The sequence below is a fragment of the Bos indicus x Bos taurus genome, chromosome 14 (genome assembly GCF_003369695.1).
Source record: "Bos indicus x Bos taurus breed Angus x Brahman F1 hybrid chromosome 14, Bos_hybrid_MaternalHap_v2.0, whole genome shotgun sequence".
Taxonomy (NCBI): Eukaryota; Metazoa; Chordata; class Mammalia; order Artiodactyla; family Bovidae; genus Bos; species Bos indicus x Bos taurus.
Window position 1 is genome coordinate 43,962,865 of NC_040089.1, and position 72,089 is coordinate 44,034,953.

General features: G+C 38.5%; 1 protein-coding gene and 1 long non-coding RNA gene across 2 annotated transcripts; one reads left to right on the forward strand and one right to left on the reverse strand.

Annotated features, from left to right (window-relative positions):
- Window positions 1–14,356: 14,356 nt before the first annotated feature.
- On the forward strand, window positions 14,357–46,620 carry ZBTB10 (zinc finger and BTB domain containing 10). Its single transcript, XM_027561252.1, has 6 exons — window positions 14,357–15,371; window positions 24,969–25,857; window positions 38,405–38,503; window positions 40,900–41,076; window positions 41,280–41,452; window positions 41,695–46,620. Exons 1-6 carry the CDS (start codon window positions 14,403–14,405, stop codon window positions 41,998–42,000), a joined length of 2,613 nt encoding a protein of 870 aa, XP_027417053.1. The 5' UTR covers window positions 14,357–14,402; the 3' UTR covers window positions 42,001–46,620.
- Window positions 46,621–62,336: 15,716 nt separating this feature from the next.
- LOC113903960 lies at window positions 62,337–65,879 on the reverse strand. The gene is made up of 3 exons (XR_003514362.1): window positions 65,725–65,879; window positions 62,928–63,064; window positions 62,337–62,375 (listed from the first exon to the last, which is right to left on the reverse strand). It is a non-coding gene; the product is annotated as an uncharacterized LOC113903960 (long non-coding RNA).
- Window positions 65,880–72,089: the final 6,210 nt, after the last annotated feature.

Genomic DNA, 72,089 nt, shown 5'->3' on the forward strand with positions numbered 1-72,089 from the left:
AGGACTGATTTCCTTTAGGACTGACTGGTTTGATCTTCTTGCTGTCAAAGGGACTCTCAAGAGTCTTCTCCAACACCATAGTTTGAAAGCATCAATTCTTTGGCGCTCAGCTTTCTTCACAGTCCAACGCTCACATCCATACATGACTACTGGAAAAACCATAGCTTTGACTAGACGGACCTTTGTCAGCAAAGTAACATCTTGCTTTTTAATATGTTGTCTAGATTGGTTAAATCTTTTCTTCCAAGGAGCAAGCGTCTTTTAATTTCATGGCTGCAGTCACGATCTGCAATGATTCTGGAGACCAAGAAAATAAAGTCTTCACTGCTTCCATTGTTTCCCCATCTATTTGCCATGAAGTGATGGGACCAGATGCCATTATCTTAAGTTTTCTGAATGTTGAGTTTTAAGCCAGCTTTTCCACTCTCCTCTTTCAATTTCATCAAGAGGCTCTTTAGTTCTTCACTTTCTGCCATAAAGGTGGTACATCTGCATATCTGAGGTTATTGATATTTCTCCCGGCAATCTTGATTCTGGCTTGTGCTTCATCCAGCTTGGCATTTCGCATGATGTACTCTGCATATAAGTTAAGTAATCAGGGTGATAACATACAGCCTTGATGTATTCCTTTACCAATTTGGAACCAGTCTGTTGTTCCATGTCCAGTTCTAACTGTTGCTTCCTGACCTGCATACAGGTTTCACAAGAGGCAGGTAAGGTGGTCTGGTATTCCCATCTCTTTAAGAGTTCTCCAGTTTGTTGTGATCCACACAGTCAAAGGCTTTAACATAGTCAATGAAGCAGATGTGTTTCTGGAATTCTCTTGCTCTATGATCCAATGCATGTTGACAATTTGATCTCTGCTTCCTCTGCCTTTTCTAAATCCAGCTTGAATACCTGGAAGGTCTCTGTTAGAGCCTTACTTAGAGGTACTGTTAGGTAGGTACTGTTAGGAAGGTGCTGTTAGAGCCTTACTTAGAGAATTTTGAGCATTACTTTGCTAGCGCGTGAGATGAGTGCAATTGTGAGGCAGTTTGAACTCTCTTTGGCATTGCCTTTCTTTGGGAATGGAATGAAAACTGAACTTTTCCAGTCCTGTGGCCACTGCTGAGTTTTCCAAATTTACTGGCATGTTGAGCACAGCATTTTCACAGCATCATCGTTTAGGATTTGAAATAGTTCAACTGGAATTTCATCACCTCCACTAGCTTTGTTTGTAGTGATGCTTCCTAAGGTCCACTTGACTTTGCACTCCAGGATGTCTGGCTTTAAGTGAGTGATCACACCATCATGGTTATCTGGTTCATTAATATCTTTTTTGCATAGTTCTGTGTATTCTTGCCATCTCTTCTTAGCATCTTCTGCTTCTGTTAGGTCTATACCATTTCTGTCCTTTATTGTGCCCATCTTTGCTTGAAATGTTCCCTTGGTATCTTGAATTTTCTTGAAGAGATCTCTAGTCTTTCCCCTTCTATTGTTTTCCTCCATTTCTTTGCACTGATCACTTATGTTCCCTTGTGGCTCAACTGGTAAAAATCTGCCTGCAATGTGGGAGACCTGGGTTCACTCCCTGGGTTGGGAAGATCCCCTGGAGAAGGGAAAGGCTACCCACTCAGGTATTCTGGCCTGGAGAATTCCATGGACTGTATAGTCCATGGGGTTGCAAAGAGTAGGACACAACAGAGTGACTTTCATTTTCATATCTCTCCTTGCTATTCTTTGGAACTCTGCATTCAAATGGGTATATCTTTCCTTTTCCCCTTTGCCTTTAGCTTCTCTTCTTTCCTCAGCTATTTGTAAGCCCTCCTCAGACAACCATTTTTCCTTTTTGCATGTCTTCTTCTTGGTGATGGTTTTGATCTTTTTCTCCTGTATAATGTTATAAACCTCCATTCATAGTTCTTCAAGCACTTTATCTATCAGATCTAATCCCATGAACCTATTTGTCACTTCCACTGTATAATTGTAAGGGTTTTGATTTAGGCCATACCTGAGTGATCTAACGGTTTTCCCTACTTTCTTCTATTTAAGTCTGAATTTTGCAATAAGGAGTTCATGATCTGAATCCCAGTCAGCTCCCGGTCTTGTTTTTGCTGACTGTATACAGCTTTTCCATCTTGGGCTGCAAAGAATGTAATCAATCAGATTTTGGTACTGACCATCTGGTGATGTCCACGTACAGAGTCATATAGCCAATTATTTTATAATAACTATAAGTAGAGTATAATATTTAAAAACTGTGAATCACTATGTTGTACACTTGAAACATACAGTACTGTAAATCAACTACACTTCTATTTAAAAAAGAAACTAGTGAAGTGAAAAAAGAAAGGTAATTTAAAAGTATGTGTACAAACAGCTGGAAAATCTACATTAGTCCTTTATTTCCATTCTACTTCCCTACAGTTTTATAATATAATATTTACACTTAGAAGCCTATTCGTGCTAATTTGCTTCCGTCATGTTTGACTCTTTGTGACCCTATGGACTGTAGTCAGTTGGGCTCCTCTGTCCATGGGATTCTCCAGGCAAGAATACTGGAGTGGGTTGCCATTCCGTTCTCCAGGGGATCTTCCTGACCCAGAGTTAGAACCCATGTCTCTTACGTGTCCTGCACTGGGAGGCAGGTTCTTTTAAATATAACTTTAAAAAATATATATGATCCTTAAATGTTATAAAATATCCTGAAATGAGGTACCATTATTAGTGTGTACATTTGGTCAAAGGAACATAAACATATTGATATTAAATATAATATAAACATTATTGGGAGTGCATTTCTTTTTTTTTTTTTACTTTTGGAAATACATTTCTTAATTAACCAAATTTTTTCAATTAATTAATGTACCAATAATTTGTTTCCTAGCTTCCCAGGTAGTAAAGTGGTAAAGAAACTGCCTGCCAATGCAAGAGACATACGTTCGATCCCTGGGTTGGGAAGATCCCCTGGAAGAGGAAATGGCAACCTACTCCAATATTCTTGTCTGGAAAATTCCATGGACAGAGGAGCCTGGTGGGCTACAGTCCATGAGGTTGCAAAGAGTCAGGCACAACTGAGTGGCTAAACATGGAGTGAAAAAGGGTTTGTCATAAATTTTATTCCTTTTTTCCTTCTTTTGAATATGTGCTGAGAACATTTATTCACAAAAAAAATTTTGGATGATGGGAATAGAAAGAGTTTTAACTACATCACAGCGTTCTTTAAACTCTTGAACTGTGATGCTGGAGAAGTCTCTTGAGAGTCCTGCAAGGAGACCAAGCCAGTTGTGGTCCAGTGGCTAAGATTCCATGCTCCCAATGCAGGGGCCCCACATTCAATCTCTGGTCAAGGAACTAGAGCCCACATGCCACACTAAGAGTTCACATGCAGCAACCAAAGAGCCCACATGCGGCAACTAAAAAAAGTCTCGCATACCACAGCTAAGATCAGGCACAACCAAATAAATAAAAATTAAAAAGAAAAAAAAATCCTAAAGGAAATCAATCCTGAATATTCATTGGAAGGACTGATGCTGAAGCTGAAGCTCCAATACTTTGGCCATGTGATTCAAAGATCTGACTCACTGGAAAAGACCCTCATGCTGGGAAAGACTGAGGGCAGGAGGAGAAGGGGATGACCGAGGATGAGATGGTTGGATGGTGTCACCAGTTCAATGAATATGAACTTGGGCAAACTCCAGAAGATAGTGAGGGACAGGGAGGCCTGGAGTGCTGCAGTCCATGCAGTCACAAAGAGCAGACACGACTGAGCAAGTGAATGACAAGATACATGCAAAAAAAAAATCCTTGTGATCGATCGTAGGAAATTATTTTTAATGATCAACTGACACTTCAATTAGGGCCTTCTTCAGTTCTGTTGAAAGCAAAAGCTGGAAACTATTAGTGCTACAAAAGCATGGCTACCAAATAATTAGGGATATTCCCTTTTTCAGCTTGTCTCTGGTGCTCCTCTTCCATCATAAGCAAGGTAAAATAATACAGGAAGATCAGGTATGAGTGGGCAATTTGCCTCTTTCGGTGAAGTGAAAGAAGGGTGACTGGGCAAAGGGAGGTGGCAAAGGAAAACCAGCTTGAGAGGAAAGATCTCCAGCAGCTCAGTTTTGGAAAACGAATGTGTGTGGAAGTTGAAAGCCTGCCTTAGGTGCTTACATGTGCTGAGCTTAGTAGCTCAGTTGAGTCCAGCTCTTTTCGACCCCATGGACTGCAGCCCACCAGGCTCCTCTGTCCATGGGGATTCTCCACGCAAGAATACTGGAGTGGGTTGCCATGCCCTCCTCCAGGGGATCTTCCCAACCCAGAGATCGAGCTCAGGTATCCCGCATTGGAGGTGGGTTCTTTACCGACTGAGCAACCAGGGAAGCCCTATGTGCTTACATATCCCTTGGAAATTCAGTGTATACCTCTAGGGCTAAGCACACCCCAGTTTGAAGGTCACTGGGCTAGACCTGAAAGCATTAGTGTTTTCTTTGAAGTAGTTACATTCCAATCCTGGGATGTACCCTCAATCTTGAAGATACCCTAATCACAGCTTTGGGATGGTATGTTTCTTTTGTAAAAACAGATCTCATGATTGATATTGATTCTCTCTGCTGTAGTTTCAAAGTGTGGTATTTTCTGACCTTGACATTACCTCCAGATTCTGGGAGAAGGGAGTTACCTTATTTGGAATGTAAGACTCCTAAGAGTTGCTGCCTGCAGTGGTGTAGAAAGTCCCGCTTTAGGGTATTTGTTTATGGCATTGTATTTTATGGCCTTGGCATCTTTCTGCCTTCCGTATTTCCTCACCTGACCCTTCTGAAGGTAACTGGTTTGCATTTATAAATTTATGAAAGAGGTGGATTAGTGTGGAATGTATGGCTACCGAACAGAGCCTAGTTATTTAATCAGCCTTGAAGGTCTGTGAACCAAACAGTATCTGTAAACTAAATATTTGGGATGGATCTTCTACAAAATCAGTAATCCATATGTGGTTTTATAATTCAGTTTTCAATAAAAATAAATGTCAACCTCCCACCCCATTGTTCTCATCCTTTGCAGCCTAAAAATTCATATTGTAAAAACAACCTATTTTTTTTATAACTCACATACACAAAAGAGGCATTTTACTTTTTACTTCATCTCTCTGAGATTAGAGTGAACTAACTCCTATCTGTGATTAACTAGAATAAAGACACTGCAACCACAAAAGGGTTAGCTACCATTAAATCTGGGCTTCCCAGTTGGCACAGTGATATAGAATCTACAAGCCAATGCAGGAGACTCAAGAGACTTGAGTTCCATTCCTGGGTCTGGAGGATCCTCTGGAGAAGAAAATAGCAACCCACGCCAGTATTCTTGTCTGGAAAATTCCATTGAGAGAGGAGCTTAGTAGCTACAGTCCATGGGGTCACAAAGGGTCAGACACAACTGAGCACCACCAACCACCATCATTAAATTTAGAATTTAAATTAAAAGCATAACTTCACAGATAAAGTAGTTTTGCATATGTTTTAATGATCTTGTAGCTTAAATTGAAATTATTACTCACTAGTTTTCATTTTTTTAAATTTCCAAACAACCTTTCTACAACTGCATATTTTATGGAAATGCCTTACATTGTGTAACATACAAATATTACCAACACTTAAAACCTACCATATTTCTGTTCTACCAGCTTATTCAATAAAAAATGTTTTAGTCTTTTGTTGAAAATTCAAGGTTGTAAGTACCTAGTGCCTGCAAATTTGCACATTGATATATTGTTGATTCATTTGACAAATCCTTCCTGATTGTCTGCTATGTTAGAGTCACTGCTTTTTGATGCTGAACACACAATATTGAGCAAACCCAGAAATGGTCCTTGCTCACATGGAGCTATCGGTTTACTGGAGGAGTATGTGATAATCAAATAATTATACACATCTAAAGGCTGTGATTTTGACAACACAGTGCTTCCCAGGTGACTCAGACAGTAAAGAATCTGCTTGCAATGCAGGAGACCCAGGTTCGATCCCTGGGTTGGGAAGATCCCCTGCAGAAGGAAATGGCAACCCACTCCAGTATTTTTGCCTGGAAAATTCCATGGACAGAGGAAAGAGCCTGGTGGGCTACAGTCCATGGGGTCACAAAGAGTCAGACACAACTGAGCGACTAACACTTTAAAAACTGCAGTTGTGACAAATGCTGTGAAAGAGATGAAAAAGTGCTGGGAGAACCTGTAACGGGATATCTGAATGTTGGGAAGTGTGGGTGGTCAGGGAAAGCTGCCCTGAGGAAGTGATGTAAGAATGAATGTGGGTTGATGAGAAGAAGGGAAGGAAGAGTGTTTATAGACAGGGAACAGTGCAAAGGCCAGACGGGGATCAAAGCGAACCTGAAGGACAGGAGGAGTCCAGCTTTTGGAAGAGAGAGTTAGAGGAAGAAGGTGAGGCTGGAGAGGTGGAAGGCAGCCAGATCTTGCTGGGCTCTGCAGGCCTCTCACGTGTTTTGATATGTAGACCAACAGAAAATAATTAAAGCCTTTGTAGGGTTTTAATGTTGGTGGAGTGATAAAATTAGATTGGCATTTTAAAAAGATTACTGACTTCACATTAAGAAGGGATTAGAGGGCAGGGCTAGAAAGTTTGGTGAGATAGAAGCTTCACTGAATGTATATGCATGTAAACACAAGCTTTTCAAAAATAAATCATGTTCTAAAGGGATTTGGAATTTTTGAAGGAAAGAATCACTGGTTTTTTTATCTTTTAACTCTTTGTGTTTATTTTTTGGAGGCAGGGTAAAATTGGTTCACAGATAAATGAAGAGAAAGAAGAAAGAACAATATTTTCCAGAAGTCCTGGGGGGAAACATATCATCAGAGGTAACTGTGTTAGCTTTATTTTTCTGATTATATACTCAATATAAATTATAACTTCAGTATATAAGACCATATGGAGAGTTCATCCTCTTAATCACTTTTCATACTTATAGTCACATACAAACTTACATGTACTCAGGAGCATGGCTTAATAAAGACTAGGTAGGTGTTCAGTAGCTATTAATTGTACTAATTAATCACTCCTATTATATTTGTTAATATACTTATTGCTTTTTCACTCAGTAAGACAACTTGGGTTATATAATACCACATCAACTTTTAATGGCTGGTCAATAATTCATTATAGGCATGTGTAATAATATATGTAAATAACCCCACACTGATGGAAGCTCAAGTTTTTTAGGTTTATAATCCTTGTGATTCAATGAACATCCTTGCACAGACATTCTAATATTTGCCAAGGATAAGTCCCTAGAACTGAAGTTTCTGGGTAAAAAGATATATACACATTTTACGTTTTGATATATACAGCCAAAGAGCCTCAGTTCAGTTCAGTTCAGTCGCTCAGTAGTGTCCGACTCTTTGTGACCCCATGAATCGCAGCACGCCAGGCCTCCCTGTCCATCACCAACTCCCAGAGTTCACCCAGACTCACATCCATCGAGTCAGTGATGCCATCCAGCCATCTCATCCTCTGTCGTCCCCTTCTCCTCCTGCCCCCAATCCCTCCCAGCATCACAGTCTTATCCAATGAGTCAACTCTTCACAGGAGGTGGCCAAAGTACTGGAGTTTCAGCTTTAGCATCATTCCTTCCAAAGAAATCCCAGGGCTGATCTCCTTCAGAATGGACTGGTTGGATCTCCTTGCAGTCCAAGGGACTCTCAAGAGTCTTCTCTAACACCACAGTTCAAAAGCATCAATTCTTTGGCGCTCAGCCACAGTCCAACTCTCACATCCATACATGACCACAGGAAAAACCATAGCCTTGACGAGATGGACCTTTGTTGGCAAAGTAATGTCTCTGCTTTTCAATATGCCATCTAGGTTGGCCATAACTTTCCTTCCAAGGAGTAAGCGTCTTTTAATTTCATGGCTGTAGTCACCATCTGCAGTTATTTTGGAGCCCAAAAAAATAAAGTCTGACACTGTTTCCACTGTTTCCCCATCTATTTCCCATGAAGTGATGGGACCAGATGCCATGATCTTCGTTTTCTGAATGTTGAGCTTTAAGCCAACTTTTTCACTCTCCTCTTTCACTTTCATCAAGAGGCTTTTTAGTTCCTCTTCACTTTCTGCCGTAGGAGTGGTGTCATCTGCATATCTGAGGTTATTGATATTTCTCCTGGCAATCTTGATTCCAGCTTGTGCTTCTTCCAGTCCAGCGTTTCTCATGATGTACTCTGCATAGAAGTTAAATAAGCAGGGTGACAATATACAGCCTTGATGTACTCCTTTTCCTATTTGGAACCAGTCTGTTGTTCCATGTCTAGTTCTAACTGTTGCTTCCTGACCTGCATACAGATCCCTACCAGAAAGTTATTCCTACCTCCATTCCCAATTATACTCATTTTCTTATACCTCTGGTGGGTTGAAAAAAATCACACCTCCTGGAGTTTTTTATGCACTTTTCTCTAATACCTGGCCAACTCTGCACATCTTCTCATAAGTTTACTAGTCACTTGTATTTCTTCTTACATGATTTTCAAGTAAATGTCCTTGTACATTCTTTTAATCTTCTACTAGGTATGTTTATCTTGTGACTTATGACAGTCCTTTGGAGACAGTGATATTAAGCCTTTGTCTGTCATATATAGCCTGATCTCTTTTTCCTAGTTTGCTTTTAAAAAAAATCTTTATTGTTTTTGGAAAACAAAGGTTTTTACAATTTATATAGTCAGTTCTGACAATCTTTTCCTTTAAGGTTTCTGGCCTTTGTATTCTGCTTAGAATTAAGTCTTTCACTCCCCAATATTACAGAAATACCTCCCTAATAACATTTTCTTTTGGAACTTTATTTTGTAGTTTTGAGAGCATTTCTGGAGGGCAATCAGGTAGCTAGTAGAGGACTTTATAAAATGTTGGTTCCCTTTGCCAGAAATTCTTTTAGAATTTATCCTAGAGAAATAAGATGCAAAGCTTTAGTTTCAAGGATATTCACTAAAGAGTTGTTTATAATTCCAAAAAACCTGAAAACTGTAAACAATGAAATGTTCAACAATGGAAGACTGGTTATATCAATTATGGTATAGCTATCCCATTAAAATACAAAAAAAATTAATCATATTAAAACATATTAAAAACTAAAAGCAAGAAAAGAGGTTAACTCATAAACACCAAAATTTTCTTTTGGCTATGTACAAAAAAAGGAAGACTGTGTTTACACAATAACCTTTTTCTTTTCTTCTATGACACTATTTAACAATAAACATTTAAATTCTAGTACAGCTTCCAATTATGCAGATACATTGTTAAGTGTACCGTTTGTATTTTAGTAGCTGAAGGTGCTTTAGACTAGAGGGTATTACCCTTATATTCAACTTAGGTATGCCTCAGCCAACAACTTTAAGCAAGTCAATTAAGCTTTTTGTTTCCTTATCTGTTGAATAATAATACCTACCCTGATTTAACTCATAGGGAAGTTGTGTAAATTGTAATTCACTGTAAGCAACATAGAAAATAGTGCTAATGTTGTTTATATTGAACTATTATTATTATTGCTTTTGCTCAAGTTTATTAAGGTATGATTGATACGTGAAAAGCAGTACATATTTAATGTATACACTTCATGAGCCTGGAGATAAGCATATACTTGTGAAACCATTACCACTATCTGTGCCATAAACATTTTCATCATCTCCCAAAGTTTCCTACTGCCCATTCTATTTATTGTTTTTGTTGTGATTTGTTTGTTCAGTTGCCCAGTTGTGTCCGACTCTTTGTGACCCCATGGACTGCAGCACGCCAGACCCTCTTGTCCCTCACCATCTCCCAGAGCTTGCCCAAGTTCATTTTTGTGATAAGGACACTTAAAATCTATCCTCTTTTGAGTGTACAATACAGTTAACTATAGCCACTATGGTAACTATTCATCTTGTATAACTGAAATTGTAACCTTTGACTAATGTCTCTCATTTCCCTCTCCTTCTGGCCTGTGGCACCATTCCACCTTCTGCTTCTGTGAGTTTCACTAGATTCCTCATTCTGGATTTCATTGTATTTTTCCCTTTGTGTCTGGCTTATTTCACTTAACATAATGTCCTCAAGGTCCAACTATGTTGTTGCAAACGGCAGGACTTCCTTCTTTTTAAGGGCTGAATAATATTCCATTGTGTTTCATATGATTGTTGCTTTTAATGTAAATGCAATGGAAACAGTAGGTCAATATCTTCAAAAAGAATATTTTTTAGTTATCTAAGGGAAAGAAGAATAAACAAAAGGAAAAATGGCCTACTAAAACAGATTGTGGGGGAAGATAATCATCCAATAAATATTTACTAATTGCCTACTTCGAGCTGGGTTGGGGTTGGGGTAGAAGAGAGTAAGAGTGAATAATACATAATCTCTATTCTCAAGGACTTTATTCTGGTGGATGATACATGTCAGTGCCACATACAGAATCAGCATATTGTCCCTAGAACCTAAAGAGGCAAAGGGCTGTGGAGGCAAAAATGCCTCTCGAAGGCAATAAACAATACTCAAGTTTGGTCATCAGAGATCAGCTGAACCAGGTAGAGGAGTTTAGCCTCATCAAGGAGTTACAGGGGAAGAGTTATCAAGGTAACCTGCAGCAGTTCTACACAGCCTAAAGTGAAATTAGGGGACAAACTGGCTGGGGATGCCCCATTCTGGAGGGGTTCCCCTGGTAAGCATAAGGGGGAATCCCCTTAAATATGGTAGAACCCCAACAGCAAATATAGGGGCTAGAGGAGAGAACAGATCCCTGCCTGCTAGGAGGAGACTGGAAGGGGTGGGGGAATTCTTAAAAACTCCATTTACAGAACAGGAGATCCCCTTCTGTTACTTAAAGTTCCCTTGTTCAGGGTATTCTGAGACATTTGTGGATTACTATCCTCTTGAACTTTGTTTCTGATTCGATCTTCCTTCAGGGTTAAGAAAAAGACAACTGAAAATATATTTATACATATATAACGATAAAAATATACACACACTCATACATCATACACTCCCACTGTTTGGCTATGAGAAGGTCAGTGGCCCTAGCATTTAAGTCATTTATTTGAATCAAGTGTTGTTCAGCCCTAATCAGTGCACGTTTAACCAAATCTCCAGACAGAAGATGATGTGAATTTTCCAAAACAGAAGGTAAGCTACATGTCAGAAAAATACAGTTTGGACACAACTAAAAACTTAATGGAGTAAAGCATTTTTGGCAATTCTGATGCTACCAGAATCAGCCAAAAAAAAACAAAACAAAACTAGCATACTAGCACAAATATATATTGCCTGTTATGTACTAGGCAAATAAGATGAAAAAAAAAAAACAACAAAGATATGAGTTTAACAGTTTGGGCATGGAAAAAATCTTTAAAGCCAAAATAAAAAATTCTTAAGAACATTTACTTCCCGTCACCTTAACCCTGGATAAGCAATTAACTTCAGTAATTCTTCCCTCTTTTTCTGGAGAAGGGAGTGACAGTTAAAACTGAATAAATACTGTATTTATTTGCAAAGTGCCTGGAATTTTTAAAAAATGCATTAAGGACAAAGCACAGCATTATTATAACATTCTTCCATATAGTACATAATACATACAGCCAACTGGGCAGAATCCTTTCATTTCTCCAACATACAAATTAGGTCATCAGAGATTCCACTGTCCTAAGTTTTCCAACAACTAAAACAAAGCAGGACAAATTCTTTTTTAAATCCACAAACTGTACCAATCTAAGGACTTACATTGCAGTTTCAGGCTGTTTATCATTGGTGGCCAGGTGACAACATGGATATGTAGCAATCTGATCATTACTAACAAAATAACTAAAAGCCAAAATCTCTTTGTGGCAGGTTAGTACTATCATTCTTTACATTAAAATTACATTTCATCTATAAGGTAGAACTAACAATTTTTGTTTGACATACAACACTGTTCATTTATTACAGATACTAAAATTACAGTGAATTAAGTAAAAGTTGATATGAATAAATCTATACAATATACAATCTACACAATATATGGGTATGGCTGTGCATGGGTTTAGTCCATTCAAAAATCTTAAGGCAAATTGTGTTTTATAATATGCCTGGGATAATGTTTCTTTAAGGTTAATCTCGAAAAAATACCATAATCCATATTCCACATGATATATTCAAAGTTTTAAATACTGTTTATTTTAAAAATAGAAATTACTGAAGAGAACAGAATCATAAAACTAGAGAGCCTAAATATTGTAACACATGTTGTAACACATACTCTTTATTAAATACATATAACGTTCCATTAATATATAAGGTAAAAGATTAAAGCCTCTAACACATGATAATCTACAACTGTAGAGTTGTGTGTTTTTCTCATTTTTCCCCATGCACATCCTGACATACATTAATGTAAAAAGTAACATGTCCTTTTTTTCCTTACTCAATAATTATCTTGAACGTATTTTGAATGTTTGTGATTAACCTTTTAATATACAGTTTTAATTTCTGTAATTTACTGAGTTATTTATTTTTACGGTACATATGTTTCATTTAGTCCTCTTAACATATTTATTAAAAGAGTAAAAAGCTCCTCCATAGTTTGAGAATATTTTTTCAATCTGAAATAAGTTTGAATAAAAATGACTTAAGATTTGTTTCACATTACTTTTAACTTTTTTGTTTTTAAAAGTTTATTTCACGTTTCAAAGAGTAAAATGAATCACAACACTTTAGAATTTGCTAAATTTAGCACATTAAAAAATATTTTAAAATACGAGTATAAGGGCTCCAAATTGGAAAATCTTTTTCTGAACAAGTTGACTACGATTATTATTGTAAGAGTTTCATTTCCAGCTCCATCTGTTCTTCTAATCACTCTAAATTCCATGTGCAGGGTAAACAGTTAAAAAAAAAAAACAAAAAACCCAAAGTCTTAAAAATCAATTCTTGTCTTAGCACACACGCTCTTCGGAGTCGCACGCAGCGTCTGTGTGAGCCGACTCCTCCCCACTCTTGGGGAAAACCCTGCCTAATATTTATAACGTTATGACATACTGTAATACTCACAAGGTGGTTGTAGAAGTATAAACACGACTGGAGCTATCTGATTGGCTGCTGGTGATGTAACACCCATGTCAATACTTCCCACTGAACGCACGTGTTCGACCTTTTATTTAAATTTCCATTTCATCACAGCAATAAGACACTCGGGGCGGTGCATTTTCTGTGAAATGATTATCGCCCAGAGGTGCTGCATCGAATACACAATGTAGCAGACGAGGAGGTGCCCGCGGTTGTAACCTCCTCGCGCGAAAGGTACAGCCTGGTCCAGTCTTTGTGAAGGAACAAAAATAAGTTCACTTCCTCGGGCACCGTTACCCCCCACCCCCCACCCACCCCACCTCAGCAAATGACAAGGCTGGAGAGCAGCTCCCACCGTACAGTTATTTCTCAAAGTCCCAGGTGAACTCGTGGCGAAGGAAGGAAAATGTGCGTCCCGGGCGCGGGTAGGTGCGTGCGGGCAGCGGGGAGGCGGCCAGACCTGACACTCGCCAGCTGTTTGTCCTCCGCGGAGCCCGGCCCCGGCCGCACACGCCCGCCCCTTCCCCGAGACCCCCCAGCCCGCCGCCCGGCCTTTTGTCCCCCGCCCCTCGGCCGACTTCCTTCCCCCGCGGCCGCACCCCCGCCCCCAGGCCGGAGGCGCGGCCCGGCCCCTTTCCCGGTCCCCAGGCGCCCCCACCCCACCCCAGCCCAGCCCCAAGCCCAGCCCCCTCCCCCCGCCCGGCCCCCACCCTTTCCCCCTCCAGCGGTTACTGCTACCCCGGTGCATTGTGGGCGCACGGTCCGTTGTTCATTTGCCATTCGACCTCCGCCAGGGCCTGGTCGGACGGAAACGCTCCGCCGGCTTTATTGTCGGTTCGTTATGTGGCGGAGCCCGGCAGTTTAACGTGCCTCCCACCCTCAGCGCTTCGGAAGCCGGCAGCCGCGTCGGGACTCCTCGGCGCGCCGGAGGAAGGATATCTTGTTTGGAGGGTCGGTGTGTGCGCGCGGCTTTAAAGAGGGGGCAGCGGAGGGTCTCCCCGCACTCCGCCTCTCAACTTCGAAGGCCCCACGCGCGCCGGCTCGCTGCTCACCTCTCCGCCGCCCGCCCCCCCCTTCTCCGCGCGGGACGCTGCCCGGAGCGCCGCGGGGCGGGGGTGGAGGACGAGGAGGCGGCCGGAGGCGGCGGCCCGGCGGGCGGCGGCGGCGGCAGCGGCGGACGCGTGAGGCAGCCCCGGGGAGCGAGCGCGACCGGGCGGCCGGGCGGGAGGGCGAGGCCGAGCCCCGCGAGACCGGAACGCCCGCGGTGGGGGCGGGAGCGAAGCGGAGGGGGAGCGGCGGGGAGCGCGCGGGACGCGGCCCGAGGCCGGGCGCGAGCCGGGGCACCGGGCGGCGGCGGCGGCGCGCGCCATGTCGTTCAGTGAAATGAACCGCAGGACGCTGGCGTTCCGAGGAGGCGGGTTGGTCACCGCCAGCGGCGGCGGCGGCTCCGCGAACAATAACGTTGGCGGGGAGGCCTCGGCTTGGCCCCAGCAGCCCCAGCCAAGACAGCCCCCGCCGCCAGCGCCGCAGCCGCTCAATGGGCGGGGGGCCGACGAGGAAGTGGAATTGGAGGGCCTGGAGCCCCAAGACCTGGAGGCCTCCGCCGGGGCTGCCGCCGCCGCCGAGGAAACCAAGGAGTTGCTGCTCCCCCAAGACGCGGGCGGCCCCACCTCGCTGGGCGGCGGTGGCGCCGGGGGCCCCCTGCTAGCGGAAAGGAACCGTCGGACTCTGGCCTTTCGAGGCGGCGGCGGCGGCGGGGGGCTCGGCAACAATGGCAGTAGCCGCGGCCGCCCCGAGACCTCGGCGTGGCCCCTGAGGCATTTCAATGGGCGAGGGCCGGCGGCCGTGGAGCTGGAGCTGGACGCGCTGGAGGGGAAGGAGTTGATGCCGGACGGCGCGTCCCTGAGCGACAGCACCGAGGACGAAGAGGAGGGGGCGAGCCTGGGCGACGGCAGCGGGGCGGAAGGAGGCAGCTGCAGCAGCAGCAGGCGGTCGGGCGGCGATGGCGGGGACGAAGCGGAGGGCAGCGGTGTGGGAGCTGGAGAAGGAGAGACTGTCCAGCACTTCCCGCTCGCGCGGCCCAAGTCCCTAATGCAGAAGCTCCACTGCTCCTTCCAGACCTCCTGGCTCAAAGATTTTCCCTGGCTGCGCTATTCCAAGGATACTGGCCTTATGTCTTGCGGCTGGTGCCAAAAGCCCCCCGAGGACGGAGGAAGCGGGGATCTGCCCCCAGTGGGGCACGACGAGCTTTCGCGAGGGACCCGCAACTACAAGAAAACCCTCCTTTTGAGGCACCACGTCTCTACCGAGCACAAACTCCACGAAGCCAACGCCCAGGTACGATATATGTTGCTCCTGCTTTTTCAGATCTTTGGGGGAAAGGCTTATCAGCTAAAACTCACTCTCCTGGGTGAAGAGATCTTTCCTGTTGAGAGAGAGGTGCAGGGAACTTAGGCGTGGGGGATTCGAAAGCCTGGGAATAAGTTTTCAAAAGTTAACCGGGGGAGTTGGGGGGAGGGGGAGGAATGACAATTTTCTAATCGTAGCGCTGAATTTGATTTAATTTTTTTCATGACTCAGATTTCTTTGCCCGTCAGATTGAATCAGAAGGAAAGTTTAATAAGCGAGGTTGACGGTTTTAACCCTGTAAGGTTGGCTTTGTGGTTACAATGTTATTAGCTGTGATTTTAGAAAAGCTGCTTTAATGTTGGTAGTCTTTTAGCGTGCTGTTGGAAGTCAAATCTGGTAACTCTTTGAAGAATGAATTAAACTCTTTCCTTAACTTTTGATGCTACCCCTTTTAGGAGAACATCCAACCGAGAAAATTCTTTTTATCATGTCAGGATAATGTGAAATATGAGAGTAGTATGTAAATGTAGAGGAAGCTATTTGGATAAAACTTCGTGAATGATTATACTAAATTCATCTTCTTAAAGTTTTTGTTGAACTTCTCTTTCCAAAGGTATGCTTTTGGTAAATTGTGGTAGTTTTTACTTGCTTCCATCTCTCCAGATTTCTGTGCCAAGATTTTCTGTAATCCCCTTTTTCAAAAAGTTTTCATATAAATGTAGTTTACTTTAAACTTAGGATATTTGAAATGTTGACTGTAAAGTTACTTCTACCAACTACTTGATTCGAACTGGTAGAGAATGTATTTACCAAAATCATAAGTTCTTAGTTATAAAACAGGTAAATGGTACTTCTTAAATCTTGTCTTAGTATTTCTGGACTAAAGATAATATTCTTATCATTTTGATAATCTCTTTCCAAGCCAAGCAGATGTTAATCAGTCCTCCTAAGACAACCTGTGGTTGTGGATGGAATTCATTCTTTTGTATCGGTAGCCAGGCATTGATTTCAGAAAGTCACCTTTCAGATACTAGTCCCTTTGTGTGTTGGAGTGATCTTGCTGTTTAGAACACTTTTAGTGGAGTTAATTAGGCACTGTCTAATAACCCCGTAGCCCAGAAATTTCTCAGAAGTTTAGACTTTAACGTTAAGGCATAGGGTTGTTTTTCTCAGGGGGGCAATGGCAACAGTTTTTTCACAACTTTTAGTTGCCTAAGCCCTACAAGGAAGGTCATTTAAAGATGTAAGGCCGGGAAAAGTTAAGTAAATTGTCCCAAGTCTTACAGTTCTTGGTTAAAAATGAGACTAGCCTTTATAAGGAATGTTGCAATGGAGGAAGGAAAAAAAGGTTTTGGAGTAAATCTAGGTTCACATCTCAGCTTTCTGCAGTTACTAGCTTTGTGAGCTTGGGCATTGGAGTGCCAGACTTGTCTTCTGTATGCCAAACACAGATGTCCCTTATTTTGGCAAGTATTTTTGGCAAGAATTATTCTGTTCCCATTTTACAGAAGAGGAGTCTAGAGGCTTCAACGCGTTATATATTCCTGAAGTTAAGTAGTATGATGAAGTGGAGGGCTTGTGAAAATGAAAGTATGCTTTTCTAAGTGATGAGTTGGTTATTTAGAAAAATCTAAAAGGACAATCAAACTGAATTTTTTTAATTCAGTGGATCAGTTACTCTTCTTCAGTGTAGTCTGTGTAGGCAGATCTGAATGGGAGTGCAAATTATTACAATTAGCTGCTTAGTGAACCTGAAATCAGAGGAACAGGGAATTAGTTGGATAACCTTATGATAGACTTAGCATGGTGTATTCCTCTCCCCTAGGCATATATCTGGATTAGGGAATTCATCCCTAGGTAAAACCTTTTCTAAACTTAATCCCCTGAATTATCTCTCCCTTACCCTTTGCCCCCTTGAAACTCCCTTTTTACAATATAATCTGCAGACCAACTTCTTTCTCTTAGGACATTGTATCATTAGACTGAGAATAATACAATTTAGTAAGTCATTTCTGTTTGTCTAAGGCTATTTATTGGTTCCCTTTGATTGGATTTTGGATGTTTCCACTCTGAACTGATCCTAATCATTTCTATTTTCATTCTAAGCTTAGTTTGGGGGTATTACCTTGTAATTGACCCCAGGTACCACCTATAGGATCTTTTTGTCTTGTTAATACATGAGTGACAGGTTCAAGAACTGACTTATTTCTTCTTATGCACAAAGTTAACTTTTTTTTTTTTCCATTGCCCTGCAGCTTTTGATTACCTGCAGGAGGCAGTATAACACAGTCTGTAAGAGCATTCTTGAGCTTAAAAGTAGGGGGACCTGAGTCCTAATCCTCTTTCTTGACAGGCAAATGAGTTAACTTCCAGTTTCTTCATGTTTGCAAAGTGTATATGCCAGCACCTAGTCACTTAGTAAATGATAACCATTATTTATTATCACCATTACTTATTTTCTTTGGAAATAACTATAATTCTGTGGGGTAGGGGGAACTGGTACTTCATGTCTCAATGTTACCAGTTTTCTCAGTTTGCAAGCCACTTAATCTCATGGAATCACTCTTGATTCTAGAGAACAAACCAGTTTTTTTTTCATGCTTTTAGAGACTTTGGCCATTCAGGTTCTTTGAACATTCTCATCGCACATGCAGTTTTTCTCATCTTCATGAAGAATATCTTGCATGAGCTTTCTCCTGTCTTAAAATTACTGAAATAGTTTTGTAGTTCCTCAGACAAGAATTAAGTTTGAAATTGGGACACAGTTCACTCCCTTTATCCCCCCTCCCCACTTTTTTTCTTTAATTTTAAGGAGTCTGTTTTTTGTGAGGAGTTTAGCCAAATCTTAGTATGTGAATAAGGGTGACTTTACTTTTTCTTATGATTTCTGTAAGGGGAAAAATCATGGTGGTGGCCAAGAGACTGTGGCATATTCTTTTTTTTTGGCGGAGGGAGCCCTGCCTTGCTACTTGTGGGCGGGATCCCTGACTAGGAATGGAACCTGTGTCTCCTGCAGTGGAAGTAACCACTGGACTGCCAGGGAATTCCCAGTGGCCCATTCTTAAAACCTTTGATTGTTATTTTGATGTTGATTGTAAAGGATTGCTCATGCAAGAAGTCTGCAGATGCTCTCAGAATCTGTTCTGCAGCGTTCTATTTCTGAAAAATCCTTGTATTTTATAAGGATTTAAGGGACAACATATAATTTCTATTTTGAGTAACAACTGACTATATATATCTTGAGGGTCTGGTTCGGTGATTAGCTTATATAAGGTTTGACCATTTGGCCCAGAGGACTTTAAAATTGCTTTAATAACACTGATTACCACTGTATCTTGGTTCAGATCACTTTCTACCCAGTTGGGAAATTTTCATCGCCTAAATCACACATTCTGTCAACTCTTTCCAGTTAAGTAAGCCTAAAACATGTGTTCAAGTGTGTTATTGTTATAAACCTAGTTAACCTTTCCAGAAAGTACTTAATTTAGATCAGTGATCTTCTAATTGGAATATGTTGGTGAGCAGCAAAAGCAGAGGTGAGACAGAGCTACCAGCCTTCTTTGCATTTGGCAAAAATTAATTGTTTTTTTGAGGATTTTGGAAGAAAGACTGAAAGCCTTTCACTGGGAAGGAGAAATAGATATTACAAACAACCACAGAGCCTACAATCCATTAAATAACCAATTTGTATAATATTTATATAGGTTCTAGCAGTCATTTATTGTGTTTCTAAAAGCGGATTCCTTTTCCCTGGTGTTTTTGATTATGTGTCTAGGGACTTCTTTCTCCCTCTTAAAATATACCTATTAGGTAGATTGCAAGGCACTGAAGATAAACCTATGTAAATAAGACATTTTTCTGACCTCTAGAAACTTGTACTCTAGTAAGGAGAGAGACATTGCAGTAAAATGATAGCTACCATGTTAGAAATATATTCAAGTTACAGTTAAGATAACTAAAGGAAGTCGTCATCCTATTTGTGAAGGTTGGGAGAAGCTTGTAGAATTGGATCCTAACTTGTGTTAAATGAGTAAGTATTGAAGAGGGGAGGGCATTCTAGGCATTGCAGTTGGTAACAGCTTAAGCATAATGGAAATTGATGCCTTGATGTGTCTGAAAAGTAGATGATTTAATTCAGCAGGATGAAAAATCAAGTTTGAGTGGGTAGACTGCAGGTTATGGATGGTCCTTTCATGTTGAAATGATTGTATTTTTTCCTGTTGGGCAAACCATTTAGCAGTTTTAAGCAGAGGAGAACCACGATGAAATATGTGTAAGTTGATGTGTTAGAAGCACCTGTTGGTATGTATGTGGTTTTTGAGGAGAGCTGGTAATAAAGCATATTTTTGGCACATAAAATTGGCTGGAAGTTGTAATCACCTGAAGACATCTACCCCAGACCTACAGATTTACAATTTCTGTGGATAGTATTAATATTTAAATTGCAAGAGAAAATGTCATCACTCAAGGAGATCAGAGAAGAGATACTGATTTCAAAGGAGATATTCCTTTCTTTATCTACTGACTTAGATAATTTGTCAGTACTACTAGCATACATTTATTTGGCATGCTCACTGTGGCCTTGTGTGTCCTCATACTAGAAATGGAGTTTGAGTTTTAGAATTTGGGTTTGTAAATGGACATTGATCTTTTTATTCTTTCAGTATACCGTTCCAATGGGTTGCTGCAACAAAAGATTTTTATGTTTTTAATGCTTTCATTTTGCACTTTGTGTTTGAAATATCTTTTTTTCCTACTAAACCATTTATCAGTTCTGGGTAGGGACTTAAATACTTTTAAGTACTTGTTTTTTTTTTAAAACCAGTAACAGTTTCTAATCATTTGTGGATTGACTACAGATAGCTAACTGCAGCTGAATTTTTCTCAGAAGAGTGGGGAGACTGGGTAGTGTGATCTTGGGTTTTCTACAGTAGCTGGTGTTATCCAGTTCTCCCAGCTGGAATGCTGTGAACACCCTATGATCTCCCTCCACACCTCTGCCTTGAAATCTAATTAATCACTCAAGTTTGGATTTTACTTTAGAAATTTTCCAGGCTCTGCCCCCATCACTGTTACCTGTCTTAACTAGTGAACGTCCTTGTTTGTTGCAGGTGTGCTGCACACCTACCAGTGGCTTGCCCTGGTCACACATTTCCAGTGTCATCCCCTGGTAATTACCCTCCACTTTGCTACCACAGTCATCTCTTTATCAGTTAATTCAGTCAGATGATTCTAAAGCTCTGTAGGTACCTATACCAGTGGTCCTTAATCTTGTGTAGGATTCAGGTCTCTAGATAATCTGGTGCAAGTTACAGACACTTAGCTCCAAAAACATGAAGAGCATATTTGCATTTCTTGGGCTTTCTTGGATCACCCTGAAGTTCTTCATAAATCTCGAATGGTGAGGCTGTGTACATCCTTGGTTCTCTTTCTCATACTGTCTCATCTGCTTAGACTCTCAGCCTCTCCTTCCACTCTTGCGTCCTTCAAGGCTCTGCTCAGATATTTGTTTCAAAAAAAGATCTCACCCAACCCCTCAAAAAACTGGATTAGGTGCACCACCTCTCTGCTTTCTTAAAGCTCTTCAGTATCTTAAGAATCTTGCTCAGTATTAAACTTCAGGCAGGGAACTAAATCATTTTGGGTTCCCAGTGTAGAACCTGTCTGATACAGTCATTCACTTAATGCTTATTAAATAAGTGAGTAAAGTCAAGATTTTTCAAGCTTTTAGCAGCTTTTTCTCTGATTAAAATATTTACTTTTGGCCTCTCTGGAAATAAATTTGAAGATAATAAACTTGAGGATTTTAACCAAATGTATGCTTCTATATTTTCTTTATCAGTGGTATCTCATGTTTATCAATATACTAAGAATGGACATAGAATGTTAAAGAGGGAACCGGAGAGACAGAGATGACTTGAGTTCTTAGGGACCAACTGTTATTTTTGTCTTTAGTAACTAGGAATTTATTTGGTTTAGCAAGTAATATTGGCAGTTTAATTTAGTGCTTATCTTGCTTTATTTTACCCATATCCTCAAATAATACTCCCTTTGTAGAGTACATGTACTCTTGACTGGTAAACTCTTCATTGTGAAGAGTATATATAATATGTGCTACAGAAACATGGCATAGTGCTCTGATCAGTACTGAAGGAGAAATTGCTAGGGCTGTTTGTAGCATGTAACATTACTATTCTATTCTGTTATTCAGTAGTAATGAAGAAAAATAGTTGTTGAAGAGTGTGTTTGGCTTGTATAGCTTGTGTCCAAGTGGAATGGACAAATATTTTGGTGGATAGGCTTTTGTCTTTAAGTTATTTTTAAAAATTAGGACATTTGGTATGATAATGGCAGAGAATGACAGAAATTGGGACTGGCCCAGAAATTTCAGAACACAGTGACCATGGCCTAAAATGACTGCTATGACATAGCCACCTCCTTCTTAAAGGGTTTTGAACTGCTTAATGCGTAAACTTTAGCACTTCTTGACTTGTAAAGGCTCATTCACTGCTTCCACAGACACTTTACCATGTACTGCCAAATTTTTTCTCTTACTGTTAACTACAGTATCTGTTAGAACTTTGAACCAAATGAGCTTTGCTGGGTAGATATGGCATGCACAGCAAAGCTTACTTTTAAGCCTGCATCATAGAGCAATGTAGTTTGGAAATTTTCTGTAGTGAGTAGAGAGCATAAGCAAATTAATAAAGCGTCTTATTTAGATAGCCTCATAAACAGTATGATGGGTCTATAGAAAATTATAGCAGTAACAACTTTAGACATTTTTAGTATTCATTTAGTTCTCTACATAGAGTCCTAAACATTTCCCATCCCTTTGCTAAGTAGTTGGAAACATCCCAGCATACTGGTTTTAATATACAAGATAAAATATCTTTTTGCCTCACTTCCTTTCTTCCAGCCCCCAGAAGCAAAAATTTGGGACTTAATCGTGAATTACTTGATTACTTTACTCCATCTGTAGCTGTTAGCAGTTTTTGCTTACAATTGGGTGGTCTTAATAGAAGGAGAAAATAACTGATTTCGAATATGGGACATTTTGGTATGATAGAGCAAGAATGTGGGGGTGGGGTTAGAGTATAAGTGTAATTAATGATGCACTCGAGGCCCTGGGAAGTGATGGGATGCTGCCAAGGGTCAGTTGGAAGTGCAAAGGGAATTCTCTGCTTCCTGTGCTTCATTCTGTAGTAATCGTATACTCCAGATTTGCAGGATTATCTGTAGTGTTTCATTATTGCTGTGAAATACTGATGTGTCCTGGAATTCTGGCATTTTTATTCTGTTTCAGTTGACTTCTCATACCTGGAAACAACACGAAAATTCTTAGATGGATCATGTGATCTGGTTTAGTTTCAGGATTATTATGTGTGTGACCTGCTGTATTCAGAATTCAGAATGGAACCTAATGTTTGTGTGATTAAACTATACCCATGATGAGGTTGCTTCCCAGGTGATGCTAGTGGTAAAGAATCTGCCTGCAGTGCAGGAGATCCAGGTTCAATCCGTGGGTCAGGAAGATCTCCTGGAGGAGGGCATGGCAACCCACTCCAGTAATCTTGCCTGGAGAATCCCATAGACAAGGGAGCCAGGTGGGCTACACAGTCCATAAGGTAGAAGAGAGTCGGATGTGAAAAGAAACTGAGCACAGAACAGCACACATGATGGGGTTAAATGGAGATGTGGGATTGCTTGGAATCTCACCACCATTTACAGTGCTGCTGCTGCTGCTAAGTCGCTTCAGTCGTGTCCGACTCTGTGTGACCGGCAGCCCACCAGGCTCCCCTGTCCCTGGGATTCTCCAGGCAAGAACACTGGAGTGTGTTGCCGTTTCCTTCTCCAATGCAGAAAAGTGAAAGTGAAGTCGCTCAGTCGTGTCCGACTCTTAGCGACCCCATGGACTGCAGCCTACCAGGCTCCTCCGTCCATGGGATTTTCCAGGCAAGAGTACTGGAGTGGGGTCCATTTAGAATATTCTATGAGAATTTCTTTGCAGTTCTAACAACTTTGTTCCCTACACCCTTCCCTCTGCCCCCCATTCTCTATTCCTCTCCAAGCATATCAGTCCTCCCAGCATCCAACAATCCAATATGTATCTTTTCTGGGTTTTCCCCCAGATTCTGTCTACTCATAGACCTGTATATATGTGTTTTATTTTATAATTAATAAAATAATAAGTATTTAATAATAAGTATTTACTATTTTGTGCCAAAGAAAATAATCTTTAACACTTAAGAATAGATACCTGCCTAATTTAGGGAGCTTACCCACCTAATGCCTGGAGAAGGAAATGGCAACCCACTCCAGTATCCTTGCCTGGAGAATCCCATGGACAGAGGAGCTTGGCGGCCTACAGCCAGTGGGGTTACAAGAGTCAGACACAACTTAGCGACACCACCACCCACCTAGTGACTCTGTGAGTAGGGCCTGAAGTTCTTATTTAGAAACACTCCTGGTACTTACTGCTTTATTAGTTTAAGAAAGGACACACAGTTAATAACTAGTATAGGCAGCATTCCAAAATCTAGATCACATTCCTTTATTCTTGCTGTCAATATCATGTTATTTTATAGGAAACTACAGTAACTTAATAGTGATGCTAAACTGAACTGTAATGAATAATTAAAAGATTGATCACAGGGAAGATTATAAACATTAAGTATTTGGAGTTAAGGAATTTTAACTGATGGGTAGTGTTTATGATCCTAAAGAGAGAAGTCATTTTGAAAATTGATTTGGGATTTATATAATTGGGTATTCCTGTAGTTTGAAGCACATTTTTTTAAATTAGGGTCTTCTGTTACTTTCTCTTTCAGTTCAGTCACTCAGTCATGTCTGACTCTTTGCGACCCCATGGACTGCATAGTTAGATATGATTAACTTTGTTGACCTAAATTGTCTGACTCAGTATTTGCCAAGACTTTTAAAATTCCCTTTTTTAATAATGTTAACTAGAATGAGATGCTGAGCATATTTTAATCTGATTATTTTAAGTTCAACCAGAAAAACTGTGTTCTTAGCAGTTACAGAGATAAGGCAGATTAATTTGATTCTTATGAATGTTTCTTTACATGAGAAAACAACCACTTTTTATTTTCATTTCATTTCTTTTCTTTTTTTTTGGCCATATCACTTGACTTGTTGGATCTCAGTTCCCCGACCAGGGATTGAACTCAGGCAATGGCGGTGGAGTCCTAGCCACTGGACCACCAGGGAATTCCCTGTTTTAATTTTAAATAATTCTCAATCCATGTCTTCAGCTATATTTGGAAAGATAGCATGATATGTGATACACGGTATTCTTCAAATGAAATTCTGATCCTCAGGATGTTTCTTTCTTTCTTTTTTTTTTTGTACCAATAGCAGTGGATTGCAGCAAAGCTGTTTACACCCTTTCTCTTAATATTTAGATTGTGAACACCTCAGTCTCAAAATATGTAATGATTACTGACAGATTAGTGTATTTGATAGTGGTTTTAAAAAGTTACATTGACAATGATTTGTTGTCTTTGGTATGGAGGCTTTAAAAAGTAAATAAAATTTAATGGTAATATTTTCCATCTATTGCAGGAGTCAGAAATACCATCAGAGGAGGGGTACTGTGACTTTAATAGTAGGCCAAATGAGAACTCTTATTGCTATCAACTTCTTCGACAACTAAATGAACAGAGGAAGAAAGGTATTCTTTGTGATGTCAGCATTGTGGTGAGCGGAAAAATCTTTAAAGCTCATAAGAACATCCTGGTTGCAGGCAGCCGTTTCTTTAAGACTTTATATTGCTTTTCAAACAAAGAAAGCCCTAACCAAAACAATACTACCCATTTAGATATTGCTGCAGTTCAAGGTTTTTCAGTCATCTTGGACTTCTTGTATTCTGGTAACCTGGTGCTCACAAGCCAAAATGCCATTGAAGTAATGACAGTGGCCAGCTATCTTCAAATGAGTGAAGTTGTTCAAACTTGCCGAAATTTCATTAAAGATGCCTTAAATATAAGCATTAAATCAGAAGCTCCAGAGTCTGTAGTTGTGGACTATAATAATAGAAAACCAGTTAACAGAGATGGCCTGTCTTCATCACGGGATCAAAAAATTGCCAGTTTTTGGGCAACACGAAATCTTACCAATTTGGCAAGTAACGTAAAAATTGAAAATGATGGTTGTAATGTCGACGAGGGCCAAATAGAAAACTACCAAATGAATGACAGTAGTTGGGTCCAGGATGGTTCACCTGAATTGACAGAAAATGAGTCTCAAGGTCAAACAAAAGTGTTTATTTGGAATAATATGGGCTCCCAAGGGATTCAAGAGACTAGCAAAACAAGGAGAAAAACCCAAGCTACAAAGAGATTTGTTTATAATATACCACCTAATAATGAAACAAATCTAGAAGATTGCTCGGTGATGCAGCCACCTGTTGCCTATCCAGAGGAAGATTTGTCATTCATCAAGGAAGAACCAGGTAAATACTGTATTGAATATATACAGAGGTGTCTCAGTTTTTATTCTCATTCTGCTTGGATATAATCTTGTGTGTATGATTAAAGTAATATACATAAGAAATAGTAAATTTGAGTCTTTGTAATAGAAGGGAAAAAATGACTTGAACAGTCACATATCTTATATAATCTTGTATCAAATGTAAGATTTGGTATATCTTAGTTTTTTCTCCACACATGTATATGTGGGTTTCTCAAAGGTTGTGTTAAATAATCAGGAATTTGCCCACATTTTATGGCATGTGGACTCTATGTATAGTTCTTTGATTTTCCTGGTCTGTAGCCTCTGCTCACTTTTTGTACTCAGTGCTGGCAAAGATAAAATCTTTGGTTGTAATATGTGATTTGTTTGTCATTTCAGAACGTTTTTGAGATTTAGTTAGCATTCTTTACTCTCAATTTTTTGTAGTTGAATATTTGTTTTATAGAATTTTGCAAAAGTTAATGGGATTCTACTTTGTTTAGAAGCACTTACTGTTCTGTTCTCCCCATAAATCTTACAGAAACTGGAATATTTTAAGTTTGTCCCACTGTTTCCTCATTTTCATTCTCATTTGCATTAGTTAAGAGAGGCCTCTGAGACCTTTCTCTTGACTATAAGAATCTTTGCATATCACATCTTGTAGTGTGGGGTGTTTGTTTGTTTTTTTTTTTTTTTTTTGAGAAATGAAGTGAGGGGACCATTGTTGAAGAGTGAAATAGATTTGAAACTTTAACTTAATTGTGTGTGTGTAACTTACTTTTATTTGAAGTAGCCCAGTGGGTTTGAGGTTTTCCTTAGTGGATCCCAGACTTGACCATGCCCACCACTGTCATACATCATTTAGTGCTTGTGTTGCCTCAGAGATCTGTAACTGTTCGGTGTCTGATTTATGTGATGGTGATCACCTGGGGATGGAGTGCTTTCCGTTTAAAAGAATCATTGTTTTTAGTTCCCAAAGGGCAAAATGCCATAATCCTGTGAAATGGTTTCCCTGGCTGTTTAGGTTTGGGTTTAGTTTTCATTGGTAGAAATCATGTGGAAATCAGTATACATGTATAATGAATACTGTTTGCTGAGCTTTCCCCTCCAACTTGTCAAGTCTTTAGCAATAAAATCCCAGAGGTTGTTTCTTAAAAGTACTAATGATAGACTTAGCAGCACTTTGTTTTGGCTTAATTTTTAATGTAAAAAATCTTGAATCAGTTCTCAGAGTTAGAACTGCATTTTTTTTCCCTACTGCATGAATTACTCAGTTAACAGTATGATGGGAGGCCTATAGTGTATTTTTTTAAAATATATATAGGTACCCAGAATATAAGGAGTAAGATTTTTTGGCATGGTAGTTGACTGACAACTAACAAAGCTAACCTCATTCTTAAAACTAATGCCACACATAATTGGAGTGACTCAAAGAGAAGAAAAGCAGTATTAATTAGAACCACAGTGCATACTTTGAAAAATAACATTACTAGTGATTATCATCTTAGCAAGCAACTCCTAGCTGAGGTTGTATCAGTGTACTAGGTCTATCATAATTTTTGATAGTCTGATATGCTTTTATCTTTGATAGCTTATAAAAGATAATTCTATTGTCATTGATGCCACCTTAATATCTGATGAACCTTGCTTAACTGAAATTTGATTATATCAGTGACATGCTACATTCCCACTGTTAAAACTTTTAACAACTTTTTGGTGCCTCTGAATCCACCTTCATTCAGTGGCAGAAAATCCCATAAGAGCTAGAACATGATATGATAGAGAGCTAGAAAATTTTTACTGTAAAGGGCCAAGCAGTAAATATTTTGGGGTTTGCTGGTCGTGAAGTCAGTTACTTAACTGTCAGTGTAGCGTGAAAGCAGTCATAGAAAGTGTGTAAACAAATGAACAGAAGTGTGTTCAGGTAAAGCTTTATTGCCAACCCTTGGGGTAGAGCAGTGGGTCTTAATCATGCCTGCATGTTGGCATTGCTTGGGAACTTCAGCCATCATGATGCCTGACTGTCCCTGCCAGGGATTTTGGTTTATTGGTCTGGGATGTGGCCTGGTAGTTGAAATTTTTGTCAGTTCTACAGGTGATGGTGCTATGAGTCACTGATAGAGGAAAGAGCCCAAATTGAATCAGGTTTTGTAAATGAGTTCTGTTACTTACTATGTTACCATAACCAAATTAAGTTAAACACTTGCCCTCAGTTTCCTCCTTCTTAGACTATGCTACTTTTATAGGGTTATTCTGAAAAATGACAAAACATAAAAATACAGCTGTCGCAGTCATCTTAGTCCCCCTTAAAGATTAAGATTTTTTTAAAATCAGTTTTCCAGTGCAGTGTACTTTGTACCAGATTCTTGATAGGTGGTCTATAGCCTCAGCTTGACCTTTTGTTTCAATGTAGGATGAGTATGATTATAAGGAAGTTACTTTATATTGAGCTAGAATTTGTTTCTCTTTAACTTCCTAATTCTGTCATTTTTAGTAGTATAATCTAAGCCTAACCTCTAATCTCTTAAATCAACCTGATAACCCTTCAGGTATTAACATTAAAAAATTTCCCCTGAAGTCCCCTTCTTTTAGGCTAAGTGCTGTATCTCCCGCCTTGTGAATTCCAACCCCTTTTTACATCTTTCTTAACAGTCATAGGCAGTTTGTTTCACCCTGATGAAATGTTGGTGCACAGAATTTTAGACTAGAACTCTCCAGGCAAATTCTGAGCAATAAAGAAAGGACATAGTGGGTCTGTATTTACCAAGGTCTTTCAGTTACTAAAAGTAGAGGCAGGTTCCATCTTTAGGACTGCCCAACATTAAAACCTTGGCAATTTATAAACTAGTGACCCAGTCTTCTAAAAAATTGAGGCTCATTTAAAACTTCTAGAGGTCAACATTACTGGTTATACTTTCATTTTTATTTATTGAAAAAATAGTGAAAACTTTCAGTGAAATAATGCTTTTAAATGTATTTAAAATTCTTTACCTAATCATCGGAAAAGTCATGGTGAATTATGCATTTAGTCTACAAGCAGTGCTTGACATGTTTGGGTTTGTGGGTCTCTTGTAGGAACAGTGATTTCCCAGATTCTTAAGCCTACTGTCTGTAGGCTATAAATAATGTTGTCTTATTGCCATATACTGTGGAAAGTGGTATTTGGGTGCTTCATAAAGAAATGTAAGATACTGAGATTTTATCAGAGGTTATATTCATAATGGTATTTCTTTAAAAATCTTAGGCTAGTATACCTGTTATCTGACTCTGCCTCAATTCCCTTCAAATCATTTTTGATTTGTACATGTAAATGTAAGAAATTAAATAGTATAGGGGCAAAAGTAACCAGTGCCTTAATTGTCTTACACAGTGTTTTCATTTATACTGTTAAAACAAGTCAGGTGTTAATCCCATTTTTTATCTACTCTGGACTCATGGAACATGGGCTTTCTGAATCCGTATTTTTGTATTGTTTGTGCCAGTCACACTAGAATGTTGTAGCCATTATAAATAACTGTATTCTTCATGTAATACATTTGTATGTATATGCATTCAGTAAGATTTTGGAATTTCTGACAAACAAAAATTAAATTTTTAGCAATAAAACAGTGTGCTAGTCAAGAGTATTAATATGGTTAGCCTAATTAAGCTTTTTATTGGCTCTAAGATAATAAGCAGCCCTTCAGAATGAGGAAACAGAAGTTCTACAGATGACAAACTTTCTGGTACTGAATTCTGAAACGAATTTCTCCAGTGGGGTTTTATATAATTGACATCAAGACAGTTTTCTGAAAAGCATTTTCTAGTAAATACAGCAGTAGGTTATATAATTGTCTTTAATAAAAGCTGGTAAAATTTCATATAGATGATTGAATTTTTCATAATGATGTACAAATACTCAGATGCACGGTGGTTTTATTTGATCAAAGGATATAATTTAGAGTTTGTAAACTCTAAAAGCTCCTTTCTCTCATCTGTACTTTTTTTTGTTTTGTTTTGTGGCATTTGTGAATTTTTATTGATCCTTACAAGCAGAGTTTAAGCTGTAACATCTTCAATTTGTGTAGTTGTTTTTTGGTTGAAAAGCATATAATTCAAGTGTATAGAAAACAATTTTGAGAGAAGAATGCTCAAACTATATGTCTTTAAGATACCTAATGAGTCATATTTGAAGTAGTGAATTATTACTTCTACTGAAGTTGTCTACCAACCAATACTTAGGCCCCTACATATTTTGGGTGACAGTTGATACAGGGGATCACTTCAGAGGTTCCAGAATCTTGAAATGCTTTCTTTCTTTATTTTACTTAATTTAGCTGAGTCGGATCTTGGTTGCGTGGCATCTGACTAGGCATGAGGGCTCCAGAACAGGGTTAGTAGCCCTGTAGCATTGGGGTCTTAGTTCCCCAACCAGGGATCAACCTGGTGTCCCCTGGATTGCAAGACAGACACTTCACTGGAACACCAGGGAAGTTCCTTGAAATGCTTTCTTAAATAATCGGGCGGGCGGGGTTGTTTGTTTTAATTTAAAATATTTTTATAGCTTTGAACGTTGGCCATCTCATTTGAGACTTTTCCATATTTTGGCCATGTCATATAAAGTTACTGTATGAGCTACTTAAAATGTTTAAAAACCATGGAACCTAGACTTAGTAAAGAAGATTTGGACTTTGGACTTGGTTCCACCACTTAACTTGCCTTAAGTTTATCATACAGAATGTCTTATAATTAGAAGGAAAGAAAAATTTATAATTATGAAATCTTGAAGGCTATAAAAATTAACCAAAGCTTTTAAAAAATATCATTTTGGCAACAAAACCTGATATTCAGTTGGCAGCAAAACCAATTTGTATTTTTTACTTCTTTCCTTAAATGTGAACATCTATATGTTTTGTTGCAGAAATACATTTTGATTACAGGGTGCCACCCTGGGCCCCTCTGGGGGTATCACAGTTATTTCTTGCCTAAAATCTAAAAATGTATGTATCCTACATCTTAACCCAAACGTTCCACATAGCAGGTTTACGGGCCTGGGTTAGTTCTTTCTTAAGGGATTCTAGATGTACTGCCCTACCTTTCAGGCATCCTTTTGAGTATATTATGAAGAATGAGCTACCAGTGATTTAAAGTTTCTTCTTTAGAAACTGTTACAGTTGCGTAGTCAGTGGTAGTTTGAAGGGCTGATGCTCATTTTAAAAAATAAATGTCCACCATTAGCTAATGGACTGTAAGTTATACTAAAATGTAACACTTCAATATTTAATCTTAAAAGGATGATAATGAGTAACTGTATGATAGTAGGAATATTCTGCCATCTTTTTTTCCTTCTCCTTTATTTTCCTCTGCCTAGTTAGTGTTCCTTTCCATCCTCCTCTGCCATACTTGATCCAAGGGGTGGCTACATTAAGGATTATTCTTTTCAAGTTATAAGCGTTAAGGAAACAGAATTTGTTTGGTCAGACTGAAACTGCATGTTGAAGAAGCCTTTTGTGGATGTTTTAATGCTTTCTACCTGCTGAGGGTATTAAGTTTTCTAAACCCTGTTAATGTCAGCCCCTGAGAATTTTTTAAGACTGAATTTTTTATTTCTGATATAGCCTTAATATTCTGGGGTGACCAGAAGTGTCATATTTAACCAAATACTTCTTGTCTGGGACCCCAAAATGACTTTCCACTTCATAAGAGGAAATTTGGTAGTAAAATTTTGAAGTCCACATGAAACTGAGCGAACAGGTTAGATGATATTGCTGTCATAAGATTGAGAACTTGTTCACAATAGGATGGCTGTGAGGTAGAAACGTATCAGTGCAATGTGATAAATGTTAAGATCAGAAGTATGGCAGAGTGCAGTGGGGGAGGTTCCTGATTTCTCATTAAGAGTTGAAGAAAGCTTCACAGAGTTGGATCTTCTTTTGTGTAGGAGTTTGCCAGGAGAGGGTGCAAAGTGGCAAGAATTGAAGGGAGTAAGTGAATAGAAAGGGGAGTGTAGTAGGGATAGTGAGGTGGGGTCAATAGGTTGGGGCCAGGTTGTAATTCTCTGACATGGTAATAAATTGTGAATTCTATTTCACAGACTGTGAGCAGTGAGAGGTTCTCAATTAGAGATGCAATCTTGTTTATTTATTTGCCTTTAACATAAAAGCATTTGGAAGGTATTATTCATGGATTGGAGTGGAGAAAGTCCTGAAGAGACCTGTAAAGGCCCGGTCATGAAAGAAATAACAACCTTGTTTGAATAGAAGCAAAGAAGAAACAGTGGAGCCTAGTCTAGTCTGTCACTTGAATCATCACTGAGTTTGGGGGTAAAGGGAAACTACAATTTGTTGAGTCTCTCGGCTGCCATAGAACTGTCAAGGGTGCTTTATATAATACATTTGCAACTGAATTTTCTCATCACTGAAAAAGGAAAAAACCTTGACTGCAATGAACAAAGGAAAAAAAAAGTCTATAACAGTTTATGAAAAAAATTAGCCTTAGTCCTCAGAAACTGTCTTCAGAGAAAATTGTTTGCCAGTATATATTTACATGAAAACAAAAATTGAATAGATATTACTGAGTTTTTGTAGGACGGAGCTGTCATTGTTCCTATAATCTCGATTTCTGATATGCTCTCATATGTCATTCTTTTCAAGAATATTTGTGTTTTAAGAAATTCTGGATTAGTCTGTGCTTGCCTCGTGTGTGGAATTTTGAGAACCAAAAACAAATGGTCAGGAAGACCTCCTTCCCAACATAGTTTTGTTGAGCACTTATAGGCAGGTGCTGTACAAAGCACTAGATGCTTTGCAAGTGACGCTCGTGCCCTCTGTGGTCCACGAGAAACCTATAACCACATGCCCCAAGATTAACCTCATTTAATGACGTCATGATTTATGTTCCACTTTATAATTTGTACATTATTTTTATTTACTGAAGTTACTTTTCATAGCACCTTTGTGAAGTAGGTAAATATTGCTATTCATTTCCTCGTGGAGAAAATAAAGTTACGACTGTTAAAATTTTAAGAGAAGGTAAAGGCCAAGATTTTTACCATGTCATCCTTTCCGTTGGTTGGTAATCAGATTTTTAAAAACCCATGAATGAGATGTCAGAGAAGAATAAAAAATTAATTCAGAGGTGGAAGTTGCTTCAAAGATAGACAAAAATGTATGTAAAGGACAATGACAGCTTATAACTAGGTACACTCAAAAATTTTGGAGTTGGGTTTTTTGTTGTTGTTGTTTCATTGGATCTTAGTTGGCGTGTGTGATTGTGAGCAGGGATTGAACCCAGGCCCCCTGCACTGGGAGTGTGGAGTCTTAGCTTTTGGACCAGCAGGGAAATACCCAGAGATGTTTTTACTAAATAAAGAGATTAATAAAGTGAAGGCTGATTTGCCACAGAACGCTGATAGATTTTTATTTTTTAAATTACAAAAATTTCTTTGGACGTGCTACATGGCATATGGGATCTTTGTTCCCTGACCAGAATGGAACCTGTTTCCCTTCTTCTCTTGCATTGGAAACACAGTCTTAACCACTGAACCACTGAGGAAGTCTAGTCCTTATAGATAGGTTTATTTTTTTGGATTTAGCAGTATCACTGAATGGTATCAAGTATCACGAGGAAAGTGAGTGAGTATAAACGATGGGTATACTTCTGCACTCTCATTTCCAGCGTTGCAGTTGTACCTTTTTTAATTACCTGCTTTAGTGCCAGGTTTAGTGCTCATGTTGTCAGGAAGCAGTGTAATACTGTTAAAGAGCAGTGCAGCACTCTGCGGTAGCTTTAGTTTCTTCTTAAGGTTGAGAATAAGAATATTCTTACTGCATAAATGTGTAGTGAAATTTAATGTGTTGTGTATATGTCGATTGCATATACAAAAGGACTTTATGCGTAAAATCAGGGGTGTATTTTTTGTTTCATTTAGTGGGAGGATCACCTATTCACTGGCAAATGCATTTGAGAAGGATTTCCATAGGAAGGTCATGAATTTCGTTTATCAGGGTTTATTTTTTTTTAATGTACTTATTTATTTATTTGTGGCTGTGCTGGGTCTTTGTTGCATTGCAGGGAGCAGGGGCTACTCCTCATTGCAGTGTGAGGGCTTCTTGTTGCAGAGCCCTGGCTTTAGAGCACAGGCTCAGTAGTTACGGTGCACAGGCTTAGTTGCTCGGTGACATGTGGGATCAGACTCATGTCTCCTGCATTGGCAGGTGGATTCTTTACCACTGAGCCACCAGGAAGTCCTAGAGTTTATTTTTTAATCCTATGCTTTTTCGAGAAAATGAATACAGAGTTCCTGGTGAAGCAGAATATGATTCTTACATCAAATGAATGGTTGGTTGCCTGGTTTCTATCTTATTCACATCAACTCAGCTGATTATGGAGAAAGCAATGGCACCCCACTCCAGTACTCTTGCCTGGAAAGTCCCATGGACGAAGGATCCTGGTAGGCTGCAGTCCATGAGGTCGCTAAGAATCGGACATGACTGAGCGACTTCACCTTCACTTTTCACTTTCAAGCGTTGGACACAGAAATGGCAACCCACTCCAGTGTTCTTGCCTGGAGAACCCCAGGGATGGGGGAGCCTGGTGGGCTGCCGTCTATGGGGTCGCACAGTCGGACACGACTGAAGCGACTTAGCAGCAGCAGCAGCTGATTACAAATAAGTTTCCAGATGGTTTGAAATAAGATACAGCAGTGATAGCATGTACTGATTACTAAGTTAGGTGTGCTTTTATGAAAGCTATTGTCAACCTGGAGGAGCTCACTTGTTTTGAGATTTATTTTTTATATCAAGAACCAAGTAGTTTATGCCTTTCAAAAGGTTTTTAATATCTGTAGTATGGATATGACTTGTTCTTGTACACAGAAACAGTTGGTTGTTCAGTCGCTAAGTTGTGCCTAACTCTTTGTGACCCCTTGGACTGCAGCACGCCAGGCCTTCCTGTCCCTCACCATCTCCTGGAGTTTGCTCAAACTTAAGTCCATTTGAGTCAGTGATGCTATCTAACCATCTCACCCTCTGCTGCCCACTTCTCCTCTTGTCCTCAATCTTTCGCAGTCAGGATCTTTTCCAGTGAGTTGGCTCTTCACATCAGGTGGCCAGAGGACTGGAGCTTCAACTTCAGCATCAGTCCTTCCAATGAATATTCAGGGTTGATTTCCTTTAGGATTAACTGGTTTGATCTCCTTGCTGTTCAAGGGACCCCCAGGAGTCTTGATATTATGGCAGAAAGTGAAGAGGAACTCAAAAGCCTCTTGATGAAAGTGAAAGTGGAGAGTGAAAAAGTTGGCTTAAAGCTCAACATTCAGAAAACAAAGATCATGGCATCTGGTCCCACCACTTCATGGGAAATAGATGGGGAAACAGTGGAAACAGTGTCAGACTTTATTTTTCTGGGCTCCAAAATCACTACAGATGCTGACTGCAGCCATGAAATTAAAAGACGCTTACTCCTTGGAAGGAAGGTTATGACCAACCTAGATAGCATATTCAAAAGCAGAGACATTCCTTTGCCAACAAAGGTTCGTCTAGTCAAGGCTATGGTTTTTCCTGTGGTCAAGTATGGATGTGAGAGTTGGACTGTGAAGAAGGCTGAGTGCCAAAGAATTGATGCTTTTGAACTGTGGTGTTGGAGAAGACTCTTGAGAGTCCCTTGGACTGCAAGGAGATCCAACCAGTCCATTCTGAAGGAGATCAGCCCTGGGATTTCTTTGGAAGGAATGATGCTAAAGCTGAAACTCCAGTACTTTGGCCACCTCCTGCGAAGAGTTGACTCATTGGAAAAGACTGTGATGCTGGGAGGGACTGGGGGCAGGAGGAGAAGGGGACGACAGAGGATAAGATGGCTGGATGGTATCACTGACTCGATGGACGTGAGTCTGAGTGAACTCTGGGAGTTGGTGATGGACAGGGAGGCCTGGCGTGCTGCGATTCATGGGGTCGCAAAGAGTCGGACATGACTGAGCGACTGATCTGATCTGATCTGAAGAGTCTTGAAAGTACCATAATTCGAAAGCATCAGTTCTTCAGTGTTCAGCCTTCTTTATGTTCCAACTCTCACATTCATCCATAGCTATTGAAAAGACCTCAGAAAGAATTTACTTGCCGTCTATTAATGTTTTAGATTGAGGTGAACATTCTGTACTAGTGTCCATGTAGGATTAAAGATCACAAACTAAATCCTAATACTTCACAGATGGATAGGAGACAGGAAGTGTCCATTAAGACCTAGCTGAGGAAAGCCTTCAACAAATAACTATAGAATGTTATATAAATAGAAACACCCTGTATTTACAAACCTACTTGGCAGAATTTTAAGAAATGCCCTGTACACACTTTAGAGTGACTTTTTTCGAAAGATATTGGGAAGAGTAACATTGTTTGAATGATTTTAATTTTTTTTTGAAGTTTTTTTAATATTTATTTTTGGCTATGCTGGGTCTTCCTTGCTGCATGCAGGCTTTGTCTAGTTACAGTGAGCTGGGGCTGTTCTTTCATGTGGTTGTGTGGATTTCTCATTGATGGTTGAAATACATTTAACTTATCAAAGGAAAGCAGAGTCATTAGATTTCCATTAATTTATGGTTTATGGATGTTTATATACCAGAAAATTGACAAAATTATTCTTTACTTCCCCTTATATTTTTGCTGTACCAGGCACCTTGCAGAATATTAGTTCTGTGACCAGGGATTGAACCCAGGCCATGGCAGTGAAAGGGCTGAGTTCTATCCACTGGTCTGCCAGGGAATTCCTGAGATATGTTAAGTTAAAACTTAATAACAGGTTGCAAAGGGCAGACTATTCAAGCCAACAATTAACAGCACCTGTTGAAAAAGCCTTTTAAAGTCATGCATTACTATAAATACTGGGAAAATAAAATCTAGATAGTATCCCTGCTATCAAGGAACAGGAAAGGATCAGTGTCTGTTTACTCTTCCTTCTTTACATGTGAACTACTTGCTTATTCTCCTGACTTCCAACCCTTTTACTCTAGGGAGTAACTTCACATTCTACATTTAATGTTACAGAGGAAATAAAAGCCAATAGAGATGTAGTCTCTAAGTGCCTGTCTTCAAACCTGTCTCTGTATGTATACTGATTGCTAATGCTTCTGGATCCCAGACTTGTTAAGAATCTTACAAATTTGATAATTCCTTCTCTTTGCAGTATTTCTCTTTGCAGTGTCCTCTCTTTTTCTTAATGACTTCTTCCTTTCAGCATTTAAACATGTTTTAATTTTTGCCTTAAAAAACCCAAACACTTAACCTCTATCTCACTCTATCCCTTTACAGCCAGATTTTTCATTGTCTGTCTTGTGTGTCTAATTCATCTTCTATTCATAACACAAGAGTAGACCGTAGCAGTGGGAAGATGCTAAGTGAAGTGAAATCGCTGTTGTTTCCGACTCTTTGCCACCTCGTGGACTGTAGCCTACCAGGCTCTTCCGTCTATGGGATTTTCCAGGCAAGAATATCGGAGTGGGTTGCCATTTCCTTCTCCAGGAGATCTTCCCAACCCAGGGATTGAACCCGGGTCTCCCGCATTGTAGGCAGATACTTTACCGTCTGAGCCACCAGGAAAGTCCCTGATGCTAGATTCTTAAATTGTTTAGTCGCTAAGTTGTGAGTGACTGACTCTTTTGCTGTCCCATAAACTGTAGCCTGCCAGACTTCTCTGTCTATGGGATTTTCCAGGCAAGAAGGAGTGGGTTGCCATTTCCTTCTCCAGGGAATCTTTCCAACCCAGGGATCAAATCTGAATCTCCTACACTGGCAAAATAGGAACCTGAATATTAGGAAACTTGTATTGTAAATTAAAGAATTTTGAAGATTATACTAAAAACTGGTGAAACATTGAAGATTTTTAAGTAAAGGAGCAACATAAAGCTTAGTGTTTTAGGAAGATCTTTTTGGCAATGTTGTGGGAAATGAAGAATGTATTGTATTTTGGAGCAAGGAGACCAAGAAACTGTTTGAGTAATCCAGGAGAGTAATGATGAGTTCTGAATTAAGGCAGTGGTAGAAAAAAGAAGCAATGCAACAGATTCAAGGGAAATAGTTACACCTTCCTTTTACAAATGTAGGAATTACATCTTCCTTTACAAATCTAGTATTGATTGATCTTTCCAATTCTGAACCAGGACAGAAACACTAATATTTTATACATCTAGCACTTAGTACTAGCAGCTGCAGCTATCTTTTGGATGTCAGACACCATACTTGGCTTGCGTTAACTGATTAAATTTCTGTATCAGATCTATGATACAGGTGGATGCATATGAGGATATCGAGGCATGTGGTCATACAGATGGAGCTAGGTACCTAATTCACCTTGGCTCTAAGGCTCATTCTAATCCAGTGTGCTGTTATTCCTGTGGCTGAAAAACATGTCTTATATATGCTTTTATTCCTTGTAGTGTTAAGCACATAGTAGTTACTCAGTACTTGCAAATATCCTCTATTTAGTCTGCATAAGAAACATTTCCAAGAAGAGAGTGGTGTTTTGGGTGATGGCTATGGTGTGGTTGTAAATAACATACTTTTGTATCTCCTTTTCAGATCTGGATGGTGCTCTACTCTCAGGGCCAGATTGTGATAGGAATGTCAGTGCAAATTTATTGACTGAAGCCAGCTCTGGTCAAGAAGGAGGTGATGCTGGTAGGTATAGTAGAATTTTAGCAGGAGTACCTTTAAGAGGATTTGAAGTTTTGGAATGTGTATGTGTTTATCAAGGAGCTACAGCAGTTTCTTTTCATTAAAGGAAAGTGTTAGGTATTAATATAAGCACTTTCAATCTGGCAGCTAATGTTGATTACAGAATTTAGAACACTGGTAAATATATGAATAGGTGTTTCTTTTTCTTTGAAGGAGACATGTTAAAGCTCTTAACTATCAAAAGCAAATAATAGATTGTGGCTTCTAGCTAGTGTATAGATGGGATGAAAATGGTAATTATCAGAATGGTTGACTAGTGTATTTTAACTAACTTTGATGTAAATTAATAATTTGGTTGTTGATGACTATAGAAAATACTAATTCTAAAAAAAAAAAAAGAAAATACTAATTCTAAATAGTGATATTTATAACTGCTTTGTGGGAAGTGTCCTGCACAAGAAGACAAAGAATCCATGAGTATTCCAAAGAATAATATAGGTAAATTAAGAAGGGAGAAAGCTTTCTTTATAGAATGTCAGGCTAATAAGTGTAGAAGAATGATAAAATACATATTTTTGCAACCTCCAGGGGAAGTAGTTCAAAATCATCGTTAGATAGTAAGCCACTATTGATAGGTTCATCCCATGATGCCTGGGTGAAAGTTTGTTGTAATCATCAGTCTTGATTATATCATTGATCCAAATAAAAAAGAGACATTTGCTTGGGGATAGTTGGAAAAGTGAATATGTAGTATGGTTTAAATGATATTCCTAACAATATAGTAGTACATAAAAGGGTACATGTGCATCCATAGAGAGAAAGCACGTGGCAAAACTAACATTTGTTGAAGAAAGTGATACAATTTCTATAGCTTTAGAAATCTTTTAAGCAATTGGGATAACAGTAGTACTCCTCACAGAAAGCTCTTGGGCTTTTGAATATACGGTGTGCACAGACCAAAATTAAGCTATAATTCTGAAGAAATTGTGTTAAGGTGGTTTCTCCTAACTGTTGGGGGAAAAAAAGTTTTGTTTTTGTTTTTTTTTAATTGGCTGCTTTGGGCCTTCTTTCCTGTGCACGGGCTTCCTGTAGCTGCTGAGATTGGGGGCTTCTCATTTTCGTGGCTTCTCTCGTTACAGAGCAGAGGTTCTGCATGCATGCTGTGGTGCAGGGGCTTAGCTGCCCCAAGGCATGTGGGGTCTTCTCGAATGAGGGATCAAACCTGTGTCCCCTGCATTGGCAGGCAGATTCTTAACCAGTGAACCACCAGGGCAGTCACTGGATGATGTATGTTTTGGACATTAAGAAATATGGAGATGAACAAACAAGCACAGTCCTTGCTGTTAGAGTTTACTTTGTTTTGCTCTGATTTGGACAAGAGCTATGAGTCATAAAACTCAAAACTTTATTTAGAAGTGTGAAACTGAAAATTGATTAACCTTCACAGGCTACTACTCCCAACCTTCCTCCTTCTCACACATACAAATGTGGTGTCTCACTTTACCACAAAGCGGTATTGCATTACAATTAAAATATGTAATTATGGATCCAGAGGACTTTCCTAACATTAAAAAACAGTAAGTGAAAGTATTCCCAGTACAAAACAATTTACAGTAGTAGTAATGAATCACAATTTTTAAATACCTTAGAGATTTTTTTGTATTGTGGATATTAGTAGTTTCACTTTCTCCTTAAGAGGGAAATCTTAAGTTCTTTTTATTTTTCTAAGAGGCAATGTATTTGGCAAATAGATATAGAAAATTGAATTCTTAAAAAACCCATTTGGCAGGCATTCATTTATAAAATTGTGTGTATGGGAGAAAAATTGCTAAGTTCCTGCACAAGTGTGCTCTATGTATATATCCTAGAAAGGAGTGTTCAGGCAGAGGACAGCGTAAGTGCAAAGTGCAAAGGCTTTGAAGTAGTAGCCGTTTTACCAACATGGAATAGCACAGAGGCCAGTGTGGTTGGAATAGAATAACCAAGAGAGTGGTTTGGAAGCAAGGGCTAGATCAGTTAAGGCTTTGTAGTGTATTGGTAGTCTTTGGCTTGCACTGTAAGATCGTTAGTCCAAGCAGACTTTTTAGTGGAGTAGTATCTGGTTCTGATTTAAAGTTTTTTAAAAATCTGATTGCTGTGTTGAGAATGAGCTCTAGGAAGGCACCACGGTGTGAGCTTGGAGACAAACTGATGGCTATTGAAAATAATCCAGAGGCAACAGTTGCTGATTAGTTTGGATAGGGTGGCAGTAGTTATGGGGGATTCTGGATATGTTTACTTTTATATTAGGCTGTTCTATCATGATGCTGATAAAATAGTTTTATATCCATCTTTTTAATTCCAGTAAGAGTCATCTTAATTACCATCATTATATCAAAATCACTTTTTAATTGTATTAGGTCCTTCACATGATTTCAAGTATGGCCTGATGCCTGGCCCTTCTAGCGATTTCAAGTATGGATTGATACCAGGTACTTCAAACGATTACAAGTATGGATTGATACCAGGTGCTTCTAACGATTTCAAGTATGGATTATTGCCTGAATCTTGGCCAAAACAAGAAACTTGGGAAAATGGCAAGTATTAGTCAAAACATCTACAGAGCTCTTAATACCATTTTTATCAATTAATTAAAAGCTTCCACATTCTGGGTTTTAAAAAACTCAGATGGTAGTAGCCATACAATAATCCCTATTCTCAGGAATAGGCAAGCTTTTGACAAGTTTTCTGTTTAATGTATAATAATAAGTGCTTTTTTGTTGTTTTTAATTCTCAAAAGGTGAATCATCTCTAATCATGAACAAGTTAAAATGCCCTCATTGTAGCTATGTAGCCAAATACAGACGAACACTAAAAAGGCATTTGCTCATTCATACGGGAGTCAGATCATTTAGCTGTGATATTTGTGGAAAACTGTTTACTCGAAGAGAACATGTAAAAAGACATTCCCTGGTAAGTAACTTTAACTGATCGTTGAGATAAACTGTGTTTGTTTAAGGTATTTTAACACTATTACCTGCAAATTTTTGCTTTAAACAATGAATGTTATTTGTAAAACCAGTACTGAACTTCATACAGAAAGATAATGGTATATTTACTCTTTGTTAAATGGGAGGTTTAATTTGAGTGGTTCAGATGTATTATATTGTCTGTACTGTCCTAACATTGGGTTTTTTTTTTACTTCTTCAATTAGGTGCATAAAAAGGATAAAAAGTACAAATGTATGGTGTGTAAGAAGATCTTCATGTTAGCGGCCAGTGTTGGAATAAGACATGGATCTCGGCGCTATGGTGTCTGTGTAGACTGTGCAGATAAATCACAACCAGGAGGACAAGAAGGTGTAGATCAGGGACAGGATACAGATTTTCCTCGGGATGAAGAATATGAGGGGAATGGTGGAGGAGAAGCTGATGAAGAGCTGGTTGATGATGGAGAAGATCAGAATGATGCATCTCGATGGGATGAATCAGGAGATGTTTGTATGTCTCTTGATGACTAACTGACCTTCTATACTCCTCAAGGATGCTGCATTTGGACATAATATGAATCAACAATTTGGATTGTTGAACTTGAAGGCTTGCAAAATATGGTACATGCTGGATGGTAGTTACATTGCTGTGAAAACTGTAGGGTCAAAGCCTTATAGCAAAAAAAAAATTTTTTTTATATTTGCACAGGACTGTACAGCAAACAACCTTGTGGTTGAATTACATGGAGTTCACACATCTTCAGTCAGTTATCAAAGTAAAAATATTTTTTATTTATAGGATATACAGTAAGTATTTGGATCCTCTGAAAATATAATACCTGTTCTTAAAAAGCTTACATTCATGTGCCACTTTAACATGAATGAAGAAAATTCGTTTATTAAGAGTACAGTGACAGCTGACCTAATTACTCTGTCCATCAAACCACTCAGGCTAGTTTGTACTAGTAGAGTTTTGTTTCTATTTTTATTTTTATTAATTTTATTTTTTTTAATACAGATTTTCAGTGAGGGGCCTTTTCAACCCCATTGGTTCTACTTTTCTGTATTTTTCACTTTATTTTGCTTCATAACTTAAACCAAGTCTCTTCTAGTCTTAGGTATTATTTCTCAATTTTGTGCTGATGGGCATGTTTATAAGAACTGGAGAGGTAATTTATTGGAATGAACTAACTGACTTCCTCCATTCCCCCTTTCCTTTCTGACATGAATTTTACTACTTTATAAATGAAGAATGATGTTGCAAAGTACCGTGGTGAGGTTGACAAATACCACTAAAATGATTATGATTTAAAAGTAACTTTCTCCTGCTGCTCTAATCTGATAAATGGTTACTATATGACGTTTTCTGACAAGGCATTTGGTTTTGGGTATCTGTTACTTTGGCACTACTCTTGTTTGCTTCTTTTTTATTTTTGCCAGTGTACTATACCTCAGTCCTATTTGAAAAGACAGAAGTCTAATTGAAAGAAAAGTCATAGAAATAATAAGTAAAATGATTTGCTTTATAATTTATCCTCCATGTCCAGTTTGGTTAGCTTGTTATGCAATATAAGTGAAATATCAGGTTTTTACTCCTGTGCCCTTTTATCATTAAAATTAACACAAAAAGCGCATTCTCTTTTGTTTCATACTTATGGGGTGTTCAGGGTTTGAAATTATGATAGATAATTAATTTATTTTTCAATTCCTTGAAATCACTACATCTTGATATATATATATAGTCTTTTTAGTAGTCACCATGATTCAACAATCTGCAAAAGTCTTACAAATAAAATATTGCGAGGCTTTACAATTTATTATTCTGTTCACTAAATTCTTCAGGATACAAGGGATGATGTATTAAGTTGAAATCGCCAGATTTATTTAGTCTGACAGATGAATTAACTGATTGACTCACAGCAGCATTTCACATAATTGATATTAATATGCACAATGTTTATCAGGAACATACTGTATATTATATAAGATTGAGGGATATCATATTTTCAGCTTTCTTTTAAATAGAAATTGAGTATATTTTCTTATTTTATATCAGGTAACTAAATTATGCTAGTCATGTGGAAAAAATTGCAAAGTACACTTTGACAGACATAATCCTTTTGGTGCTCCATCTGATCAAAGTTGAAAAGACTGGGTTTTTTAAGAGACAGGCTTTCTTACTGTCTCTGATTTCAGTAGAAAGATGGTTTAACATTAGACATTGATGCTTCTGCTTGGATAAATCAAAGAGTACAGTTACATGGTGAGATGCATCATTTGTCACCTAAACTTTATCATACTTTCTATAAAACTGAAAAACTGACATGAACAGTTTTGGTTTGGTTTTTGTTTAAGACTGAAGAGTACATCTTTTTCTCAGTGTTCTAGACAAATGAGTAAAATGTAATTCTGGTGGGGTCCAAAGTAGACGTTAGTTGGGCAAAGATACTATGAATGGAAAAGTATTTTAAACGTAAAATGTTCTGCTTTGTGAATATGTAAGTATAGTATAAAGATTTCTTTCATCCCATTTATCCCTCTCCTTTAAAATAAACCATAGTTTACAATTGGTAGATCTGTCTATATATAAATATATATTAAAGAGAAAAGATATATATCTGAAAATCACCTAAATCTGCTTTATTAGACTACAGTTCACTTATTGCATAGAAACTGGACTTGGCTTTACATTCTTAATGTACTTTTACTTTTCCTTAAGATATGAACTTACTCTCTTTAAACTGAATTTTCTTTACTACTTAAATTGTTTATGTATATCTGGTAAATTATGACCAAATTTTTGTTAGATTGCCTACAGTAAATTGAAAATACACACTTGGTACACTACGGATTGTTGTGCTTTTGTTTTGGTTTTAGTTGGAAACAAGGTTTGATGTAGATGGCTTGTTACTGTTAATTTAAAATATTCTATAATTATTGTCCATTACCTTCTGTGTTGTGTTGTGACAGATTTGGCTATATTTTTAGTCAACTGAAATAATGATACTTTAAGAATTTGTTTTTAGAAAGGTAATCCAAAGGAAAAATGTTTATACTCTTGAATATATTAGCCTCAGCCTATATAAAAATTTCTTCTTTTAAAGTAAACATTTTACCAGAAACAGAATTGACAGATTTTTCTACTTGCTGACTGCCTAACTTATTTTGTTTCGTGATCTTGAAGGGACTGCTTTTTCCCTTCTAGGTCTTTTTTAAAAAAATAGTTTAGTACTAAGGTATACTACTGGATGTTTCTATTTTTTTAAGTATATTCTTTTTCTGACTTACAGTACAGTTTCAGGAAGTTGATAGATACTAAGAACTCATGATTGGTCTCAGAGAGGTAACAGTGGAATACTCGTAATTTTGTCTGTGGCGCCCTGGCGGAATTATGTGTTACACATTTGCTGAATTTTTCTCTTGTAACTTATATTTTAAATGAAAAATATTTTAGATCTTTTATTTAATGAAGGGGGAGAGTATAAACTGTTTATTTCCTATTCATTTTGTAGTAACAGACCCTCTCATATAAATCAAGATATCATGTATTATTTCTTAGGAGTCTCAGAGGCAATTACTTCCATACAGCCCCTGCTTTTTCATTGTTATTGGCCCTTATTTTTCACATTCACTAGATACTTTGCTAAATTTCAGCATCCTAGCAATTAAGAGCTAAAAAAGAAACATTATAAGGGAAAATGGAACAATAATGAATAGCTTTGAAATCTGGGGGGAAAGCATGAGCTGGTTTTTTGGTAGAGCCATCCTGCTGAGGAAGAGTGAGATGAAGTTTATTCATGTATGTAAAGCACTTAGAACACTGCCTGGTGCATAATAGTGACATGACACATCTTAGTTGTTTAATAATATAGGAGAACCAAGGGGGAAAGGAGTGGAAGAATAGAGAACGGGGAATGAAAAAATTGGGACTTAGAAATTTGTATTAAAACATTGTGTTATAAAAGGCCTGATAATGACTAGTATAATATCGGGGATAGTGTGATGGAAGAAGGGTCTTAAAAACCATAAAATTTAAAACCAATAAGCTCTATTACATTTTTAGGATATTGTCAGCATAGGATGAAAAAGTTATTTTTCTGAATAATTCCAAAAGCTAGCTTGTTTTTAGTGCCTGCACATGCCATTGCGCTTTACCTTATCAAATCCCCTATAAGTAGGTGCTATTGTCTCCATTTTATAGACAAGGAAAGGCTCCATGAAATTGCCTAATGGACTAATGTAACAGTCACTACAAAGTAGAGCTGGGTTTTGACCAGGTCTGATTCTGAAGCCCATGCTCTGTTTAGGGGGCTCTGTTGCTCCAACTTTTGTAGGATTTTAGCTCTTTAAAGTGGTCTGTCTATGGAGACACATTTTCCATATAAAACAGCTATGTTAGGAATTTGAGTGTCTGTCTAATCCTTCCTCCCCCAAATGTCCTTAACTACTCTTGCCTCCTAATACAGCAATTGTTACACCACATGATTATAAACAAGATACCCTTCAGTGTAGCACATGCTATTAATTGGCTGTAGCATTTTCATTTTAAAAGGATGATTTTTAACTGAAGAATTAGATATGAACCCGTTTTTGTGCCGTTCAGTCACCCAGATCCTTAAACTTAACTATGGTACATAATATACATGCTTAGAACTAACATATTTTTTCTTAGTCACTTTAGGATTTTAAATGGAAAGGTTTTTTTTCCCTGCTGTATCCCTACTTTCAAGTGAAGTTGAGCCATTCAAGATATTTAGTTTAAAATGTTTTAGGGATAAGCACATTTTAAAAGATGTTTTGTAGCCCTGAATTTTATGACATTGGGTACTTAAAATTTAGAGTATGCTGCTTATTGAGAACAAAATTGGATTAAGGAGAGGGTTGGTTGAGGCCATTATGAGATGGGAGAATCAGCATTTTAAAAACACTGTAAACAAAAGAACACTTTCTGCCTGCTGTTTGTAAAAGCTCTTTGGGAAGATCTTTTACGAAGACCAATTTTTAATGTAATTTACCTACCTAGTATAAGTGTCCTAAGACATGTATGTAAACTTCCACAATGTTTTTTTTTTTTTTTTTTTTGGTCTGTGTATTTAGAAAATACACACGAATCTTTATCAAACCTAAAAATATAAACTTGTGAGCACTGAACTGCTTCTGGCTTTGTGAATTTTGTTGACTCTGATATTTAATGCAGATTGCTTTTAACAACAATAATTTAGACTAACTGGGTATGGGAACTCCTTTGTAAACTTTGACTTATGTATAATTCAGATACCTTTGTATTGTAGAATATTAAGGTTTATCTCTTTTTATGTGAAGTGCATAAAGGCTCAAACTACCTCCTAGTAGTAATTCTTGGAGAGCTGCTTTAATTAATAGAAAGCAGTCATTTATAATCAGCATATCTTTTGTCTTTCATCTGTATTACTTTTGGAATTCTCTACAGGTTGTAGATAACATTGAAATATTTTCCCTGAAAGTACATATTTCTGGAAATGGGTTGAAAAGCAGAGGTAAACTACTTCACCTATATTTATTGCATATATAGCAGATTAATGGGTTAACAACTTTCAAGTCTTTGAAACTTTAATAATACAGAAAAGAACATTTTTTTGTGGTGATGGTGTTAAAGTAATAGAACAAAGGACTGGATACCCAGACTTTTAGTTATTAAATGAGAGTTTTGATTTAGTTTGGAAAATGAAGAGGGGATGCCCATATTGCATACAATTCCTAGTGTCTTTAAAGTACTAAAAGAACTCTCATGTGGCAGTAGATATATTTTAATGGTTTGTGTAGATAATATTCTCTGTGGTTCCAAGGGGTTAAGATTGGACAAAAGATGAAGTAGGGATTATTTGAGGGGAAAAAACAACCCTTTCACCCAAAATTTCAATTTCAAAATGAATTTTTTTGGTTGTGATTTTTCTGAACCATTGTAATTATCAACTTTTTGTTTTGCTTAGAACATTGTTAAAAATCATGTATAAATATCTCATGAAGCACATTTTGACACCAAAATGGACACAGCTAAAACTTAGAAAATCATGTTTAGCTTTATGGAAAAAATTGTTACTTGAACTTTTTTCTTTTTCACGAAAAATCCAGACCAATGTTTGGAAGATGGTGTAGGAAATTCAATGATTGGATCTGTAATTAGATAAGAAAATTAAAGCTCTTTTGAATTTTAATAACTGAACTAAAGGAAATTTAAAAATGGAATACAGGAAAGTTAAAAAATAGGTTCTATAGTTGCATGGTGCCTTACATGCTATTAATACTACCTTTTGAATCCGTCGTCCGTCCCCCCCCCCCCCCCCGCACCAACAGTCCGTTTGGCAATAAAGTACTACTCTTCCAAGAATAATTAGGTATGTTTTAGTCTCTTAGTGAAAGATACCCAAAAGACAGTCCTCTTGAAACATATCCCCAACAGTTGTTGAGAGGACAGTATATAAAATGGTCTCATTAGTTATTAAAAAAATTCTTAGAAGACATTTTATAAAGATTTAAGAGTTAACCAATACAGAATCGATTGCCAGGGAGGTCACTACAATGACTTTATAGTCAGTTTTAGATCAGGGCTCTTCAACTTTCAGTGTCTTACCTGTAACAAATTCATTGAATAAATATTTAACATTTGGGAAAACTTTTGAAATTAAAGACTGCAAATTATATTCAAATAACAGTCCTGGCACATAGAGCTCAAAATTATTTCCTAAGTGAAAGATTAAAGACATAAACATTTTTAAGGCTTTTGCCTGCTAGTATCTCATGGCATACAGCTTTCAAGTCAGTTTTCTTTAGTTTGTGTTGTGCCATGCGTAGGATACATGAGGTCACACTGGGCCCTAGGGACCCTTCAGTACCACCATAGGTGTCTATACCCAAAGACATAATCAAACCCGACCTTTGGCAAATACTACCATAGAGATCTCGATACAAATAGTGATTTTTTTTTTTTTAAGCTACACCATCTCCATAACTTCAGCGACAAGATTAGACACTTGCTGCAAAATTTTAATAACTGGCATAGCTGCCGCTGAATATCTTAATAGTGTATATAAGGAAGATGTGAAGAAACTAGAAAGAAAACCCTATTGGAGTTTATTCCTTCATGTAGTGTAGGCTGCAACAGTGGTATAGATGAAGATGTGTGGACCTGATGTTTTACTTACTGATAGAATTTTTTGTATTTGTGAAGAGGCATGTTGGGTGTTAGCATTTGTATTTTATAGTGGGAAAGAAAAATGTGTTTATCTGTCCCTTGTTCTTAGTCATCTACTTGAATTTTGTTAGCTCCTGGATTCCTAAACAGAGATGGTAGTATTTACATAGAGACGTAAGTGATTCCCCAAAGCAGGTTTTACCATACTAAATTGTCAAGTAATTGCCACTTAAGTCATTAATTAGCTCATTCCAAAGAATGGCAATTATGGGAATTGGATCAGCCTCCAAGAGTTCTAACCCAAGGGCTTAGACGTCTATGGCAAAGAAAGTGTGAAGAACTTAAGAATTACTTTGTGTGTGTTAGTTGCTCAGTCATGTCTGACTGTGACCCTATGGACTGTAGCCTGCCATGCTCCTCCATCCTTGGGATTTTCCAGGCAAGAATACTGGAGTGGATTGCCATTTCCTTTTCCTGGGGATCTTCCCAACCCAGGGACTGAACCCAGGTCTCCTGCATTGCAGGCAGACTCTTTACTGTCTGAGCCATCAGGGAAGCCTAAGAATTACTTTAGCTCTAGGTAAACAACTAGAATTTTATATATGTAGGTATAATTTTTCTTCAGTTGATAGTCTTAAGTTTGCTTCCTTATAAGATTTTATTATTTCATAGGTTTTGGGGCATTTACCTTGGAGTCCTACCTTAGACTTAAGGCAGTTTTTTTGAGCCATTAATCATCCTAAACTTTTGCTGTGTTCCTGCCTTCTGAAGGTTGCTGACTTTGGGGCACCCTAGTCTGTTTGCTGGCCTTCTTTGTTACTACTAGTGACCTATACCACTCTCAAAATGTAAATTCCCATTTCAGCCAATGGACTCTATTCTTCTTTGGTTATACATGTGTTTAGCAGATATATTGAATACCAGTTTGTGAGAAAATGATTACCCATGATGGATAATGGGGTCACACTGCGTTCACTATTTTACTCTCAACTATTTGGGATGAGAAAAGATGCAAAGTTAGACAATCAGGGAACTTTATCAAAGAGGCCTTTAATTTCAGTGATTTTTAAAAGTGATTTAGTAGAAGGGTTGAATGGCTGAAAATATAAAATGGTGCAGATTGTTAGTAATGCATACACAACACTTTGCCTTCTTCCTCTTCAGTGTAATAAAAAGGAGATACTTTCACCTTGAAAATTTACTACTTTCTATATGCCTCCCAGTTCTCTGTAAGCTATACCGGACAAGTCTGTAGTATTAGACAGGCTCTTCTTTTTTTCAGAAGACCCGACTGTACTCAGGGAAACGGACACCTTAGTGTAGAGTCTCTGTACTGTTAGGGGGAACTAGATGATGAAATGACTCTACCTAGAGCTTTCTTATCCAATAAAAGTTGTTCACTCAATTGCAGGAACTTGGGGCTGATGTTCATTCCACATTTTTTGAATAGGGAAAGAATATCACCTTTGCTCAAAGGGTGAAATCACAAGCTTCTATATTCCTCCACGTCCCCATCCCAAGTTATTCTTAAATAGCTTAAGATTTCTACTTAATTTTGATGTACTTTTTTAAACAGGGCATATTTAAATGAAGTCGCTCAGTCGTGTCTGACTCTCTGCAACCCTGTGGACTGTAGCCTACCAGGCTCCTCCATCCATGGGATTTTCCAGGCAAGAGTACTGGAGTGGGTTGCCATTTCCTTCTCCAGTGGATCTTCCCAACCCAGGGATTGAATCTGGGTCTCCTGCATTGTAGGCAGATGCTTTACCGTCTGAGCCGCCAGGGAAGTCTGGCATTATTTATGCATCACTAAAATTAGTCTCACCTCATTCAAAATTCGAATCATCTAATATTCCATGTCTATATGTGTTGTATATTTTACAGTTTGCTTTTCAGTCAGGATTCTGATAATCTTTAATAGGAGTCAGCAAATCTTTTCTGTATAGGGCCAAACAGTAAATCCATCAGTATATATACTGAGGAAGGATGTGCCTTCTTAACATCAATGAATTTCCTTTCTAGGATTACAAACGGAGAAGGCAATGGCACCCTACTCCAGTACTCTTGCCTGGAAAATCCCATGGACGCAGGAGCCTGGTAGGCTGCAGTCCATGGGGTCGCTAAGAGTTGGACATGAGTGAGCGACTTCCCTTTCACTTTTCACTCTCATGCATTGGAGAAGGAAATGGCAACCCACTCCAGTGTTCTTGCCTGGAGAGTCCCAGGGATGGTGGAGCCTGGTGGGCTTCCGTCTATGGGGTCGCACAGAGTTGGACACGACTGAAGCAACTTAGCAGGATTACAAATCTGGGGTAACAGGATATAACACTTCGATGGCACCATTTTATTGTACAGGTTTTTTTGATGTAAACCTTTAAAAATTTTTTGTTTACTGTGTTTTATTTTCTATTCTTTTGTTTTTGGCTGTATTGGGTCTTTGTTGCTTTGCACAGGCTTTCTGTGGTTGCAGCAAGCAGGGGCTACTCTTCATTGCAGTGCATGGCTTCTTGTGGTGGCTTCTCGTTACAGAGCACAGAGTCTAGGCATGCTAGCTTCATTAGTTGGGCACACAGGCTCAGTAGTTGTGGCTCATGGCCCTAGAGAACAGAAATTTGGTAGTTGGAATCTTCCCAGACCCGGGATCTAATCTGCATTCCCTGCATTGGCAGATGATTCTTACCCACTAGGCCACCAGGGAAGTCACAATGTGGACCATTTTTAAAGTCTTAATTAAATGTGTTAAAATATTGCTTATGTTTTCACATTTTTGTTTTCTTTGGCCACTAGGCATGTGGGATCTCAACTCCTCAACTAAGCACTGAACCCACCCTCCTTACATTATAAGACTGAGTCTTAACCACTGGACTGCCAGTAAAGTCCTCCTATGGCACAGTTTTAGATACCACCTTGGCTGTGATGAAACAAAAAGATTTTAACAGGAAATCAGATAAATACATCCCAGTATACAGAGTGTCCCCTCCCATTCCCTAGTTGCTAAATGAGAAAAGTGAAAGTCACTCAGTTGTGTCCAACTATTTGCGACCCAATGGACAGTACAGTCAAGTCCATGGAATTCTCCAGGCCAGAATACTGGAGTAGGTAGCCATTCCCTTCGCCAGGGGATCTTCCCAACCCAGGGATTGAACCCCAGTCTCCCACATTGCAGGTGGATTCATTACCAGCTGAGCCACCAGGGAAGCCCAAATAAGAGAGAATATGTCAAATTCAGAAATATATTCAGAGCTTTAAGAAGAGATTTTAACTTGCTGATAAAAGTATGTATACTTCTAAATTAGACTTTTATTGCCACTTAATCCTATCTTTACCCTATGTTATAAGATTCTTTTATATATATATATATGGCACTGAGTGCAATGGCACCCCACTCCAGTACTCTTGCCTGGAAAATCCCATGGACGGAGGAGCCTGTTAGGCTACAATCCATGGAGTTGCTAAGAGTCGGACACGACTGAGCGACTTCACTTTCACTTTTCACTTTCATGCATTGGAGAAGGAAATGGCAACCCACTCCAGTGTTCTTGCCTGGAGAATCCCAGGGACGGGGGAGCCTGGTGGGCTGCCGTCTATGGGGTCGCACAGAGTCAGAAACGACTGAAGTGACTTAGCATAGCAGCATGGCATTGAGTTTCTATAGCCTTTAGAATGTAAGCTAGGAGTCTACACTTAAAAAAGGTGTACTTAAGTCAGTTAGACTTGTGAGTCATCCTGGACACAGTTTGAAAATACTAAGCTTGTGAGTAACTGAGCCAAGATATGTGACCTGAAAAACATTCTATCAAGCTAAAGAAAACTTCCCAAACTAAAGACTCATACTGAACCAGAAGCCTGTGTCATTGTTTCAGACACATGTAATTGCCCATTATGAGCCCCACTGAGGACACTTCTCTTTGTGTTGCTCGGCCTCTTGTAGTAGACTCAGGTACATGGCAAATGAACAAATAACAGCACAATTATTAGTCACAATGTCTCTTCACACACATTTTCAGCATTGGTCTAAAATAGTTCCAAGAATCTTTCCTCAAGGTTAAAATTAATCACAACAGATGGTCCGATTTTAAGAGATTTGGAAAAAGTTTTGTTGCTCTGTTAACGTGGTACTGTCCCATCAAGTGTGTCAGATATATCTAGAAAGGACACAGTGATGGAAGGAACTCTGAGAAGAACACTTGAGATAAGCAGGGGTTCTTATCTGGGCATCCCATTCACTCCTCAACCCACTGCACCTTAGAATGCTAATTCAGTATTTAAAACTACTTTCTTAAAAGGCCACTAATGAAGTTGCCAGAGCCCCACCTCTGCATCATTTCACACTGTTAGTGACTAATTTCCTTCACACACCTGTCCTCTTACTTGACCCTGTATGCATCAATATTCTTTTCTTTGCAGGGCACTCTATCAGTGTTCTTTCCCATGGAGGGTGGTGTGTGCGCTCAATTGCTCAAGCGTGTTCAACTCTGCAAAAGCCTCATGGAGTGGAGCTTGCCATGCTTCTCTGCCCATGGTGGTGTTAATTACAAATGATCACAGTGACCTAAATCTTGGTTGACCTCTGTCCAGAGTTTACAAGTATTTGTTGAAATGACACTGTGCATTGTTTGATCCACAAAAGATTTTCAATCACATTCTAATTTGGATCACTGTTCTTCAGTTTCTCGTGGATGACCGCAAGGGTCTTTAGATTTACATTTTGGTGTATGGAGTCTCATCATGATCATAGCAAAGTTACTTTTAGAAAAATTACAGCCTTGATTTTTTTGAAGCTATTCAATGTATGCTAGCCATGTAAACAAAATTTGATGTGATGTCTAGCTGACTTGATCATGTCATATCAATATGTATGTATCTCTGTTAACTATGCAGACTAATAAAACCTTCAAACTGAAGGGACCTGAGAAAAACATACACATTTGTTATTCAGTCTCTGCTTGAACTGATGCCATCAATGTTCATCTCCAGCTCATAGAACATCTGTGTTAGGTTGAGATCCTTCTGTTCTCTAAACTGAGTTGAGTTGAAATTTGCTTATTCCCTCTCCCAATGCCACATGAAATCCACATAATGCCTCATGTAACTGTGGAAACTGAAAAGTAAGGTACATTATATTTTAGGACTACTTAGGGCCTTAAATTTTTCCTCCTAGAAAACAGTATGTTTTCTGTAAGTATAAAGTCAAAAATCCATACTGTTCATTCTTTTCCAGTTTAATGTTTCATTCTTCATTTTTAGAGCTAAGAATCAAATATTTAGTATGAAAAACTGATGTCCAAAAAAAGACTTTAAAGTACCCAGAAATATTTCTTGTAAAGTAGAATATTAATTTGCTGGCACTGGTATATAACACTTAAGATTAAACTTGCTTCTCCAAGATAAGATTAAGTTTGCAGCTTGGTATAAAAATTTAAATGTTACTTAATCCTAGCTTTCAAGAATTCATAATTAATTGATTTCTTAATGCAGTACAATTTTATTGTATAAATTTAATGATTGAACTCCCTTTAGAAAATGTATTACAAGGGAGATAAGAGTTATTTTTTCCTTTAATTGCATTTCAGATCATATTCTAAAAGCAGTGAGAAATATTTTTATTAAATTCTTATAAAACTTCATGCCCAAGCCATCCGTCTCCCTAGCAGCAGGATAGATTTACAACTATGGCTAATTTGTCATTTTTATACTTAGTGTGAAAAAGATGACAAGTACAGTCCTGGTGCGCTTTTGTCACCAAGATGAAGACTGGGAATATTGTCTTTATCAGGGAGCCAGTTTAAGTCCCAAAATTATTGAATGCTCATTGGCATAATATTTCTTCTCAGTGTTTGAACTCTAAAAATACATGAGTGGGAATATCCATAAAAAGTTATCCAGAATGCATTTTGTAAAGTTTACTGCATGCTGTTTGAAAGTTAACCCTGTATCTTTGTTTCAGCACAAAATACAGGAATATGAGCTGAGGATCTGAGGATGTTTTGCCTGTGTAGGTGATGAATTTCATTGCAGTTTTTCATCATTTATGGATATGAGAAAGAAAAGGGCATGTTTTCACCTTTTAAGTATTTCTCACTGACATCGTGACAGTTTGTTATAAACTTATGTTTAATGTGAGCAGTTTCTTTATAGTATCATTGTAGACCTCAGAATGGCAGAGGTTTTTCAGTTTTTTTGGAAACTAAGCTTAAATGATGCAGATGTAATTTGCAGGCAAAAATGAATAAATTTGCATTGTATAGTTTGCCACTGTAAAAGTCCATTTTCTGCATATAATGAAAGTGAAGAGACTTGAAAAATCAGATTTGAGAAAGTTTCCAACATATATTGCCACTAATGTCCTGCTTTTTAAGTAGAATCTTTTTTAAATATTTTTATTCATTCATTCATTCATTCATTTTTGGCTGTGCTGGGTCTTCACTGCTGCACATGTGCTTTCTCTAGCTTTGGCAAAGAGGAGCTACTCTTGGTTGCACTGTGGTGGCTTCTCGTGGGAGCACAGATTCCGGGGAGTCAGGGCTTCAGTAGTTGTAGCTCCCAGGCTCTAGAGCCACAGGCTCAGTAGTTGTGGCACACTGGTTTAGTTGCACTGTGGCATGTGGTGTCTTCCTGGATCTGGGATTGAACCCATGTCTTCTGCATTGGCAGAAGATTCTTTACCACTGAGCCATCAGGATAAGTCATCAACCATCTTATATTTCCACCTTTATTAATATATTAGTATAATTAATTGTTGGAGATGAATAATGAGGCAACTGCAAAGGCAAAATCTGGTATTTTGTATTTTCTTAGAAGGACTGTCGGGCTTCCCTAGTGGCTCAGATGGTAAAGAATCTGCCTGCAATGGGGGAGACCTGGGTTTGATCCCTGGGCTGGGAAGATCGCCCTGGAGGAGGGCATGGCAACCCACTCCAGTATTCTTGCCTGGAGAATCCCCATGGACAGAGGAGCCTGACAGGGTATAGTCCGTGGGGGTCACAAAGAGTCGGACATGACTGAGCGACTTAACACACACCACGCAGAAAGCAAAATTTATGCTGTTAAAGAAAATTGTAAGCACTTGAAATTGTACTATGTAATTGAGTCCCGTCATAATTTAAGTACAAAGTATTTTCATTGTAGGATTAATAGTTAGAATATGGTATATATTTAAGACCTTTTATAGTTTAGTTTCAGAGTTGAAATCTTTCTAAAGCTTCTGAAAAGTAAAGGTATAACTCATTTATGTGGCTGTCTTATGGACATTATAGAAGGGACTTTTATATAAGTCATACGAAGCAAAATGTATTGAAAAGAGTATTCCTTAACAAAAGTTTTCATGATCTGTAGACATGATGTAAAAAGGTTTCAGAATAAACTATAGGATTTCATAGGAACTTTACTTGTTTGAGCAGGTAAATTTGGAAACTAGAGTGTTTTCCTTTAATGAATCCAGTCTACTTGGTATATTAGATAATTATTATCATTCAGTTCATGTCTGTTTCTTTAGTTCTATTAGAGACCCTTTGTTCTTTCTTTGGTAAACAGTGATCTAAATTATCATATATGCTGCTGTATTCTACAGTGATTAATTAGCATAAGCTATTCAAACACACCAAGGCATTTCTATTTTAAAATCCATCCTTGAAGAGAAAATAACACTATAAGATAATTGCTAGTAACAGTATTCATTTTCTATATATCTATTTAACTTATTTACAATGTGAATTTTAAAAGTGAGTATTTTGTTTGCACATTTCTTTTTCCTGTTTGCATTTTACTCTACAGTCTCCACTCACTTTTTCCAGTTCCTGCTTTAAGCCCTTGCTTACCTTCATGTGATCTTCGTCTGACTCTTAGGAGTTATTTTTCTCTAGCTAAATTCTTTTAAAATCTAGCCATGTTTTAGATATAAATACAAAACAAAGTGAATTTGAATCCTTTTTTTTTTTTGCCAAAATAATCCCAATTTTAAAAAATTTTTATTCTAATGGAAACCATGTAAATTTGCTGCTTGATTCTGAGTACTTCACCTCCAGGAACTGTTTCTTAGTGAATTTTTCTCTGCCTTAAATTTGGCTATTTTGCCCTGACTATGACCTTTCTTATTTCAGTCTAACTGGCTAACAAATGCAAAACAAATCTCAAAAGAGGACCATTGTTTTCACTTCTAAATAACCTTCTTCAGGGATTTTCAAGCTATGCTCTGGGATCCTAAGAGTCTTTGAAGATGCCTTCCTGGGAGTGGGGTTAGAGTAGGTGGGACGCTTGGGCCTTCTGCCAAACCTCAGCTTCACTTTATCCTGCTATGTTTTCAGGGCCCAGTAATTACAAAAAAAAAAAACTTTTTTAAACCAGCAACTTAATTTAAAGACATTCATGAATAATTCATACTATTAGTAATTAATGATAGTAACAGTAGCTTTTGTTTATAGAGGTTTGTCATGTGCCAGACTCTCCAAGTATTTTCTAACGTTAATCTATTAATCCTTAAAACAACCCTATAAGATTAAGCATTTTTGCTATTCTTATTTTACAAAAGAGGAAACTGAGATTTAAGGGTATCAAATAACTTTCCCAAGGAACCACAGCTGCTAAGTGACTCTGACTCAAATCTGGGTGTGCCAGTTAACATCTTTGTTTAAGTCAAGAGTGGCAAATACTAGGCAAGTGTGCTCCCACCCTGTGCTCCCACCCCTGAGGCAGACAGAGCTAATAGCAGAAAACAGTGTTTCTTACTGATCACCAACACAGCCTTAGAATCCTTCTCCACAAGGTACTATGGGCAGTCACTCCTAACCCATTGGTGTTGGCCATCTTCTTACCCTACGTTAAGGTACTGGTTATAGAAAAACACCAAATTACCTTTGATCCTAGATGAAACTATTTGATGAACAAAAATCTGTAATGGTACCATCCTCATTCTTGCTAACTTCTAATAGAGGCTGTTTGTATTTGTATCTTGTATAAATTCCTAAGTTAGTTATAAACACTATATAACCCTCAACATCAGGATAGTTAAGGTTTTTTAAGCTCCTCTTTGCCTGCCTGTGGGAACAAAGACCTAAAGCAATTTATATTCTTAACCTAATATTTTAGATGTGAGGTGGAGGTGGTGAGGGAGAGGGTGGAGAACTTACAATTGAGGTAAGTCTGCCAGTTTCCATATTGTAGAATGGAGAATTCAGTGGTTTGAATAACTTTCACTATTTCCACTACCAGCACGCCCTGCCCAGGAATGGCAGAGCCATAGGATTGGGTGAATGCCCAAACATTTATAAAAGGAACACCCACGCCCAACCCCCAGCTGATTTTTCAGTTGTTCTTGCCAGGAGGTAACCAGTAGTTCCTGTGCTGTGCCCATTCTTACCAGAGAAAGCTAGGTGCAATCTAACTTTTTCCTTTTAGGTCCAAGACTTTTAAAATGACTCATAGTAGTTTCTGCTCAAGACACATCAAAAGAGATCCAAGACTATATTTAGGAACTTGCTATGAAATTACCTGTCAGTTGCAACCAATTTTTCCAATACAGTATATATATATAGTCAGTAGCAAGTAATTTATAATTTTCAATACACAAAAATAACTTGTCATTTTTTGTTGTTAACTGGTATCAAAATCTAGATTTCCTTAAATGGATGGACATCCCTACAGTGAAATTATATAACATTTGTTTAGCATACACATTAGTGTACTGGAATGACCTTCATGTGACCCATTATCATGGAACCCATTAACTCCTTGTTCATAAGAATGTTTGAATATGTCTTAAAAATGTTCTCTATTTGAATAAAGTTTCTTCCTAAAAGCTATTTTTGATGCATCTCTATTTGTAAAATTATAAATTGCTAGGCAGTGATAAAGAGAGTAAATCACAGTGACCGGTTTTGATTTGACACTTGGATGAAGTGAAAGTTAGTCACTCAGTTGAGTCCAGCTCTTTGCTACCCCATGGACTGTAGCCCACCAGGTCCCCTGTCCATGGAACTTTCCAAGCAAGAATACTGGAGTGGATTGACATTTCCTCCTCCAGGGGATCTTTCCAACCCAGAAATCGAACCAGAGTCTGCTGCATTGCAAGCAGACTTATGTCTGAGTCACCAGGGAAGCCCTATGGCTACTAACTAGGACGTTATCTGGAGTTTAAAAAACCAACCTCCTGCTGATGAGGATGTTGGAAAATTCTATGCGTGTAGTGTATAGTGAGCTCCATGTACCTCTTTTCTCCTGGCTTTTACTTTTGTTAAATGAGAGAATAAAGCAGCCGATTGTAAATTGTTCTACTCCCTGGTGGCTCAGACAGTAAAGTGTCTGCCCACAATGCGGGAGACCCGAGTTCGATCTCTGGGTTGGGAAGATCCCCAACCCAGGAGAAGGAAAAGGGAAGATCCCCTTCTCAGGAGAAGGAAGTGACAACCCACTCCAGTACTCTTGCCTAGAAAATTCCATGGATGGAGGAGCCTGGTGGGCTACAGCCCATGGGGTCGCAAAGATTCGGACACAACTGAGCGAATTCACTTTATTCCTAGGTGACCAAGACTTGCTAAAAAAAAAAAAAAAAGACAACCAAAGCCATTGACTGAATTATGCGAAAGAGTTTTACTTAGGATTAGTAGCCCACATGAAGTGGAGACAGGAAACCTGAGCTAAGAATTGTGTGATGCTAAGATTAAGATTACCAGAAAGGAACATTATAATTAAGACTAGAGATGATACCAGGGTTATATTAAATGGTGATTAGAAGCAGTTAAGGTTTGGTGAGAAAGGTTTAGTTATGTGTATTTCTTTGAAAAACTTCTTCCCCTTCATATGTCTGTCACTGTGTATTAAAACATCTAAGCCTAAACATTAAAAGTAAATTTTTTTAAAGTGAACAAACATGCCACTGCAGTTACCTGATGCTATGACATACTAACTGCATGAAAAATAGTCTACAGAGATTAAAAATCCTTTTGAATGTTAATTTACAAACATGTATCAGTGGCAAGTACCATGAGCTATAAACTGACCAGGCAAGAACAATGGATTGGGTTGCCATTTCCTTCTCCAGGTTTTCAGTGATATATGCTGCTAGATAACCATATCAGTAATTTACAAATGGCGTTTTGGTGGTTCCGTGTTTACACCTACAGGTGGCAAAATATGTAGACTATCACCCTTTTCTAATCTTTATCAATCCATCAATCTATTGATCTATTTCTATATATTTAAACGTGTGGTCATATTATGTGTTCTGTTTTACAATCTGCCCTTTTTTTATTTAACAATATAGTGACTCAGTGCTAAAGAATCCACCTGCCAATCCAGGAGACAGACCCAGGTTTGAACCCTGGGTCGGGAAGATCTCCTAGAGAAGGAAATGGCAACCCACTCCAATATTCTTGCCTGGAGAATCCTATGGACAGAAAAGCCTTGTGAGCAACAGTCCATGGGGTTGCAAAAGAGTCAGACACAACTTTGTGACTAAACAACAATAAACATCTTCTTATGGTAATAAACATGTGGGTCTACATCATTTTAACAACCGAATTGTTTTTGATTGTGTGCTTAAAAAAATCTTCTCCACTTCAAAAATATTAAACTATCCATCTACATTGCTTTCTGGTTAAGCCTATCTCAAGCGTAGTAGTTGCAAACTTTTTCTATAAAGGGTCATGAATATTTTTGGTTTTGTGAGCCATACAGAAGGTCTCTACCACAACTACTCAACTCTGCCATAGTAGTGGGAAAGAAGACATTGACAATGCTTAAAACTAATGAGTATAGCTATGTTCCACTGAAATTTTATTTATGCACACTGCAATCTGACTTCACGTAACTCACATAATTTTTATATGTCCCCTCCCCCAAATAGTTTTCAACCATTTAGAAATGTAAAATCATTCTGCCTCTTGGTTTGCCAGTTATACAGAAACAGGCGGCACGCCAGCTTTGGGCTGCAGGTGCTTTCCTTCCCAGGTTTCGTCTCCTGCCATGAAGTGTATCAGTGTCACACCAAGATTTCTTTCAGTTAGATACTAGCCTTCTTTGAAAGTGTTCTCTTGATGGTACTGAGAATCCCTAAGGAATAAAACAAACCCACCATACCTCTGACTTAGCTTCCTGTTTCTGTCCAAAGGGCTTCCCTGGTGTCTCAGATGGTAAAGAATCCACCTGTAATGCAGGAGACCTGGGTTTGATCCCTGGGTAGGGAAGATCCCCTGGAGAAGGGAATGGCTATCCGCTTCAGTATTCTGGCCTGGAGAATTCCATGACTGTATAGTCCATGGGGTTGCAAAGAGTCGGATATGACTGAGTGACTTTCACTTCTGTCCAAAATCTAAAATTATAAAATTCTGAGCTAAAGATGAACACCTTTATTTCTATTTTAGAAAAACAACTATTTCACTTTCTCCAGAAACTGTTCACTGAATGTACTGATATATTTTATAAATTCTCTTTCCTTGTAAAAATTTCCCATTGCTTTATAGATTTGCTGAGACAAAATTGACTTGATAGTGAAGATCTTATGTGTGTGTTGTCCTGTGGAAACCGTACTCCATTATATACGCTTCTTTTTTATAATTTGTTTTTTAATTGACTGCCACAAAGAAATATTGCCTATTAGTAGTGACCACGTATTTAGAAATGTTTTGTTTGCCATGTACTCTCTCAAGGACCTAATACAAACATTATCTCATTTAATCACCATCAAAACCTTTGTGTAGTAGGTGTTTATGTCATTTCAGATTTAAAAAATATGGGTCACTCATTTCTCCAAAGAAGACACACAGATGGCTAAGAGACACATGAAAAGATACTCAACATTACTAATTATTAGAGAAATGCAAATCAAAACTATAATGAAAAAAACTATAATGAGATATCACCTCATACCAGTCAAAATGGCTATCATCAAAAAAATCCTCAATAAATGTTGGAGAGGTGTGGAGAGAAAGGAACCCTCCTACACTATTGGTGGGAATGTATTAATAAATTGGTACAGCTACTATACAGAATAGTATGGAGATTCCTTAAAAAACTAAAAATAGAAATACCATATGACCCTGCAATCCCACTCCTGGGCATATATCTGCAAAAAAAAAAAAAAAAAACACCCTTGTTTGAAAGGATACATGCACCCCAATGTTCATTGCAGCACTATTTAAAATAGCCAAAACATGGAAGCAACCTAAATGTCCATTGACAGAGGAAGGGATAAAGATGTGGTGCATATATACAATGGAATATTACTCAGCTATGAATGAAATAAAGCCATTTGCAGCAACATGGATGGACCCAGAAACTGTCAGCCTGAATGAAGGAGTCAGGGAAAGAGAAATATCCTATGACATGGCTTACATTCTGAAATCTAAAAAAAAATTGATACAAATGAACTTATTTGCAAAACAGAAGTTGACTGAAGACTCAAAGAAAGAACTCATGGTTACCATAGGGGAAGGAAGGGGAGGAGGGATAGTTAGGGTTTGGGATGAACATGTACACACTGCTATATTTAAAATGGGCAACCAGCAAGGGGAACTCTGCTCAATGTGATATGGCAGCTAGGATGGGAGGGGAGTTTAGGGGAGAATGGATACGTGTACATATATTTTTTATGGTTTCTACCTTCCTGAATTCAAATTTATTAAAATGGTCTCCTGAGACTTCCCTGGTGATCCAGTGGTTAAGACGCCACACTCCCAATGCCGGGTGCATAGGTTCGATCCCTGGTCAGGGAACTAGGATCCTGAATTGCCCTGAAGCATGGCTAAAAGAAAAAAAATATAAAAAAGAAAAAAATATATTAAAAAAAATGTCTCCTATTTTCAATACTTTTCATAAAGTACACCAATCTCCAAGCTGTTTATAAGACTGCTTAGAGACTTATTTAAAAGAAATCTATGTCAGAGGATCAAATTTAGTATGCTTTTGCCTCAGTCCCAATAATTTAGATAATTTTACAATGACAGTCTTTTCCCCATTACAAGTTGTGATACCTGAATTTATTGTGCTCAAATTTAACTTCACTTTTGATCAAATTCAGTTACCCTTGAAACTATGTTTCATGCTTATCAGTTGCAGAGAAACCCATGAATTGTGAAAGAGAGCTCCTTTTCCTAGAGATTAAGCTTAGATTACTGTCTAAATTCTTAGCTCATATCTTAAATAATTTCTTAAATATTCTTATTAATTCCCCATAAGAGACTAAACTTAATTCAGAAATTGTATCACTTCTCTGACAATGGATGATCCATATGTTGTGAAGGAACTGGCTAAAATTAGTTCTTTAGGTATTACTGTAATTGAAATTTATAATCACCAAGTGAGCTTTCTTGTTTTGCAGCTAGGAGCTGGCCATTAGGACTTCATAGTATCTTTTTTTTTCTTCTTTAAATGTTTCTTGATTGCAGAATTCCTCTGATTCCACAGCCTTCCTTGTCTCCTCAAGGTGGAATACTATTGAATAATGCATACATTTAATTTTACTTACATTTCTCATGTGTTTTTATGACTAGAAGTGTAAAACCGTAAGATTTTAAAGTGAGAAAACAGTATATATAACTGATAGAGTTTATGGATTTTGTGGAAAAAATATACATATATAATATATATATAGTTATGACAAACCTAGACAGTGTATTAAAAAGCAGAGACATCACTTTACCAACAAAGGTCTGTATAGTCAAAGCTATGGTTTTTCCAGTAGTCATGTACAGATGTGCGAGTTGGATCATAAAGAAAGCTGAGTACCAAAGACTTGGATGTTTTCTTTTTTTTTTTTAATTTTATTTAATTTTTAAACTTTACATAATTGTATTAGTTTTGCCAAATATCAAAATGAATCCACCACAGGTATACATGTGTTCCCCATCCTGAACCCTCCTCCCTCCTCCCTCCCCATACCATCCCTCTGGGTCATCCCAGTGCACTAGCCCCAAGCATCCAGTATCGTGCATCGAACCTGGACTGGCATCTCGTTTCATACATGATATTTTACATGTTTCAATGCCATTCTCTCAAATCTTCCCACCCTCTCCCTCTCCCACAGAGTCCATAAGACTGTTCTATACATCACTGTCTCTTTTGCTGTCTCGTACCCAGGGTTATTGTTACCATCTTTCTAAATTCCATATATATGCGTTAGTATACTGTATTGGTGTTTTTCCTTCTGGCTAACTTCACTCTGTATAATAGGCTCCAGTTTCATCCACCCCATTAGAACTGATTCAAATGTATTCTTTTTAATGGCTGAGTAATACTCCATTGTGTATATGTACCACAGCTTTCTTATCCATTCATGCTCAACTCCAGAAAAATAAATGATCCAATCAAAAAATGGGCCAAAGAGCTAAATAGACATTTCTCCGAAGAAGACATACAGATGGCTAACAAACACATGAAAAGATGCTCAACATCACTCATTATCAGAGAAATGCAAATCAAAACCACTATGAGGTACCATTTCACACCAGTCAGAATGGCTGCGATCCAAAAGTCTACAAATAATAAATGCTGGAGAGGGTGTGGAGTAAAGGGAACCCTCTTACACTGTTGGTGGGAATGCAAACTAGTACAGCCACTATGGAGAACAGTGTGGAGATTCCTTAAAAAACTGGAAATAGAACTGGCTTATGATCCAGCAATCCGACTGCTGGGCATACACATTGAGGAAACCAGAAGGGAAAGAGACACGTGTACCCCAATGTTCATCGCAGCACTGGATGTTTTCAAATCATGGTGCTGGAGAAGATTCTTGAGAGTTCCTTGGACTTCAAGGAGCTCAAACCAGTCAATCCTAAAGGAAATCAACCCAAAACATTCACTGGAAGGGCTGATGCTGAAGCTGACGCTCAGCTATTTCGGCCACTGATGTGAAGAGTCAACTCATTGGAAAAGACCCTGATTCTGGGCAAGACTGAAGGCAGGAGAGCAGGACGACAGAGGGTGAGATGGTTGGATGGCATCACCAACTCAATGGACATGGGTTTGGGCAAGCTCCGGGAGATGGTGAAGGACAGGGAAGCCTGGCATGCTGCAGTCCATGGAGCTGCAGAGTCAGACACAAGTTAGCGACTGGACTGAATTGAACTGATATATATAAATAGAAAAAAATACTGGAAAGATCATAAATTTGAAGTGAAGTTATTCCTATGTGGTGGGATTAATGTTTATCAATTTCTTTATACTTACCTTTGTGGTTTTCAAACTTTTAACATGAACATTTATTACATTAGAAAATAATTACAGGGTTACTGTCATCATTTTACTGCACTTCATAGATGCTGCATTTTTTACAAAGTGAAGGTTGGTAGCAACCCTGAGTCAAGAAAGTCTGTCAGCACCATTCTTCCAATGGCATTTGGTCACTTCGAGTCTCTGTGTCGAATTTGGGTAATTCTTGAAAGATTCAAACTTTTCCATTATTACTGTATTTCTTACAGTGATCTGGGGTGGTGGTCTTTGATGTTATTACTATACTTACGGAAAGTTTGGATGATGGTTAGCATTTTTTAGCAATAAAGTAGTTTGAAATTAAGATATGTAGTACCCTGCTTTCTGGACTTTCCAGGTAGGGCAGTGAAGAATCTGTCTGCCAATTCAGGAGACGCAGGAGACTGGGGTTTCATTCCTGGGTCGGGAAGATCTCATGGAGTAGGAAATGGAAAACCACTCCAGTATTCTTGCTTGGGAAATCCCATGTACAGAGGAGCCAGGTGGGCTACAGTCCACGAGGTCACAGAGTCGGACACAACTGAGCATACTTACATACCCAAACACACACTGTTTTTTAAGACATAATGCTATTACACACTTAATAGACTACAGAATAGTGTAAATATAAGTTATATATGAACTGGGAAATCACGAAATTTAAATGCCACCCACTTTGTTTTGATATTCATATTTGTTTATTGCATGGTCTGGAACTGAACTGGCAGTATTTCCAAGATATGCCTGTATTTGGGGGGGGAAAAAACCCAACATAGATCTATTACCTTTTACTTAAACACATTGGCATAGATATTTTGTGGTATAATTCTGAAAACTTTACTTCTGACTAAACACACAAATGTAAAAAAATACAGCAAAATATAAATAATTACTAAGCCACTGACCTTGTTCTATAGCACTGTAGAAAATAAGGACACAAAGAAAACTCCAAAACATGGGAACTGAAAGCAGGCAGCTGATGGACAAATGGTGGGAAGACATAAAGATTTTGAGGGTCACTTCATATCCTTTTTCTTTTTTTTTTTTAAAGGAATATTTCCTAGAATGAGAGAAAAAACATGAAAAGCAAAAGATTTCTGCATTTATTATTTAGAACATTAAATGAACTCTTTAATTACAAGCATTGATGATTATGATTTATCCATTTTGAGGAAACATTTATTGAGTAAGGATATGTAGAAATGGCTTCCCAGGTGGCACTAGTGGTAAAGAACGTGTCTGCCAGTGAAAGAGGCATCAGAGACATGGGGTCAGTCCCTGGGTTGGCAAGATACCCTGGAGAAGGGCATGGCAACCCTCTCCAGTATTCTTGCCTCGAGAATCCCATGGACAGCAACCTGGCAGCCTACAGTCCATGGGGTCGCACAGAGTCAGACACGACTGAAGTGACCTAGCATGCACGTATACATATATAGAAAGAGGCCCTAAAAGGCGCTCAACAAAGCCAATCAAGACCTAAGTGAACAAATACAAAATTCAAACCTTATGTTTCATTTCTTGACCTTGGTGATAGTTACATGGGTGTTTCCACTTGGTAAACATCCATCGAACTCTATATTGGTATTAAAATTTGTGTGCTTTCCTATATGTGTTACAATTCAATTAAAATTTTTCTACTTAAAAAAAAAAAAACAATTTGCCACAGCTCTGCTTCTCTCTTTCTGAGGTGCATTACAGTGACCCCTGCGCTCGGTTCCCCAGAACGTTTCCTCCATACCCCAGCTCTGGGGTCAGAACGTTATTCCTCACTTTCTCAATCCCTCCTTTTTCAGTCCTCTGTGGGATGGAAAGGAAAGCCTTTCATATCCTCACATTATCAGCGTTTTTTCTTGGTTAAAACGTTAGGTTATTTAACCTGAGAAAAAGGGAAAAGGTCCTCCACGATACCTTTTACTTTATGGGATCCATGTGACACAGGAATCTTGGACCTATACAATGCAAAAAAATGGCAAGACTAAAAAAAGAAAGAATTTTTTCTACTCCTCCAATATCAAGCACTCAAATAACAAACACTATTAGCTATATGTCATCTGTGTTTGTAGGATCATTTGCCTTAGGCAGAATGAAATTAAATAATAGGTCTGAGCCAATTCTGAAGCCTTAGTCCCTCCAACCCAGGCTTTAACCTTTTCTGAAGCTTTCATTTCTAACCTTTTAATCCTCTTCACAGTGTGTTGACGGTCATCCTGGGAATGATTTATGCAAGGAGCCCACTGGTCAGGACCATTCAGCTGTGGCACTACCTTCAGGACTGGAAATGAATTAATTCATCTATGTTGCTCTTTTGTGTTTTTCTGGATCCTCTTTATATGATCCATTTAACAATATATGTATCAACCAACACAAAACTGTAAAGCAATTATATTCCAATTAATTTTTTATATGTTTACTGATATATATATATATATATATCAAAACACATTATTTACTCATTTCTGATTGCTAGGAGCCAGAGGGCTTAAAGGAGAATAAGAAAAGAAAATAATAGACACAGTGCTACATGTATCTAATTTTAGTTTTCTCAATTGCATTTAATATTATTTCCTCTACACATAAGCACCCTATTTGATATTGGAAAAAATTTTTCATACATTTCTTAATCTTCATTCATATTTCCCTTGTTGTGGTACCTTGAATAAATCATGCAATATGTGTTGATATATTGTGTATTTGCTAGTTCCCAGGAAAAAACATTACATCATCTCTGTGAAGAAGAACTGGTTTATTTACATATTTAAACACCAGAATAGCTGACACATATATATAAAAGCATATTAATAATTTGAAATTACTTAAAAAACAAGAATTTGATTGATTTATATATCGGCCTCTACATTAAACACTGAATCCTATAACCAATTATATGAGTGACTTCCTTCATTTCTGGTTTTTCTATACACTATACTTTTATAATATCTGTACGTGAACCCTCCATGGATAAGGGTCCAAAGTGATTGTGTGTAATGTAAATGCCCCCCCCAATCATTAGGAATGCATGCTATAAGAAATTTCAAAGAGCATCAGAAATTATTCCATTCACATAAAACTTAAAACTTCTAAATATAAAAGGTCATCATAAAAATAAAAAGACAATGATTGCAAATTTATGACATAAAAATTTACTCTTGTTTGTGTGTAAAGAATTCCTTTAAAATCATGAGGAAAATACAAACAGAAAATAGGTATAGGCCATAAACTGGCAATTCACAACAAAAGACAAAAAATATAAATGACCGATAAATGTGTGGAAAATATTCAGCTTCACTAGTGGTTGCAGCATTGCCACATAACACAGCAGGATGCATTTTTCATGTAACATCAATGAAATCAAGATTTTTTTTTTTACTAACTAACTATCCATGATATGTAGGGGGCATCCCTCATGGCTGAGATGGTACAGAATTTGCCTGCAATGCAGGAGACCCAGATTTGATCCTTGGGTTGGAAAGATCTCCTGGAGAAGGAAATGGCAGCCCACTCCAGTATTCTTGCCTGGAGAATCCCATGGACAGAGGAGCCTGGCAGGCTACAGTCCATGGGGTCCAAAGAGTCAGACACAACTGAGCGACTAACATATTACGATATTTAGGATGCTGGGAAATGAGCACTCCTATATACTGTTAACATAAGTAAAATGCTGGAAACTGTCAGGAAAAAAATTTGACCACGTGCATTGAATTCATACCTTTGACCAAGTGATGCAGCTTCTAGGAATCTCTTCTAAATTATCGTAGATTAATTCAAGGATGTATGTACAGATAGAGATCACAGTAATGTACACAGTTGTGAAAAATAAAAACAACCTCAATATCCAACAATCACAAATAAAGAAAACTCAGGCTAAGAAAGTATTTAAATAACATTTCCAAACTCACAGGAAATAAAGTGCAGGGCTGAACTCAAACACAGGTCTGTCTGCCTCCAGCTCCCCACCCTTAAGTCCCTCAAGCTTGTGGTTTCCCTGAAACTTTCTTGAGGTGTCTCTCAGATTCTGGCATTTCTATTTTTTCTGAGCTCAGAATTAGATAGTGGTTTCCTGTCTCTCCTGTGGCCCAGCCTCAGTGCTCTGGGGTCCAAGTAAGATTTCTTGGGGTGGGTGTGGGAGGGATGCAGAGTGGAATAAAGCTGCTAAACAGCAAAACATGACCTTTGACCCCCTCTATCACAATGGGTTGAGTCCCATTCTGCACCGGTGTGAGATGCAGAGGGAACCTCTGTCTCCTCAGAACATGCAGTGGCTGAGTCCCAGTGCTGGCAGGCTGGCAGGAAGACACCCTAACCCAGCACTGTGTCATCAAGATGGCACACCTCAGAACATTTACTGCTTTTAGATTGTGATTATCACTCCCCTGCCCTAGGAACCAAGAGCCCCTGCCAGCCTGCCCTGTCCCTCTTTTCTGTATTTTCTCACTGCAGAAGCAGTACTTCTAAAAGCCTCTAGTTCCTCTGCCAAACACTCTGACAAGGAAAGACAATGGCTAAGGTGCTTCTCACAGTCAACAACACACAGGCAGAACTGTCATCTCTAAGTTGGATTTTTTGGGTTCCTCAATACCTGAATCAGCTGTTGTAACTGAAAATGCCAACTGTCTAATTTTCCCTGCCCTGATTTAAATGCCAACTAAATTTAATTACCCTAAGCCAGTGATTTTCGAAGCGGGCTAGATCACCTGAAACTTGTTAGATATGCAGATTCTTGGGCCCTACTCAGAACCCACTGGGGAGTGAGTACAGGAGGGTGGGGTGCCTAAATACAGGTGGTAACAGACCCTGCAGCGTATTCTGATTCCCTCAGGTCAGAACCATTGCTCTAAGCTTCTACCCCTTCCATTCCTTACACCGCCGGACAACTGTAATCACACCCTTCTATGTGGCTCCACTGTGTTGCTGTATTACGTTATGATATTTAGTTGTGAGTCTGCCCCCCGCCATTGTGAACTCCTTAAATAACAGAACCTAGGTTTTTAGGTGTTCATATTTCTAGGGCAAGCACAGAACCTGGCACTTATTAAATGTGTGTTAAATGAATATTGCATAAATTGAGGCATTAAGAAAAGGGCTCTCCTGGTGGCTCAGACAGTAAAGCATCTGCCTGCAATGTGGGAGACCTGGGTTCAATCCCTGGGTTGGGAAGATCCCCTGGAGAAGGGAATGGCTACCCACCCCAGGATTCTTGCCTGGGAAATTCCATGGATGCAGGAGCCTGGTGGGCTAGTCTGTGGGGTTGCATAGAGTCAGACATGACCAAGCAACTAACACTCCACTTATAATAGACAAGAGAAAGTCTGAAACCCGCAGGTGTTAGTGGGAGAAGACTATCCATCCACACAGTGCACGACTGCCTAGTCATGGTCCCAGGCTTCCAAAAGCTGCTTCTCCTACATCATCTTTCATAGATTTCACTATATTCTCACTGCATCTGAATTTTTAGCAACAGTTCCCTTATGCACACTATCTTGAGCTGCAATTAGTTCCAGTTTTGTCATCTTGATCACATCTTTCACAGAGAGCTATTTTTTTTTTTTTTCATGTTGGAAATCTAAGACATTGTTGAACATGAAAGTGAAGTGAAAGTGTTTAGTCTTTGTTCAATGTCTCCAACTCTTTGCAACCCCATGGACTGTAGCTCACCAGGCTCCTCTGTCCATGGAATTCTCAGCAAGAATACTAGAGTGGGTTGCCATTCCCTTCTTCAGGGTATCTTCCCCACTCAGGGATCAAACCTGGGTCTCCTGCATTGCAGGCAGATTCTTTACCGTCAGAGGTTAGCTAGCATTTATTAAGTTCATACTACTCATTTATTTAAGAAATATGTATTGAGTGTCTACTACATGCCAAGCACTGTTCAGGTACACTATGAAATAGAAGAGACAAAACCCTGTGCTCTGTGTCTGGCTCTGGGCTGGGTGTTCATGTTCAATCCTACGTTGTGAAAATTAACTTGTGAAGTGTCATGATGCACTTTAGCTTAATGGGGGAAAATGCCTAATTTACATTCATCTTTTAACTCTATTTTGAATGGCAAAAGGGGCCATCATATTATCACTAATTATGCCATATCCCTTTATAGATTATAAAATTTACCAAATTCCTTTTCTGGCTCTCAGTTCTTCATTATCTAGCATGGAGTAGGCACTCATGAAAACTGCACCCTAATGGATTTGACCCAACTCTCCCTGTTTATTGAGTGAGGTGACTAATAGTATTCTGCGCCCAGGCAGCAACTTGAATAAGACTGTTAAAGGTCCTGGGTGCCTGGGGTTATTGTTAAGATGACAACCACATGGCACAGGACTTCAAGACTTCCATTTGATTTCTAATCTAATCCCTGTTTAATCTGGGAACTACTGAAGAGTAATGATGAAATTTTAAATCTAAAAGTTTTCCTACTTAAATAGTATTTTTTTCCTTTCTCTTTTTTTAAATTTTATTTTATTTTTAAACTTTACAATATTGTATTTTTAAAAACACACAACAAGATATTGTTTTCCTGTGGTTTTAAAAAAAATCAGATAACATAAAATTTACCATCTAAACCATCTGAAAGTATTCAGTTCAGTAGGGTTGAGAAAAGGCTGTGAAATAGATCTCCTGGACTTTATCATCTTGCAAATCTGAAACTCTTGTACCCATTAAGCAACTCCCCTCAACCTCCCTCCCTGGAATATTTTTACAGGGCTTTCAGATACAAAGTTTATAGAGTTTGACCCTTTTTTCTTGTACAGGTCTCTAAAAGCCCAAGGAGAAAATAGAGAAGGCAAAACACTTCTATGTTTCTCTGTGAGTTATCTTACTCATCTGTAAAAATCAATGGCTGTCGGAGAGCCCCCTGAGTACCTTCAGATCTTTAACAGATAACTCTGCCTTTAGTCATGCCAGGAAGTTGAAAAGTGTTTTGCCTGTTTGTGAGTTTTGGAAGAACACCTAGAAACAGGTTCTAGGAGACAGAAGGGCCTTGCAGCTGTGGGCTCATCTGCCTCCCAGTGCTGGCCTTCTCGCCCTCACACTGCAAACAACAGCACGTGGCTTGCACTTAAATAGTTCCAATGGCAGAAGTCTCACACCTGAGGCCAGTGTTCCTTCCTTGCCTTTCCTTTACGGTTGCTATAGATTCTGAGAATATGTCACAAAACTGCTCTCCCACGTGCCTGAAAGTATTTGGAATTACCTGTCTGGTCTGATTCTGTGTCTTAACTGCTTCAGGCTTGCTTTCTTTTCTCCTAGATGCAATCAGGAAATACTGAATTTA

Excerpts from the sequence above, each read along its gene's own strand:
- ZBTB10 (XM_027561252.1), top strand. The coding sequence starts at position 14,403 with ATGTCGTTCAGTGAAATGAACCGCAGGACGCTGGCGTTCCGAGGAGGC. Across the intron at positions 15,372-24,968 it reads TCCACGAAGCCAACGCCCAG|GAGTCAGAAATACCATCAGA; the intron begins GTACGATATATG and ends CATCTATTGCAG. Across the intron at positions 41,453-41,694 it reads ATGTAAAAAGACATTCCCTG|GTGCATAAAAAGGATAAAAA; the intron begins GTAAGTAACTTT and ends TTCTTCAATTAG.